General features: G+C 37.0%; 4 protein-coding genes across 5 annotated transcripts; 1 reads left to right on the top strand and 3 right to left on the bottom strand.

The window, feature by feature from the left end:
• Nucleotides 1-8,887: 8,887 nt before the first annotated feature.
• Nucleotides 8,888-9,385, bottom strand: LOC104589512 (uncharacterized). The gene has a single exon (XM_010247861.2). It carries the CDS (start codon nt 9,383-9,385, stop codon nt 8,888-8,890), a length of 498 nt encoding a protein of 165 aa, XP_010246163.2.
• Nucleotides 9,386-13,950: 4,565 nt separating this feature from the next.
• Nucleotides 13,951-18,394, bottom strand: LOC148803090 (transcription factor MYB1-like). Of its 2 annotated transcripts, XM_088896548.1 has the most exons (4): nt 18,252-18,394; nt 17,015-17,104; nt 16,428-16,557; nt 13,951-14,693 (listed from the first exon to the last, which is right to left on the bottom strand). In XM_088896548.1, the coding sequence occupies exons 2-4, from the start codon at nt 17,067-17,069 to the stop codon at nt 14,159-14,161; spliced, it is 720 nt and encodes a 239-aa protein (XP_088752674.1). In that variant the 5' UTR covers nt 17,070-17,104; nt 18,252-18,394; the 3' UTR covers nt 13,951-14,158. The 2 variants fall into 2 exon arrangements, with proteins under 2 accessions (XP_088752674.1, XP_088752673.1); XM_088896547.1 differs by lacking the exon at nt 18,252-18,394 and having other exon boundaries at nt 17,015-17,203.
• A 13,647-nt stretch (nt 18,395-32,041) lies between these two features.
• LOC104589513 (pentatricopeptide repeat-containing protein At1g05750, chloroplastic-like) lies at nt 32,042-32,962 on the top strand. Its single transcript, XM_010247862.2, has one exon. The coding sequence runs from the start codon at nt 32,096-32,098 to the stop codon at nt 32,918-32,920; it is 825 nt and encodes a 274-aa protein (XP_010246164.2). The 5' UTR covers nt 32,042-32,095; the 3' UTR covers nt 32,921-32,962.
• Nucleotides 32,963-35,279: 2,317 nt separating this feature from the next.
• Nucleotides 35,280-64,179, bottom strand: LOC104589514 (kinetochore protein NDC80 homolog). Its single transcript, XM_088896761.1, has 4 exons — nt 63,172-64,179; nt 62,055-62,301; nt 35,700-35,846; nt 35,280-35,601 (listed from the first exon to the last, which is right to left on the bottom strand). Exons 1-4 carry the CDS (start codon nt 63,660-63,662, stop codon nt 35,380-35,382), a joined length of 1,107 nt encoding a protein of 368 aa, XP_088752887.1. The 5' UTR covers nt 63,663-64,179; the 3' UTR covers nt 35,280-35,379.
• Nucleotides 64,180-72,089: the final 7,910 nt, after the last annotated feature.

The following is a 72,089-nucleotide window of genomic DNA, read 5'->3' as shown; positions in this document are numbered from 1 at the left end:
TGATTGACTAATTTGAGAAAGCAATTGATTAATTTGAAAGCAATAGACTACTTTTCATAGTAAATGTGTGAATAGTGAGTAGTTGGCTCCCAAAAAAGTATAGTTGACTACCCTTGGTAATAGACAGCAAAATCATTATATAGTTGATTACCCATGAACCTAGAGTCAATTACCCTTAACTGTAGTGATTTTGGAGTATTGTAATTAACTAATAATTATATTAGTTAACCAATACATGAAAGAAAAACTTCTTACATGACTCCTACTCAACCATTTGAGCTCCAACAACTATATCCTCCTTGGGAAATTATTCAAACAAGTTTGACAATATTTCAAATTGTATCAATAGAGGACTAATGATCTATAATGTTTAAATAATGGCAAAAAATCACTACATTCTTATGCCTATAAAAATCCATGAGAAGAAGAAAGAATGGGATTCAATGTATATTAATAGGGTTTTTTGCAAAGAAGATGAGTAGGAACCATGTGCTATCAAGATAGTTCATCTATTGCTTTCCTTATGAGTTGAAAGAGAGAAAATTTAGTGCTTCAAGGTTAAAGAAAGCCCCATTTTAGCCCCGACTCTTCATGGTATTGTTTTGCTTCTTGGGATAGATTTTAAGCATGTATTGTTATATCTTCCTATTTAGAGGCTTTTCTTGTTGTAAACTTGCCCTAGATCTAAACAACGTAACATCCTTGAGTTGGTGGGTGTTCAATTAACTTGTTAAACACCATTCAAGTTCTTATTGGCACCTCTATTATTAAATCCAACTAGAAGGTATTGCAGGTACTCAAAAGTCCTATTGATTGAGGTTGGGTTGACACCCATGTGGCACATGTGAAGTGCCAATTAGTAGAAATCCTCATGTTTCTCTCTATTAACATCCTCAGGTACTCAGCTAGCGTCCAAGAAGTCTAGTCAATTAGTAGAAATCCTCTATTAACATCTGTGTGCATTCTTTCTCTCTCTCTCTCTTTCTCTCTCTTCTTTTTTTGTGCTTTTTAAATCTCATGTTTCTATGATTATTTCTCCTTCCAGTTTATTAACTATACTATATTTGTATAGAGAACATGTTTGTAGTAATTACTTTGCAACCTTGTTCACTTTCTTTTGATAGTTGCAACAAACTATCACTTACACTTACTTATTATAGTCACTTGAGTCCATTGCTCATTTACTACACACCTTAGTAGCTAAGACATGAAAATGTTAGACTAAGATATGTAGTCCACTAACCCCAAAATGTATGGTCATCAACTACCTATGACAATAGAGGCATGGATTGCCAATCTAAGGGATGTAGTTGACTACCTCAAGATGTATGGTTGACTATCTGACAGCCAAGGTATACAAATGCACACACTAAGTCTTCTTTCTACTACACTTAGTTTTAACCATCCATGAAGGCTTAGAGATTTCCAAGTGTTGGGTAAAGTTTAAGTTATACCCAATTCATCTCACTCTTGGGTCCAGCAAACAAGGCAACAATTGGTATTAGAGTAGGTTCTCCAAGGAGAATAGATTAACAACTTGTAGATAAAAGATCTCTAGTAGCCCAAGGTTCATCCATTAATCTAGATGATAGATTCACATGGAAGGTGAGTCAATCAAGAAAAAAGAGGCATCAAGGTTTCAAAAAAACAACGGGGAAGAGAAGCTTAGATCGACTTGTAGTAGCAAAGGAAAGTCTTCATCAGTCAAGAAGTGTGATAAAGCCTTTAGCAAGCCATTTAGAAAGAAAGTATAGTTGGCTGAGGTTTAGCTAAAACTTTTCTTTATATGTTGACTAGTTGTGTAGATTTTAATTACCATTGCTACTGTTTGTGTGATGTGTTGTTATTACATTATCATTACTATGTTTGACGTCATTTGTATAAAATGGTTAGTGTGTTAGCTTCAAACATAGGAAATGTTTCTATTGTTTGAAATCATTGAGTGAAGCAAGAGCCAAGATCCTCGTAGAAGACCCACTTGATTCTTGGTCTTTGAATTGTCAAAATAGGCTAGTTTACAAAATTCCTAGAGATTTCCCTTGCAAGAATGTGAACTGTTCTCCTCATTATCTAAGACCATGAATTTATAAATGTTGTTTGCTTCACATGAAATGATGATCTTTGCATAAACATTTAATTAAATCATTATGAACTTATGGCTAAGTTCTTGCAAATTGATCATGCTTTATAATTGGGACAAATGAAACAAAAATTGAAATTGTCAATGCTCATTCTATGAGTAACAAAATCAGTTCCATATGATCAGAAGTGAAACATCAACCAAGGCTAATCATTGACATGTGAGAATACTAGGAGTTATAGAGCCAATGTGGACTCTAATAGGATGATAGAAGTTTTGATGACCTCTATCCTTATGGGAGTTGTTTCTAAGTGAAATAGGGAGTTTAACATGGAAATCCATTTCTTCCTAAGTTATTGACACTAGGAGTTCTAGAGCCAAAATATATTTAAATTTCTAGACCAAGTCAAAATGCTAGAACATGAAAGATTTATTCCTACTTGAAATGGTTGCAAGTAGGAAGTTCAACATTAGAGGTTTAATCCTTCCTAAGCTATCCATACTAAGGCCATGATTCATATTGAAACCTACAAAATGAGGTAAATTATGAATCATGTAAAGTGCATGAATGAATGATCAATATGTATTGATTTTTATCACAAATCTTCATGCAAATTTGATCACCTTTTGGGACATGTTGACTGAAATGAAAATTATTGACCTCAAATTATGAGGACCAGTTCTAGTCCCTTTTCACAAATGGTTAAGCCTCAATATTGTTCTCCAAAACATAAGGCAAGAGTGGCTATTTATTCCTATATGTATATCTAGAAGGCTTGGAAGCTAAGTATCCTTGACTAGACCATGGAAGGCATATGTGTATTGAATGAAAACCTAGTCATACGAATCTTAGCCTAGATTAAGAAAAATTCTTGCCTCCATGAATATTGTTGTGTCTCATAAATGAACTCATAATCTTAGTATTGTGAAATGAATAGGATACCTAATAAGTAGGAAGGAAAACCTAAGCCAAGTCATTAATGAATTCTTAGTTGTTTATGTCTGAATCCATACCATACCTTAGGCTTGTGCACCAAAGTAAGAAAGCTCCCAAGTTGAAAAAACCTAGGTAGAGATTTGAGAAGAAAGATTCAACATCATGCACATAACTATGAAGTATATAAGGCATGACATTACTCATAGAGTAAAAGAAATTTGGTGTTTTTATAAGCTTGCTTGCATTTTGGAAAAGTAAGTGTGTTCAAACTTGATGGTTATTTATAATAACCACTTTGGTGACCATACCACATTACCTTATAACATCTTGGAATCCTTTACCTTACGTTGTACATTAGTTGTACCAACCTCATGCTTAGGGAACTTCAAGGAAAACATAGGCCTATGAACTAGAATGATGAACCTAATGAGTAAGAAAATCTAAATAGAAGTTTATAAAAAGGATTTAAGTTTAATAGCTTTGACAAGGAATAATGCTAAAATGGAAGAAATTCAATATTCTTCATAAACATGATAACACCTTGGAAATTAAGAGTGGTCAAATTTCAAATGGGTATTTATTATTGTGATATTTGTGATTAAGTGTAAAACTATTCAAACTTAACTGATGCCATTGAGGTATACATGCTAATAATATTGCCTTATTTCATTAAAGAATCCTTTACCTTATGGTATCCAATAGTGATTTGTGCTTAGAATTACTCCAAGGACAACAAAGGACCATATCCCTTCTCAACCAAATGTTTAAAAGTGTACTTAAAGAGAGAAATCATGTGATGAGTTTTCCCATCATAGCTATTCTATGAAAATGTATAATCTTAAAAGTTGTTATGCTGTGCATGTTATAAATACAATGTTGATTACATGATTTGAGAATTATTACTTGTGAAACAATCACATAATGAATTTAAAATGAAAAATCGTCAAACACTATAGAGTCGCTATATGTGAATTAATGGTGTATTGACTAAACAAATCAAATCTTGTTTGAGAAAATATTTGCTGCCATTTGATAGATTAACCTATCCTAGTACATTAAATAGATTCATTAAATCATTCCTAAGATTTAATTCATAGTGTTGAGGACTTGTTCAAAAAGGACTGACCAATAAAGCATTAGAACCTAAAACACTCAGGCTAGGGTAAGCAAGTCTTCTCTTAATTTAAGAGAAGCAAGCCAGTCTCCTATAAGCTTGAACGTAGTTAGCCATTACAAACTTAAGAGCTACTTTAGGAGCTTCATGTGGAGAACTCCTAGGTTATGAGAAAAGCACTAAACAATGCTTAATCCAATGAGAATCCTAGCTGAAGAACCAAGTGAAAATGACTTGGAAATGAGGATAAAAATGTATATTCTCTTGTAACTAAAGGCATCCTTTAAAATAAGGACCCTTCGAAGGTACTCTCTCTGATAATTCTTCTTTACCATTAGGAGTAGCAAGAAGTAGAAGGAGAAATAGGTTGATTTCCTACCCTTGAACACTGCTAGCTCAAGGTATAAATATTAGGAATCACCATTGGAAATCCTTGTAAAGTATTCCTCAAAAAAGGGAGCACTAAAAAGTGCTCATCCAGAGGTCCAGGTCAAATGGCTTGGAATATGTGAATAATAATCAATAATATTCTTGTGGCCAAAGGCATCCTTTCAAGGAACTTTCAAAAATATTCTCTCCATGGCTAATTATCCAATTCATATATGAAAATGGGAGAGAAGTAATTAAGCTTCCTAAGTGTAGGAAGAAGGGAAAAGATAAATGTGAACAATGAAATGCTTAAGAGACTTAAGAGAGTTTGAAAAAACATGCTCAAGTTTATTAGTTATATGGCCATCTCTTCACATGATACAAGGGGAGTTCAAATACTATACTTGAGCTTCTTAATGATCAATTATTTTACTTGAATTTACTCGAACATATACTATATTATAAAAGTCTGGATGCTGAGCGAAAGTTTTAGACTAAAATTACTCTCTATTTCTTTGTTTGAGAAAGGGAATACAAATTATATTACTATTGCTTTAATTTCAGTTTTAATCTATACAATATATACATGTTTGGAAGTAGAGCGAAAGATTTTTTGGACAAAAATTACCCTCTATTTCTTTATTTGAGAAAGGGTATAAAAGTCAGTTTATTACAGTTTACTATAGCTTCAATGTCAGCTCTAATAGTAAGGGTTGAAAATATAACTTCAAGTATTACTTTCCACATCATTTAATCCACTCTCATTAAATCTTATAATTAAAGTGTTAACTATCATTTTCTCTTATTATTTAAGTTATTTATCACAAACAATAGCTACAAATTAGATCTATGTCAAAATTTTTAACAATATAAACCCATATATTTTAAAACAGAAAAAAAAAACAAAACCATTCTTTATCAAAGTTGTGTCTAAGCAATTCAACCATCTGAATCAAATTGATCAACCTATGAAGTCATAGTTAGGTAATAAAATTTTTAAAATATAAATAAATATAGAAAATTATAAAAATGCAGAAAAAATAGAAACATTTATGATAATTTTCTTAATTAAATTAAATAATTTAGAATTAACCAAAAATGAAATTATTTTACTATTTATCAAATACCAATAGTTCAATTTTTGGGTCAAATGTCTTAAGCTTTATTATCATATATAAATAATAAAACTTAATAAATTATAAAAATACATAAATTTTACAAAAAAAATATTTAGGCACAATTATAATATCATATATTTATCATATTAAATAAAAAGTATGTATGACATATTAGAATTAATTTTACACACAGAAATATAAAAAAAATTATACAAAAATTGAACATACATATAGTTATATATTTACACTACTATTAAAAATATGAATAAGATTCTTGAATCTTATTATGACTAAAATACTCATTTTTTAATTTAGTCCCTATTTAAATATGAGGATTAAATTGTAAATTGAACTACTACATTTAAATATGAGGATTAAATTGTAAATTCCCCTCATTTAAATCTTACATTTTTTTGATAAATGAACAAAAAATAAAGATGCACAAAAAGTATAAAGAATACAAAAAGAAAAATCTAGACAAGTAGATAAACCTCTTAATGATAATTGAAACTTCACAACTTGATCTGATTATCACATATTTGGATGAAGTGCTTTTGTAATCAAATTTGGATTTTACACTCTAAATCCAATTAATAATAAAAAACAAAAAATAGAAAAAGTATATAAAGTTTAGAGAAAACTTTGGATACATTATTAATATCATTATCATCATTTAGAATTTCCACATGCAAAGCATGTGTACACTTATTATATTTTTAAAACAAACTAAAAAGCAAAACCACTATTTATCCAAGTGGTGGTTAAGCAATTAGACAATTTGAATAAAAATGATCAACCTATGAAGTCATAGTTTGGTAATAAAAAATTTAACATAGAAATAAATTTAGAAAATTATAAAAATGTAGAAAAAATTAGACACATCTTTGATATTTTTATTAATCAAATTAAAAAATAAGTGTAATAAATAAGAATTATTTTTATTCATAGTGAAAATGAAATACATAATATAGAATTGACCAAAAATGAAATTATTTTTTTGTTTGGAAAAGATCAATAGTTCAACTTTTGGGTCAAATGTGTTAACCATTGATGTCGTAAATAAATAATAAAAACTAATAAAACATAAAAGACATAAGTTTTGCAAAAAAATTCAGGCACGTGTATAATATCATATAGTTATCAAATTAAACAAAAGAGTAAGTGTAACATATCATAGTTAGGTAATAAAATTTTTAAAATACAAATAAATATAGAAAATTACAAAAATATAGAAAAATTAAACATATTTATGATATTTTTATTAATCAAACAAAAAAAATAAGTGTAATAAACAAGAATTACTTTTATGTATGGATAATGAAAATGAAATACATAATTTAGAACTAACCAAAAATGAAATTATTTTACTATTTGACAAAGATCAATAATTCAACTTTTGGGTCAAATGTGTTACCATTAATGTCATAAATAAATAATAAAAATTAATAAAATGTAAAAACAATAAAAATGAAAAATACATAAATTTTGCAAAAAATCATCCAAGTACATGTATAGTATCATATATTTATCATATTAAATAAAAGAGTAAGTGCAACAAACCATAATTACTTTTACACATAGAAATACAAATATATATATATATATAGAAAATTTGAATAAGATTATGAAACTTTCTTTTGACTAAAATACTCATTTTTGAATTTAGTCCCTATTTAATTGCAAGGTTTAAATTATAAATTGAACTACTGCTTTATACCTCATTTAGTTCATTCTATTTAAATCTTTTTTTTCATAAATGAAAAAAAAAAGATTCACTAAAAAAGATAAAACATTACAAAACGAAGAGTCTAGCCAAGCTGGTAGGCTTGTGAATGATACTTGAAACTTCACAACTTGATTCGATTATCACATATTTGGATGAGGTGTTTATGTAATCAAATTTGGTTTTTGCAATCTACACCTCATTAATCATATAAATAAAAAAATAAAAAACACATAAAGTTTATAGAAAATTTTGCATACATTATTACTATCATTATCGTCATCCAGAATTACCACGTGCAAAGCACGTGCACACTTACAAAAATGGGGATTAAAATGCCCATATTTGTATATGAAGTCCATCTCTAATTATAAGGGTAGAAAATATAATTTCAATTATTACTTTTCACCTCATTTAATCCCCTCCCTTTAAGTCTTATAGTTAAAAGTATTAATTCCCATTTTCTCGTATTAAATCCTATATTTAAGTTACTTTAAATAATAAATGTTATTAGTTAGATATATGTTAATATTTTTAACAATACAAGCCCATATATTTTAAAACGGATTCAAACACAAAACCATTTTTTGTCCAAGTGGTGACTAAGCAATTCAACCAACTGAATTAAATTGATCAACCTATGAAATCATAGTTTGGTAATAAATTTTTTAAAATAAAAATAAATATAGAAAATTACAAAAATGTAGAAAAATTAGACACATTTATGATATTTTTATTAATAAAATTAAAAAATAAGTGTAATAGACAAGAATTATTTTTATTAATAATAAAAATTAAATACATAATTTAGAAATAACAAAAAATGAAATTATTTTACTGTTCGAAAAAGATCAATAGTTCAACTTTTGGGTCAAATGTGTTAACATTTAATGTATAAAAATTAATAAAATATAAAAATATAAAAATGAAAAAAATACGTAAATTTTGCAAAAAAAAAAACATTCAAACACATGTATAATATTATATAATTATCATATTAAACAAAAAGTAAGTGTGGCATATCAGAATTAATTTCACACAAATATCAAAAAAATTATAGAAAAAAATGAACACATCTATAATTCTATATTTATGCTACTGTTAAAATTATGAATAAGATTGTAGAACTTTCTTTTGACTAAAATACTTATTTTTGAATTTAGTCCATATTTAATTGTGAGGTTTAAATTGTAAATTGAACTACTACTTTTAACATCATTCCCCTCTATTTATAGAAATTTTTAGATACATTATTATGATATTTATCATCATCTAGAATTGCCAAGTACACGCTTATTAGTGTCATGTTCGATTAAATGTTTAAATGATATATATATATATATATATATATATATATATATATAGATTGAAACAAACGAGTGGATGATCCATGTAACAAGACATGGATTGTTGAACAAGATTAATAGCTAGTTTTTCTTTATTTTGTTTCCCATCAAATCCACACATTTAGATTGAATCAAACAAGATGAACTAAAGGAAACTAGTGATGATCACTTCCCCAATAGACCCCGAAAGAAATCATGCATTACATGATAAGTTCCTTTTCTAGTTCCAAAATGTCCCAAATGTTAACGTTGAAAGACAATCCATGACCATAACAATCAGTACTCCTGCCTTCTCCCTTAGAAGTCTCGCCACCCTCTTTCACTGATTCTGTTTCTTCAAGCCAAAAGCTTTTAATAAACTCTTCTCCAGACGTATTGAAGGAGCAAGACTTCCCTTTCTCTGCCGCCTTTTCATTCTCCACGGCCAAGGCATTCTCCCACCACAGCATGGAATCGTCCTGAGGTGGAGGACGAGGAGGAGATGCTTGACTCTGCATATCTCCTGACCCAGAAGTGTTGTCCACAGTGGTAGAAGAAGAGAGCCCTGTCAACCACTGAGAATCTTTGAATCCCCATGGTTTAGGCCTGTATATCTTCTTCTTCTCAATTACAGTCGTATGGGCTCTCACCTCTGCCCCTCCAGAAATATTCTCCTTGCTCAGTTTACTGTTCCAGTAATTCTTGATATCATTGGCCATCCTCCCGGGCAATCTACCTGCGATTAACGACCATCTAAAAGCTAGAAAAGATTAATTATTTAGTCAAAGTATAGCTACTTAGATTTGATATATATTATAGATGGAGAATGTCTTCGTCTTCATGCCGGAAAACAATCGTCCTCTGGTGCAATAATTTTAAATTCTTCTCTCTCTCCAATGAAGTACAGGTTTGTTTTGCACTAACTAGAAGAAACACACCAAGTATTTACTCTAATGAAGTACATTGTGACACATGGCATCTCGGAACAACTAGGTGACACCCAGAACCACCTAGGCGACAACTTGCCTTAGCCAAAATGATGGTGTCCCAACTGGCGACCTGGCACTGTCGCCGACCTGGCGACCTGCCTTTATCCAGACATGGTTACCTGCCTTTATCCAGACATGGTTACTTGCCTTTATGCCGACCTAGCGACCTCGACCACAACTCAGGTCAGCCAGAAGCACCTCATCCAGGGCCAACCTATAGCACCTCGTCACTGGCCGAAGTGACCTCGACGCAAGTAGCGACCTCCCTCGAGGGCGCGCTAGCCTAACTATGCTCCAAGTGGCGACCTGCGAGACGTGCTCGTCGACAAATTCAGCATGCATATCCCAACAGTCCCACCATCCTTGGAAATTGGCCCACGTACCAAACGTTCCGGAGGATGGTCAACGTGCATGGCGGTTGCCTCCGAGGAGCTTGAACCAGTTAAGTACGACCTCTCGGAAATCTCGGATGCAGTATGTAAGGCCCACATCAAACAAGGCCTATATAAAGGCACCAACCCCAATGACGCAAGGAGGGGCAAATAAATACATTCTAGCTCTCATACTTTATGAATTTTTAGCTCGCGATTTACTACGAGAGTACTAACTTAATCATCGGAGCGGCCTCGCTGGGTTAGGCACCCCGGGTCCTCTGACATTGATTCCTTGCAGGTTCCTCTAAGGAGCTACCTAGCTTAGCACTCAACCCAGCTTGACACCTAATCCACCCCTAGCTCGGCCTTGTCAGCTTGTTACCTAATCCACTCCCAGCTCGGCCTAGTCAGCTCGGCATCCAGATCCTCATCCAGCAAAAATTTTCTACTTCTGCCTCTGAGTCATCGGCCACTTGGAAGTAGTCCGAACGACAGAGTACTGCCAAAACATTGATTCATCAATTGGCGTCATCTGTGGGAAAAGCTACAAGAAGCTAAGTTCTCACCTTCTGAAAGACCAAAAAAATGATTCATCAATTGGCGCCGTTTGTGGGATACGCTACAAAAGACTAAGTTCTCACCTTCTGAAAGGCTAAGTCCTCTTCTTCTAGAAAGCTAAGTTCTCACCTTATAGAAATTAAAGGTCTCACTTTCTAATTTCCATTTTTTATGAACTCAAAGGCACCTTTGAGTAGCATCAACACCCAGAACGAATATTGATTACTGGGGGGCAAAAACTCTATGATGAACCTGGAGAAATCCCTTATGACAATCAGACAAGTTCAAGCCGAACTCAACATCCCCAGTGCCCAAAATAAATACCCTGCTACTGGGAGCAGCTCGACGTATTCTGGTCGATTCAGAATAGGTAGCACCAGAATGACCTTGACAAATAGCAGTTCGGCGACAGGCACCTCGGATCATGGTTCCCGCAGGAAGTTGATGGCCAACAGACTAAGCAGCTCTGCCAACTTTATTTCAGCTCGGATAAACCTCATCAGTCATTTTCGCGAGGTACCCTTATCAGACTAAGTAAGTGTGTTTGGACTTGATGGTTATTTATATTAAGATACTTGAGCCCAAGTATGACTCCATTATAATTCAAACTAAAACATTCTGGTGACCATACCACATTACCTTATAACATCTTGGAATCCTTTACCTTACTTTGTACATTAGTTGTACCAACCCCATGCTTAGGGAACTTCATGGAAAACATAGTCCTATGATCTAGAATGATAAACCTAATGAGTAAGAAAATCTAAATAGAAGTTTACAAAAAGAATTTAAGTTTAATAGCTTTGACAAGGCATAATGCTAAAATGGAAGAAATTCAATATTCTTCCTGAACATAATAACACCTTGGAAATTAAGAGTGGTCAAATTTCAAATGGATATTTATTATTGTGATGTTTGTGATTAAGTGTAAAACTATTCGAACTTAACTGATGCCATTGAGGTATACATGCTAATAATATTGCCTTATTTCATTAAAGAATCCTTTACCTTATGGTATCCAATAGTGATACCAATGTTGTGCTTAGAATTACTCCAAGGACAACAAAGGACCATATCCCTTCTCAACCAAATGTTTAAAAGTGTACTTAAAGAGAGAAATCATGTGATGAGTTTTCCCATCATAGCTATTCTATGAAAATGTATAATCTTAAAAGTTGTTATGCTGTGCATGTTATAAATACAATGTTGATTACATGATTTGAGAATTATTACTTGTGAAACAATCACATAATGAATTTAAAATGAAAAATCGTCAAACACTATAGAGTCGCTATATGTGAATTAATGGTGTATTGACTAAACAAATCAAATCTTGGTTGAGAAAATATTTGCTCCCATTTGATAGATTAACCTATCCTAGTACATTAAATAGATTCATTTAATCATTCCTAAGATTTAATTCATAGTGTTGAGGACATGTTTAAAAAGGACTGACCAATAAAGCATTAGAACCTAAAACACTCAGGCTAGGGTAAGCAAGTCTTCTCTTAATTTAAGAGAAGCAAGCCAGTCTCCTATAAGCTTGAACGTAGTTTGCCATTACAAACTTAAGAGCTACTTTAGGAGCTTCATGTGGAGAACTCCTAGGTTATGAGAAAAGCACTAAACAATGCTTAATTCATTGAAAATCCTAGCTGAAGAACCAAGTGAAAATGATTTGGAAATGAGGATAAAATTGTACATTCTCTTGTAACTAAAGGCATCCTTTAGAATAAGGACCCTTTGAAGGTACTCTCTCTGATAATTCTTCTTTACCATAAGGAATAGCAAGAAGTAGAAAAAATATATAAATAATTCAACCATCTGAATCAAATTGATCAATCTATGAAGTCATAGTTAGGTAATAAAATTTTTAAAATATAAATAAATATAGAAAATTATAAAAATATAGAAAAAATAGATACATTTATGATAATTTTTGTTAATTAAATTAAATAATTTAGAATTGACCAAAAATGAAATTATTTTACTCTTTATCAAAGACCAATAGTTCAACTTTTGGGTCAAATGTCCTAACCTATATTATCATGTATAAATAATAAAACTTAATAAATTATAAAAATACATAAATTTTGCAAAAAAAACATTTAGGCACAATTATAATATCATATATTTATCATATTAAATAAAAAGTAAGTATGACATATTAGAATTAATTTTACACAGAAATATAAAAAAAATATTGAAAAATTGAACATACATATAGTTATATATTTACACTACTATTGAAAATATGAATAAGATTCTTGAACCTTATTATGACTAAAATACACATTTTTTTATTTAGTCCCTATTTAATTATGAGGATTAAATTGTAAATTGAATTGCTATTTTTCACATCATTCAATTCCCATCTTTTAAATCTTACAGTTTTTTTTATAAATGAACAAAAAATAAAGATACACAAAAAGTATAAACAATACAAAAAGAAAAATCTAGTCAAGCAGATAAACCTCTTAATGATAATTGAAACTTCACAACTTGATCTGATTATCACATATTTGGATGAAGTGTTTTTGTAATCAGATTTGGATTTTACACTCTAAATCCAATTAATAATAAAAAACAAAAAATAGAAAAAGTATATAAAGTTTATGAATAAGATTGTAGAACTTTCTTTTGACTAAAATACTTATTTTTGAATTTAGTCCCTATTTAATTGTGCGGTTTAAATTGTAAGTTGAACTACTACTTTTAACCTCATTCCCCTCTATTTATAGAAATTTTTGGATACATTATTACGATCATTATCATCATCTAGAATTGCCACGTACACGCTTATTAGTGTCATGATCAATTAAATATTTAAATGATATATATATATATATATATATATATATAATGTTATTAATATTACTAAAGGATAGTTAAGCTGAAAATTTTGATCGTTGGCCCATTTGCTTTATAGCCTTTAGAATAATCCATGTTAATTAAATCTAACCCACCTAAATGAATTAATTCCACTACATTCCTTTTTTGTTTAGTATACAATACATAATTTACACAAAAACAAGCAATAAACGAAATAAAAGAAATTGAATTAGGAATTTGATGCAAACGAATGCTTACAAGGCTATCCTAGTGGTAATTTTTAGGGCATTATATGCAATGGGTTTGAATCTTAATGAGTAGATGATACCTCAGGTGGGTTGGCCTCACCTGATGTATCCAAAGCCCCTAACTACTTTAGGTGATATTGGAGAATACAGGAGGGGAGATGTGGGCCCTCATTTTAGGCAGGTTTACCCTTCACAATCATGTGAGGGGCCAGCTGCTATACACAAGATCGAGGTTGAGACTTGAGATGCAATGCAACATGAGTTAGTATTGTGAAAACCCAAGTGACCAATTGAAGTGATTTAGATAACGATGGGGTTAACATGGATTGTGGAACAAAACATGTGGATGATCCATGTAACAAGAGTAATAGCTAGTTTTTCTTTATTTTGTTTCCCATCAAATCCACACATTTAGATTGAAACAAAACGAGATGAACTAAAGGGAATTAGTGATGATCACTTCCCCAATAGACCCAGAAAGAAATCATACATTACATGATAAGTTCCTTTTCTAGTTCCAAAATGTCCCAAATGTTAACGTCGAAAGACAATCCATGACCATAACAATCAGTACTCTTGCCTTCTCCCTTAGAAGTCTCGCCACCCTCTTTCACTGATTCCGTTTCTTCAAGCCAAAAGCTTTTAATAAACTCTTCTCCAGACGTATCGAAGGAGCAAGACTTCCCTTTATCTGCCGCCTTTTCATTCTCCACGGCCAAGGCATTCTCCCACCACAGCATGGAATCGTCCTGAGGTGGAGGACGAGGAGGAGATGCTTGACTCTGCATATCTCCTGACCCAGAAGTGTTACCCACAGTGATAGAAGAAGAGAGCCCTGTCAACCACCGAGAATCTTTGAATCTCCATGGTTTAGGCCTGTATATCTTCTTCTTCTTCCCAATTACAGTCGTATGGGCTCTCACCTCTGCCCCTCCAGAAATATTCTCCTTGCTCAGTTTACTGTTCCAGTAATTCTTGATATCATTGGCCGTCCTCCCGGGCAGTCTACCTGCGATTAACGACCATCTACAAGCAAGAAAAGATTAATTATTTAGTCAAAGTAGAGCTACTTAGATTTGATATATATTATAGATGGAGAATGTCTTCGTCTTCATGCCGGAAATGACATGCCGGAAAACAATCGTCCTCTTGTGCAATAATTTTAAATTCTTTTCTCCCTCTAAAGAAGTACAGGTTTGCTTTGCACTAACTAGAAGAAACACACCAACTATTTACTCCAATAGTTTAATCAGTTCCAGCCGTGTCCTTATCTGCTACTCAAAACACTACCCACAAGCCTCCCTCTCCTACAAGATAATATAGCCATAAATAGGAAGCATCTTTATTGAAGTTCGGATATTGTCTCAACAGATTGCAGTTGTACATTTGGCGAGATGTTCCCGTTGTAAAACTGCAATGGCTGGTCGGACCAGTTGTTGGGACCCTGTGCTGGAACCAGAATCCAGATTCTCTTAATTCTTGTTCATGGGAAATGTTTCCAATGCACTACTGATGTCTTGTGATATTAGACACGACAATTTGACCCTGCCCTCCCCGGTCACCGTGGTTTTCTTTACCATTGATTTGGGTAATTGGATTGAGTTTCGGGGACCAAGGTGACCAAGGTGAGGATGGTATTTGTCCACCCTGCCCTAAACCAGCATATATACTCACACTTTTATTTTTTTTAATATTTTTGAAGAATTATGATATATTTTGTATTAAAATATAATATAATATAATTTATGTTAATATATATATATATATATTATTACAGAATATATTATATTACTAATATAAATTATATTATATTATATTTACTACAAAATATATTATAATTCTTCAAAAATATAAAAAAAAAAAATTGTAAGTAAGCAAGTAGGATTGATCGATCAGGGCAGGGCGGGAAAAATTTGGGGATCCCCATTTCTTAGGGGGATGGAAATGGGGTTGGGATTTCTAGCCCCGATGAGGTTCGAGGTGAGGATAGGGTGGGGCATGCAAAACTGGCCCCGCTCCGCCTTGTTGTCATTTCTATGTCGTAGGCATGTAAGTCAAATTCACATTGGCTCCCCACAAAGTGTGTCCCATAGCACAACCGAACCGTGCATTGGGAACATCTCCCAATGAGAAGTAGAGTTGGATCCAATTAGCATTTTACACTACTTCAGGCTTGGATTCGTATCTCCTACAGATGAACTCTTCCCACATCCCTACCCACATAATACTGTAGATTTGAATGAGTCCGGATCTCCTATCCACAAGAACTCTGATCCTCTGCATAATATTATGCAGGGGAGATGTTCCCAATTCACAGGGGACAGTGTATTGTGGGTAGGCGTAGAAAGAGTTCTTGTGAGCAAAAAATCTGGTCTCAATTTGAATCGGGTGGATTTAAATGTCCTACCCACAAACTTTTCCCACATCACACAACAATACAGACTCGCATTGGCAGTGGATTTGGATCTCCTATCCACAAACTCTTCTCACATCCCTCCCTATCCCACACTAACACTACATATTCATATTGGGAGGGAGTATCTCAATCCACCCACAGCAAAATGTTCACAGGGGACAGTGTACCTGTAGCCGCACATCAGGAACAAGTTGGGAGCGTTTTGTTGGTATAAAATCTGAGCTCATTTACCACATCGGATATTTCCCTAAATAGATGCAATCTTATGAGGGTTGATTTTTATTTCCTTTTAATATAATTTTCATGGTAATTGAAATGCTGGAAGAAATGCTGCACCCTCTTGCCTGTTGCCTAAGAGTTTGTGGAGCCTAATTATGAGATCAGCTTCATCCAACGTGAATTTCCCTCTCTTGATATCCGGCTTAAGATAGTTCAACCATCTCAATCTACAGCTCTTTCGACATCTCCGTAGACCTGAACCCAAGAATTATAACCAAAAACCAAAACAATAAATTTCAAAAAGAAGAAGAGAATGAAATAGGCACCAAAAAGAAGAAAATTAAGGGGTTGCTTGTTAAGTTTTTTTGGGAAGATTTTCTGGTAATTCTGACATTCAAAAGACGCATTGAACTTTTGTATGAAGATTTGAGCAGACCAAAAAATTCTATTTCGAACTTCCCAATCAGCCTAAAATGGGTTTTTCGTGTCTTTTCAATGCACCGACTTTTGACGGTTAAATCTATTATGAGCCAAATGGAAAAAGACCACAACACAATCTGTCCAATTTATAAACAGGCAAAAAACCGCATAGAAAAACACATCAAATGGGGCCTAAGCTTTCTTTAAATAAACATTGCACCATGCAACATCGTAGCAACTGGTGACTCTCTCTCTCTCCAAAGAAGAAAAGAAAAGAAAATAAGAATAGTACCTGCTCTACAAGGAACCAGATGCCATTTTCCCTCTCCATATTTCTCTATGCACATCCTTAGAAGAGCATCTTCTTCTCGGGTCCATGAACCTTTTATTAAACCCAAAGAACGACCCTCCATATTATTCAGAGCGGAGTTTCACAGAGATGGGATTGCAAATCCACCAAAGCATCTTATATATTTCATTTCTAAAACAAATATTATAGAATGAAGGCATTGATTAAAAAATTGAAAAAAATAATCCCTTGTTTTCAATTGTTATCAGCTACCGGTCCATCTATTATTCTGTCTTCCTCTTCCTCAGCAAGTTCAACGTGATGTAAGGTTCTCTTTTAGCATGGCATGCAAGTGTGCAATTTTTTTTATTCAAAAACTACGTGCCCTCTACTGATGAGGGACCATTATTAAATGAATGTGAACAATTATTTGAAAAGGGGTGTAAATGAATGTGAACCATTTAAGGGTGTAAATGGATCAAATTCGAATCAAAGCATATAATATTTGAATTCGAATCCAATTAGAAAATCTGATATCTGAATTTGATTCAATATCCAACGGATATTAAAAATTAATGTTTGAACTTGAATTCGATTAAATATTCGAATATTCGATTCGATTCGAATTCAACCAATTAATTATTTTGATGTTTGGTTGGTTGATTTCTCAGAAATCGATAAATCAGTCAAAAAAACAGTTCTTAAAATTAGACTGGAAAGAGAAATCAGCAAATTCAATGATTATTATTTTCAGGCCAATTCCGATTATTTTTAAATCAACAAATTTAGATGAGTTTATTTTCCATAAACTCAAAAAATCATTGCTGATAATAACTACCAAAGAATCAGCATGGGTCCCAAACATTACATAATCTCTTGTCGATTGTCGAGTCAGTTTGGCCTTTTGGATGTTTTGAACAGTCGTGTGGAGATTGGTTTGGTCTTACGGTTGTTTAGTTGATATCTTCGTTTTTGAATCTTCTGTAAGTATAGCCTTCATTGTATCTAATTATGAAATTGATGTCCTTTTCTGTACTTTTGTTTTTTCTTTCCTTTTTAATAAATTCTACCTTATATCTCACTCAAATAAGCAAAAGGCAAAAAAAAAAAGGTCATACAAGGGGTCCGGCCGGTAGCTTTCCAAACATACTTTTATAGTAGGAAAATCTTACCAAATCCCTCAGGAAAAAAAAAAGATTCGACTATAATACCAGAAAGACATGATATTGGAAAAGCATACCTCCAATCAACCGATATTATAAAAGAGGTGACCAATCGATCAGGTGGTGTTCATCACAATTCACAGGAATGCTTTGATAGGTCAAATCTCTTTCAAAACCATGTGGTTCTGGTATCATAGATTTTCCCAAAAAAAAATAAAGAAAAAAGCTAGACAAAGAAGCATGACTAACCTATATCTACCTTATAAGAAGACTATCAAAAAGTGTATCGAGGATGATAACCTTTTCTTGGCCACGTTGATGGCTAATGCTGCATTTGACATTCCTTATTTTAAGGACTTATCTCATTTTTGTAGTTAAAAAACTCAGTGTTCATAGGGGTATTTTAACCACAAATAGGAGATAAATCCATAGAATAAGGAATACCAAATGCATTTCCAATTAACCTGTTGTTAGTTCGCAAATTTGGGATCGAATACACTGCCACAAAGGTCGAACTCTAGGGTCGAAACCCAGATTTGGTTGCTGGAATGCAGCCTTGCCACTCACTGTTCCTGTTTTTTCTTCCTCAATCCTCAGCTTTGCCACAGATATCGAACTCTAGGATCGTAAATATGTTTTTTCTTCCTCGGTCATCATTCCTATTCAATGCCACTACACTGTTGCTGGTTTGAACCTGCCGCTGCAACAACGATGATGATCGACAGTGAGGAAAAGTGGCCGGCGGACCTGTTGTTAGTTCGCAAATCTAGGATCGAATACACTGCCACAGAGGTCGAACTCTAGGATTGAAACCCAGATTTGGTTGCTGGTATGCAGCCTTGCCTGCCACTCACCGTTCCTATTTTTTCTTCCTCAGTCCTCAACCTTGCCATAGAGATTGAACTCTAGGATCGCAAATATGTTTTTTCTTCCTCAGTCACTATTCCTGTTCAATGCCGCCACTCACCACTATTGCTGGTTTGAACCTGCCGTTGCAACGACGATGATGAATAGGGAAAGGGAAAGAGTGAAGAATAAGGAGAAGAAGAAAAAAAAAAAGGAAGAAAGAGAGATGGTGTGGGAGAAAAAAAGAGAGATGAGAGATTGGAGGTGGAGACCAGAATGGATTCACCGCCGCCGTTGAGATGATGAATAGTGGTTTCGAGGGGGGTTCTATTTATCATCTCTAAACAGAAAGTTTGACTTGTTTAAAGCCTCATTGTCAATAACCAAGAATGATAAAAGTGTTTAAAGCTAGAAAGTATTTAAATAGTGTGCTAATTTTATATTATTGTTTAATGATTCCTTATGCGTATATATAAAAACAAATTAATAGCGATGCATGCCATCAAACTAATTAGGGCCTTTGTCAAACAAAACTCAACAATGATACAATGATATCATCAGCGGTTCATTATGGAGGTAGAGCTAATATAATCCTGTTTATGATAATTTGTGTTAATCATGCTTTATTTTTTATTAATTAAATGAAAAGATAAGATTATAATTTTACTAATTTTAATATTTTAAATTAATTACCAATTAATATACATTATATAGATATAGATTAGCGCTGTTGGCTAACATATTTTTACACAAAGACCCTTTATACCCTTTTAACACTACTATATATTGAAAATTGAAGTGAACCATCCAAATGGGCCTTCCCATTCCTAAACTTTCCAACACGGTGTATCACAGCATTACCTACCTTTTAGTGACGCTTCAAAAAATTAATTTTCGGAAATATTTTAAACATTAAAAATTTGAAATAATTTAAACTTGGGCGAAACTTTTTTCTTTTCACTAAAGGTTTATTTTATTAATACTTTTATATTTCATATTAATTTTACAGTTATATTATTTATTTTATAGATGTTATAAATCCTGTGTAAATTAGAAATTTTGAAAGAAATAACAAATTTGAAACATGATTAATATGATACTCTAGGAAAAGTTAAGGTTCAAAGATATGAATAATTTGATACAAGCTTGTTGGGTTTAGAATGGACAGATGTTATACATGTGTGCAAATAATGCATGATAAAAGGGTACAAAACTAACTAACAAAAAAAATTTTGACTTTTTTTCACTGTACTTGTAATGCCTTAAATTCGAATTGGGATTAGTTGAACGTATAGGCTGTATGTTCCATGCCCATAATAAATTTATGGGCTCCACTGTAAAAGTGTGGGTCTCATGTTTGGAGGAGGTGGATGGACAGATGAATAGGATTGGTGAGTGTTTGGGACCAATGTTAATTTTTTAGAAATCTGTGACACATCAGAGTCATATCAATGATTTAGCATCATGAAGTGCTTATATGCATAGGCCTCTATCTTATATTCTATAGAAGAGAAATGCAAATGCCCCTGGAATACATCAAATTAGCATTGCAGCCAGGGTCCATATCTTGGAAACAACCTCTCCGTATGTGCAGGAGTAAAGTTGAATATATGATATATCCTGCATTAGTAGGAGCCTCGTGCACTGAACTGTCTCTTATTCAAACTATCTCATCATTGGATAGATTCATTGTATTTAATTATGAAATTGATGTCATTTTCTGTGCTTTTGTTTTTTCTTTCCTTCTTACTAAATTCTACCTTACATCTCACTCAGTTAAACAAAAAACAAAAAGAAAGCCATACAAGGGGTCCGGCCAGTAGCTTTCCAATCTTACTTTTATAGTTGGAAAATCTTACCTAATCCCTCAGGAAAAAAAAAAGGATTCGACTATAATACCAGAAAGACATGATATTGGAAAAACTGACCTCCAATCAACCGATATTATAAAAGAGGTGACCAATCGATCAGGTGGTGTTCATCACAATTCACAGGAATGCTTTGATTGGTCAAATCTCTTTCAAAACCATGTTGTTCTGGTATCATAGATTTTCCCAAAAAAAAATAAAGAAAAAAGCTAGACAAAGGAGCATGACTAACCTATATCTACCTTATAAGAAGACTATCAAAAAGTGTATCGAGGATGATAACCTTTTCTTGGCGGCGATGATGGCTAATGCTGCATTTGGCATTCCTTATTTTAAGGACTTCTCTCCTTTCTGCAGTTAAAAAACTCAGTGTTCATAGGGGTATTTTAACCACAAATTGGAGATAAATTCTTAGAATAACGAATACCAAATGCATTTCCAATTAACCTTTTTCCTCACGTTTGGTCCAGGTTTTGGATCATCATCTTATTAGTTTATAGCCAGAGTTAATTTCTGGGAGAAGGTACATGAATAAGTATAATTGATAAAGAGAAAAGAAAGAAACATGCAAATTACTTAGAATTATTATGGGTAAAAGACTTGAACCTCCCTTCATCTTTGACCTAAATACTAAAACCTCCCCTATCTTTTTAAAATGGATATAAGCCTCCCCTCTTGGGTAATTCATGGGACAAAGACCTCCCCTCCTTTAGCATTCCATTAAGAATCTGTTTACATGTGACCTTATAATTGGGTGAAAATTTTTAAAAACCCAGTTTTGCCCTTTTTTGCATGGAAAGCCATATAGTGTAAAATAATTTTCCTCCTTTTGCTAGGAAATTCAACCAAATCTGGTTTATTATTACAAGAGAAAAGAAGTGAATACCTAGAAATTCATTCAAGGTTGCAACCTAGGAATGATTCAGAACATGCTGTGACCAAGAAATTCCAACTTGTTCAATCAAGTTCCATGTTCAGCATTGGTAATAGAGAACAGGGAGAGATGGAAAGAGAGAAAGGAGGACGAGAAAGAGATAAAAAGAAGTTTAAATCTAAAACAACTTTTTATCTTAATAATAGAATTTATCAAAAGAATTTTTCTTTTGAGTCCTTTTCTAATTTCTTTGTTCTTCAAAACCTGTGTAAACACTTCTTTCCTTGTAATGGGCATTATTGGATTGTGTCTTAATAGTATTTAGAGCAGCCACATTTTGGTTATGAGGAGAAGTCAGATAAATGCCCAGCACGATTTTTGGCAAAGATAGATTTGTTTTGAAATTTTGAAGAATTAGCAATGTCAAAAGGGACTTTTGGATAATTCAGTTAAATATAACTCTAACAGGGGATTAGTCCATTTTAAAAATAGATTGAGGGAAAGATTTAGTATTTATGAGAAATATGAAAGGAGGATTAAGTCTTTTAGCCAATTATTATTTGCACAAAGGAAAGCTTTGATGGGACCTGATTACTTGGGCTGTGTTTGGAAACCATTCAAAAAAGTTTGAATGTAAATATGTAGAGTGTAAAACCGTTCTTATAAATTGTAAAATTGGGTTAGTTTTACACTGACTTTTAGCTGTAATGGATGCAAACATGAATTCCAATAAAGATTATGTCTTTTTTTATCAAAAGCCCACTTGAATACAAATTTACTTCTTTTTTATTGATGTGCTTTTTGTACATTATTATCAATGAAAATATGCATTGATCAATCATTTGTCAAAGCATAAATGTAATGTTGTAAAAGGGAAACAGAATGCAAATGTACCCTGAATTGGGATTTACACTCTATTCTCATCATTTCCAAACGCAGCCTTAAGGAAATCAATTGAATGAGCATATCCCTTTAATTTCTTGTGTCTGGTGATGAAATTGAGCCCGGATTAGTAACACTAATAGGACGAGTCGGACACAAACATTTAAAACATGTAAGTTCCGAATGTACGTCTCTACTCTCTAGATGAATCTCTTTTCTTCCTTTCTAATTAATTCTATTCAGAACTTGTCATCAGAGAAATGAACAAAGGAGCAATGTAATCTCACTTGATTGCCATTGTGTACGTACGTCTTGTTTGCAGAAGATTTCCTGACACGTTTCTACACACAGTGGGAAGAGTTACCATTAACGGGAGGAAGGGCTAGCTCTAGCTTAGAATCGCCAAATGTGAGAACCTCCTTAACTATTCGTGTGTAATTTGTACTTGGGTAAACAAATAATTTATCTATATGTGTATATAGATGTGAAATACAGGAGAAACAGATATAAAGAGAAAGATTGAAAGACAAAGAAAATCATCATATGTAGTTGTAAAGGAAGATCGATCATCTACGATTAGTTCTAAGATATGCATGAAAAATTAGAAGACGGAACTCCTGGGTTAAATACTCACTCAGTCATACTTGTAAATGGTGAATGGAATAAATAAGTGGATTACAATGAAATTTTCATCCGATAATATCTCATTCTCACAGCTTTTCTTAGCTAGTCATGTACCAGCAATCAATATGATCGAGGGAGCTCAGTTTGTAGTTTAAGCTAACGACAACTCGGCATTTAACACCATAACGGCCTCGGACATGCATGCGTTACTACAATAGTTGTTTGTATCCCACTGAGAATATGCTTAAATTAGTTGGTTTGAATTTGATGTAGCACCGCTCGCTTGAATTAGTGTCCTTTTCAGTGTGTCGGATTGCAGGGACAGAGTCTTGATTCATCTGAGCTTATCTTCGTTGTGAACTGCAAACTCCCTCTATCCGCCTTAGGGATTCTTTGTCTTGGCAATGGGTTGCTCAGAATGAACTTTTCCTGCCTAACATCCAAACTTACTGACCGATCCATCAATTATCAAGGTTCAAGATTTCATGGAAGTCCGAATCTACACAGCACAAACCAGAAAATCAATGACTCTTTCATGACAAGGAGTTAATACAACAGCATAGAAGTCTTGCAGAATATAAAATTGAGAGAGGACCATGAAATTTGCAACCTAGAATATTTGTTATATGAGAGAAGAGAGGGTTGAAACTTGGATTGTTAGTTGAATGGAGAAGAAAATGTGAGAAGAGAATTAACAGAAAGGATTAATGGGTGGGCCTTCAGTTCACACAATGTCACTACTTACTAGCAAAATTCAAACTCACGTCACCCATGTGGTAGCCTGACTTTGAAAGTTGCAGAGAGTGATTGCTGGCGTTTGATGGACAAACAGAAACCAGCAAAGACAATGCCAAAGACCCTTGACAGGTAGTTCTCGCGGGTCCATGGAAGGACATAACAAGAAAGAAGCTATTTTTCAATAACCCTAGAATTTATTATTAGTGTCCTCCACTGATTAAAAACATTACTTGGTGAGAGGAACGAGTGGTGAACCCTAATGACTGGTTTTGAATCCATGGAGCTGGTAAACTGAATGAACAGAGCTTCATTAATTAGTACTATAAGTAAGACAAGAAGGACGTCGCAGAAAACCTACCCAGGTGCTGATCTGCATTCTACATGAATACGTCAATCATGAAGTGGATGGGGCATCTCCATGACGCTGACAGCCTAACGTAGCTTTGCACACAGAACCAGAATGACTGGTTTTGAATCACTAGAACCAATATTGATCGTTGGGTAACTACTCATTTGGCCAGAAAACTGAAAGAAGGGAGCTTCATGATTCAAATAATAAGACCAGAAGGACGTCGCCGCAAACCCACCAAAGTGTTCATCCAGCAACGCATCAGGAAATGACAAAGGAGTCTGTCAACTGAAAGTGGTGTCATGTGGGGAGAAGAGTGATCATATTGATAGCCCAAGATGTCTAACTTTAGTTAAAAGTTGTGAAGATTTCAAGTAAACGCCCAAAGAATTCACATTGTAGAAGGAAATCCATATATATAGAGCTTAATAAAACATCGACAAGACGATATTTTTATCAATTTGATGATCAATTACTAACTTTCTTCTCTAATATGTGTAATTAATACACAATTAAGGAATTATAGAATTATTGGTGTAGCTTATATTTGTAAATAAAATCAAGGAAAACGACCAGCATTAATACTAGAAGACTCCTTCGACCTGTAGTTACTGTTGGATTTTAATCTCATAAGAGATTAAATCCAAGGGGTTTGATTGGTCAATTATATGAAAAATTGCACCTACACACTTGATTGAAAAGTTAGCTTTTCTCTTACAAAACCCAGTTTTGAACTTGTCCCACATTGGAAAATTATAAGCTTTGTTTTCAGTATTTTAATGGGAGCTGATTTACACTCCTTAGAGATAGTAGAGGAGAGTATGGGGTTGTGTGTGGCGCAATGAGGCGCTTTAGAGGTGCACTTTGCTCGCACTTTGTGTGGCTCGCGAAGGGCAGCTTTGGTTTTGGTCGGGTGTGATCAAGAGGCACAATTCAAAGTTAACAGTCATTAACTGTTAACTACTTTTTAAACAGTCACAATGTTTGAAATTGTGACTGTTCAAGGTGCCTTCTCTGAACCAACACCTACTTTTTCTTCATACCTCTTCATAAACTATTTAAGGAGCATGAATCAGACTCAAAAAACACACACAATTTCGAAATTCACACACTCTCTCTCTCTCAGTCCGGTCTGCTACAGTCTCACAGAATGTTTCTTTGGAGACTATTCAATTTTGTTGGTTGCAGATTCTCGCCCAAGGCTCTATTGTATCTTGGGAACGAAATTGCTTGTAACCCAATAGCAAACTCAGTGAAACTAAGTGGGGGCAAATAACGTTCTAAAGACAGTGTCTTTAGATGCGCCTCAGAGCTTCTCCTTCAAAGTTAAAGTGACCCCATATTCTCCAACAATTTTAGAACGTTATTGTGCAATGGAGAAGGAAGCAAGCATGACTTCGATCAAGATGATGAACCAAGATCTTGTTCGACTAGACCAGTTCGATGGAGCAAATTTCAGCCGATGGCAAGACAAGATGATCTTCTTTCTGACCACATTGAAACTATATTATCTGTTGGACCCGAATCTGCAATCACTTCCTGAACCCACTGACAAAGACTCAGAAAAACTAAAGAAGAAAAGGGCAAAACGAGAAGAGGACTCACTTCTATGCCGATGACACATACTGAATGTCTTATCAGACCGGCTCTACAACTTCTACAAGGAACTTACATCTCCAAAATAAATCTGGAAGGCCCTAGAATTCAAATACAAGGTGCAAGAAGTAGGTACGAATAAATATCTTATTGTAGAATACTTTGACTTCACCATGAATGACCATAAACCCATACTGGAGCAAGTTCATGAACTACAGGTGATAGTCAAAAAAATTCGATCCCTTGACATCATCCTTCCTGAATCTTTCCAAGTGGGATCAATCATTGCCAAACTTCCACCATCTTGGAAGGATTACAAGAAGAAGCTTTTGCACAAGTCTGAAGAAATTACCTTGGAGCAAATTCAGCAACACCTTCGTATTGAAGAAGAGTCTCGGATTAGAGACAGTAGGGATAAGACCCTGGCTGGTATGCTGAACTATAAGGTCAATTTTGTGGAAAACGGATCGAAGAAGACTAACCCTGCCTTATAAGTAAAGAAGAAGGATGGGAACTTCAAGAAGAGCAACAATAAGAAAGGATCCTGCTATGTTTGGTGGAAAGAAGGGGCATTATGCCTGAGTCTGCCGACATCGGAAAGGTAGAACCAAGTCTGCAAACATGGTAGAAGACAATCTAGTGGCCATGATTACTGAAGTCAACATTGCAGAATCGTCTTCTGGATGGTGGTTTGATCCAGGCGCCACAGTCCATGTTTGCAAGGACAAGTCTTTGTTCAAGACATGAAGAAGTGACTGATGGACAGGAGGTACAGATGGGAAACCAAACATGTGCCAAAGTTGCTGAAAGAGGCAACGTAGAGTTGAACTTCACCTCCGGAAAGACACTGACTCTCACGAATGTTCTCCATGTTCCTGACATTAGAAAAAACTTGGTCTCAGTAAATCTTGTTTGTAAGAGGGGATTCAAAGTTATCTTTGAATCCGACAAACTAATCCTATACAAGAATGGGATGTTTGATGGAAAGGGATATGGTTGTAATGGTATGTTCAATTTAGTTCTCGCAGCTCTCCAGCCCTCTAACATTTAGATATCTTAAAATATCAGGTTCGCTAACTCAAGCATCGGAGTGCCCACCCCGGGTAAAGCAACTCGGGTACTCAGACACTGTGTCCTTGCAGGTCGCATTAGAGCCACCACTCTAGCTCGTCACCATTCAGCTAGGCGTCAAAGCCACCTCTCCATCTCGTCACCATTCAGTTAGGCGTCAGAGCCACCTCTCTAGCTCGTCACCATTCAGCTAGGCGTCCAAGCCACCTTCCAGGTAGGAAACATTCAGCCAGGCATCCAAGCCACATTCCAGGTAGGGATTATTCAGCCAGGCATCCGAGTCACCTGCCAGTAGGGAGCTACCAAAATGCACTTAATCAATTGGCGCTGTCTGTGGAAAATGCTACAAAAGTCTATTTTCTCACCCGATCCTCTAAGCCTTAAGTAATAACATCTTCAAGCAACAACAACAGCGCTTGATCGAAAGAACCCCCTAAGGGGGGCAGAAGCAAAATGATTAGCCCAGACGAGTTCTCGCAGTCTTGCCCTGACAGAATCTCCCTAACTGTGAGGCCACCCCCATATGTCAAGCTCCACGTGCTCTCTGCGAGAGCTGACGGCCAATAGAATGTGAGGCCACCCCACAGGTTGAGCCATCCGTGGTTCCCGTAGGAGTTGATAGACAACAAACTATGAGGTCGCGCCGCAGATCGAGCCTTCCATGCTTTACGTGGGAATTGATGGCCAACAGGTTGTGGAGTCACCCTCGCAGGTCAGTCCTGCCAAGGTGACGAGGTGTCTGTAGGCTGAGCTGCTGAGAGCAAAACTAGACTATCAAAATTCTGACGACCTGGCAACCTAGAGACTTGCCTTCGTACTGACGACCTACTTCCACCGACCTAGCGGCAAACGTAATCAGCCATGACGAGCCTTGTCAGCCCTGTTCGTGAGGTCGCCCCTACAGGTCGAGCCCTTTGTGGCTCTTGTAGGAGTCGGTGGCCAATGGACTACAATCGCCCTTGCGGGTTGAGCCTTTCAAGGTTCCCGTGTGAGCTGGCAACATGCAGTTTGTAATGCTGCCCCCGCAGGTTGAGCTCCTTGTGGCTTATCGTAGGAGTAGACGACCAGCACCTTAAAGGACTGATACAGTGCAGCTGTGGCACCGACCCGCTATTTACATTCCAACATCGACGCACATACCACAAGGGGAAGCCAAACTGCCTTCAGCATCAAGGACCCCTAAGCCGACCTCAAAATATGTTGGTAACAGACGTAAGGACCTACAACGAGGCACAAATCTACTCCCTTCGCTGAGCTAATCTCAGCTTGGGAGTGGGGGGCAATTGATGAGGGCAGATTTGGCCCTCCACTAACATCATGACACATGGCATCTTGGAACAACTAGGTGACACCCAGAACCACCTAGGCGACAACTTGCCATAGCCAAAATGATGGAGTCCCAGCTAGCGACCTGGCATTGTCGCCGACCTAGCGACCTGCCTCTAGTGTCGACCTGGCGACCTGCCTCTAGTGCCGACCTGGCAACCTGCCTCTTGCGTCGACCTGGCGACCTGTCTCTGGTGCTGACCTGGCAACCTGCCTCTAGCGCTGACCTGGCGAATTGCCTATAGCGCCGACCTGGCAACCTGCCTCTGGCGCTTACCTGGCGACCTGCCTCTAGCGCCGACCTGGCGACCTGCCCCTGGCGCCAACCTTCTCGTGCCGAGCTGGCGACCTGCCTCTGGTGCCGACTCGGCGGCCTGCCTCTGGCGCCGACTTGGCGACCTGCCTCTGGCGCTGACCTGGCAACCTGCCTCTGGCGCCGACGCCAACCTGGCAACTTGCCCCTGTTGCCAACCTGGCGACCTGCCCCTGTTGCCGACCTGGCGACCTGCTTCCACCGTCGACTTGGCGACCTGCCTCTAGCGCTAACCTGGAGATCTACGAGATGTGCTCACCGTCGATTTCTGCATGCATCCCATCACTCCCGGGTCTCTCGAAAGTCAGCTCTCACACCGAATGTTTTGGGAGAAACCGAGTAAGGCGCAAAGATTGGCCTACGTGCACGACTACCTCCAAGGACTTCGGAGCACTTAGGCACGTCCTCTAGAAGATCTCGGACGTGTTGCGTGTTGCTCACACCAAACAATGCCTTACCTCCAACCCATGGGGGAGAGTCACAATTTAGTTCTCGCAGCTCTCTAGCTCTCTCACATTTAGTTATCTTAAAATCTCTGATTCGCTAACTTAAGCATCGGAGTGCCCACCTCGGGTAAAGCAACCCAGGCACTCTGACATTGTGTCCTTGCTGGTCCCATCAGAGCCACCTCTCCAGCTCGTCACCATTCAGCTAGGTGTCAAAGCCACCTCTCCAGCTCATCACCATTCAGTTAGGCGTCAGAGCCACCTATCCAGCTCCTCACCATTCAGCTAGGCGTCCAAGCCACCTTCCAGGTAGGAACCATTCAGCCAGGCATCCAAGCCACATTCCAGGTAGGGATTATTCAGCCAGGCATCCGAGTCACCTACCAGCAGGGAGCTTCCAAAATGTGCTTCATCATTGTTATTTTCAAAAATTAAACGCAACACCTTTTGGATATTATAAATACCATTATCTGAAATTGGATATTCCATCTTCATTAGATTGGTGCAGTAGTTAATTGTCCTCTCTCTCTCCCTCCTTCCTTTGTCCTCTTTTTTTGTTAACTAAACCAGTCCATTGGTCATTTTTTCTCTTCTCATCCCACTTGTTTCTTCTCCATTTTCTTCTTCTTCTTCTTCTTCTTCTTCTAAGATGGATGAAATAGGAGTTTAAAAGTTTTAAATGATCTCATACATGCTTTTTCATTGAAGGAGGGTATGTTTAAGTCTTGTAGGGTTAACTTACATGGTATATTTAAGTTTTTTTTTTTGAAAAATATAGGACATGTTTATTAAATCAATTTATGAAAACTCAAGGTATGTTTAAGTCTTTTACCCTAAACTAGTAAGTGTGCATGTGTTTTGCACATAGCAATTCTAGATGATGATAATGATAGTAATAATATCCAAATTTTCTGTAAACTTTATGTATTGTATGTATTATATATATTCTATAATATATATATATTGTTTTTATTACTAATTCAATGCATATTGCAAATTCCAAATATGATTACATAAATACCTCATCCAAATGTGTGATAATCAGATCAAGTTGTGAAGTTTCAAGTATCATTGACAGAGCTACCTACTTGGCTAAACTACTCTTTTTGTAATCTTTTATATTTTTGGTGAATCTTCTTTTTTTATTTGTTTATCAAAAATAATGTAAGATTTAAATAGAGGGAATTGAATGAAGTGAAAAGTAGTAGTTTAATTTATAATTTAAACCTTACAATTAAATAAGGACTAAATTCAAAAATGAGTATTTTAGTCAAAAGATAGTTTTACAATCTTATTCATATTTTTAATAAAAGAGTAAACATAGAATTATAGATGTATTCAATTTTTTCTATATTTTTTTTGTAAAAATAATTATGATATGTCATATTTACTTTTTGTTTAATATGATAAATATATGATATTACACATGTGCTTGAATGCTTTTTTTTGCAAAATTTATATATTTTTTTTCATTTATATATTTATATTTTATTAATTTTTATTATTTATTTTTGATATTAAACTTAACACATTTAACCCAAAAGTTGAACTATTTATTATTAATTTTTAATTTTCATTTTTAGCCAATTCTAAATTATGTATTTCATTTTCATTGTCAATAAAAATTATTATTGTTTATTGAACTTATTTTTTTTTAATTTGACTAATAAAAATATCATAAATGTGTCTAATTTTTTCTATATTTTTGAAAATTTCTATATTTATTTCTATTTTAAAAATTTTATTACCTAACTATGACTTCATAGGTTAATCAATTTGATTTGGATGGTTGAATTGCTTAGTCACCACTTGGATAAAAAATGGTTTTATTTTTTAGTTAGCTCTAAAATATATGAGTTTATATTAATAAAAATATTGGCATATATCTAATTAATAGCATTTATTAGTGAAAAATAACTTAAATATAAGATTTAATAAGAGAAAATGAAATTTAATACCTTAAGTTTATGTTTGGTTTAAACGAAACCTGTCTTTCCCTTCCTTTCCCTACTTTTTTCCTTCAAACCAAACATAGCCTAAGTATAAGATTTAATGAGAGGGAATTAAACGAGGTGGAAATTAATAATTGAAGTTATATTTTCATCCCTTACAATTAGAGATAGATTAAATACATAATATGAGAATTTTAATAGTCGTTAAAACTGACATTAAAATTATATTAAAAGGACTTTTATACCCTTTTTCAAACAAAGAAATAGAGGATAATTTTAATTCAGAAAGAATTTCACAATACATTCACACTTTTATATAGTATAGATATAGATAATACAACACATAGACCCATGTCAAATTCAACACTTTTTCTTTTGTTAGATATGTTTGTCTTGTTTTTTTTGTTAGATATGTTGGATTCAACTCCAATGGCACCATGGTGAATTCACATTTGCTTCCTACAACTGCCCCACAGCATATCCCAACTATGTATTGAAAACATTTACCAATGACAACTTAGGTGGTGTTTGGCACTGCGTTCATCCCATTTCGGTCCCGTCCACGAGATGAAGACCCGTTCGGTTGGGTGTGGATGGGACCAGTCCGTGCTATATCATGGACCAGCCCTGTCCACACCCCAATATAGCGTCAACGGGAAAAACTCGTGGATATGTCCCCTCCACGGTTAATTTTTGATCTCATGCTACACTGACTCCCTTCTTCGAGCTACGGTAGTCGTAATGATCGGTGCTTGCAACTAGGAAGTGAGTGAGAGGGGGCGTTCTTCCAAGTGTGACTCCTGTCTGATACCTTAATAAATGGTTCAGGTGATGACCGACGATTTCAGTTTTGCTCAACCAAAGGAGGAAAACATGGGGGGTCTGTAAATAGTTGGAGGAGGCTGAGAATGGTGAAGGGAGTCAATGTAGATGATAGAGGATAAAATGGAAGGAAGACTGGGCGGGTGTTGTGGCTGCGAAGTCTCCTCTATGGTCGGAGAGCAGAGTTGGACAACGGTTTGAGAGCGATGTGAATATGGAGAAGGAGAGGAAGAAGAAGAAGAGAAGAATAGGAGGAAAAAGAAGGAATAAAGAAAAAGAAGAGAGAGAGAGAGAGAGAGAGCGAGAAATGCAGTTCTCAGGAATAGAGCCTGATTATGTGACCATCACCTCTGTCCTCTCAGCATGTGCAAACTTGGGGGCACTTGGGCTTGGCTTATGGATACACCGTTTTGTATTGCAACGGGAGTTTGGTGAGAACATCCGGTTAAGCAACTCGTTGATAGACATGTATGCAAGGTGTGGATCTATTGAATTCGCAAAACAGGAGTTTGAGAAAATGTCTAAACGAAGCTTGGTTTCATGGAACTCGATGATTGTGGGCTCCGCTGTTAATGGATATGCAGAGGATGCTCTAGAATACTTCTCTCTGATGCAGGAGGGGTTTGAACCAGATGGAGTGAGTTTTACGGGAGCTCTTACTGCCTGTAGCCATGCCGGCCTAGTTGATGAGGGCCTCCAATTCTATGATATGATGAAGAGGATTTACAAAATTACCCCTAGAATTGAGCACTATGGATGCATAGTGGATCTCCTTAGCAGGGCTGGTCAGTTGGAAGATGCGTTGCATATAATAGAAAGCATGCCCATGAAGCCAAATGAAATTATATTGGGTTCATTGCTGGCTGCATGTAGGAATCGAGGGAATCTCAGTTTAGCTGAAAAACTGATGAGTTATCTAACTGATTTGGATCCTAGCTGTGATTCCAATTATGTGCTTCTTTCAAACATGTACGCTGCTGTTGGTAGGTGGGATGGTGTAGGAAAAGTTAGGAATACAATGAAGGCACTCGGAGATTGACCCAGGGAGACAACATAATATAACTCTGACCTAGGGTTTCTCAATGAAGCCCTCTTTCTCTCTCTCTCCTCTCTTTGTCTCTCTTCTCTACCTCCTCATTCCCATCGCCATCTCCAGATCTTCGGAGATTGACCGACTGCCAAGAGTCTATAGTGAAAACAAGTTCAATTTGGAAGGAATACAAATGCAAATATGTAGAATGCAAAACCTTATATTTTGTATGTACAAATACATATATGTACAATATAAATATACACAATAATTCAAAATATAAAGTTTTGCACTATACATATTGTATTTGTACTCCTTTCAAATGGAGTGTTAGTGACAATTATGATTAACCATGGGGATATATAGTTATAGTCACAATTTTCGAATTGTTGTTAAATCAATTGCTGATATATCATACTTGTATATCTCAAGAGGTTGTTTGAAAAGAGAATGTAGGTTTAGGTTTGGCTAAACCTCTATTATGTCTTTGTATGATATGCTTTTTTAATTGTAAACACACAACCTGCGCCCCCCCATCTTGGGTTGGTCAAATGAAAGGGCATCTAGTATTCCATGGCTATTTGCCTGTCCATCATTTCCTCTTTTAAGTGAAGTAACTCTGTCCCATCATGTCGCAGTCCCTTGATCATGTGGCTTTGTTGTTATTTCTTTCACCAATGCCTAGTGCCTCGTCCCTTGGCTTAAACGATCCACACATCTCACTTTGGCTGCGACGATCCATTGTGAGGTAAGAAGTCTCCTAGGTTGGGTGTTGGTCCTTCCCCTAAAGGAATGATGCACATGGCCTCATACCAAGGTTTTGAAAATTGGATTGGACAGGGAATTGTTCTAGCGACTTGTTCATGGGTCGAATGGTTCAATCATTCGGTTTGAATGGATGGTCCGTTTTGATAACAAACAAAGAAAAGGTCAAAAATCATTATTTAAGTTGACGGTTTGATGGTTTGACCGCTCAGATCAGCAAACCAACAGTTTTTGGCCAAAAAACAGTTATAGGGTGAAACAAAACCAGTCAAGTGACCAGTTCCCGATTTTTTCTGTCAGACTAGGTGATTTCCATCACAAAGATACAAAATACTTGGGTGACCAATTTCTAAGGGCCTCTACCTTATCCCTCCCTCCACCCTAACTCATGTGCCATCTCATGCTATGGTGAGTGTCATCCTGAAATAACGTTTGTGCTATATACAAAATTGCTACCATTGTCCTTAAATGAATTCGTCCTTTTGTAAGCATTGGGAGTTTGTCCTTAATGCCTTATGAACTAAGGTCCATTGATGGTCTTCAGGTGATCATTTAACGGTGTGTGAGAAGTTTCTCATGGTGAGGAGTTAACGAGGGCCTTACCCTTTTTTGGTTAGTTAGAGTGATTTCTGTGGATATATACATATCTACATGGTGGTGGGCAACAAATACCCTTTTATAGGCTGGACTGGACCGGACAGAACCGGTGACCCGCTGATCCAATGACTATTCCGGGTCCTGGTAAAGTGATGCTTTTTACAGGTTGGATGGGACAATCCTCTAGTATTTAGGCTGCATTTGGCATTTCTTATTTTAAGGATTTATCTTTTTTTTGCTGTTAAAAATTCAGTGTTTATAGGGGCATTTTAACCAGGAAAAGGAGACAAGTCGTTAAAATAAAGAATGCCAAACGTGGCCTTAGTCTGATCCAAGTCTTACAAATACAACATTGCCTTTCAGAATCTAAAGCTTTTCACATGCAAGTTCCCTCTCTAGAGTATTCTTAGATGATCCCAGATCCGGTGGTCTTTTATGTAATTACGGGCTGAACAATCTAACCAGTGGTTGTACCAATAAAACCATGATTCAGCGAGTTTTCAGCTTTTCATCCGTTGAGTGACAATGTTAGTTGAATGACCTACTATTGCTGCTATTCCCAATCCCAGATTGCCTAAATACGCTCCATTTGCCTTCATTTCTAACGAACCATACTGATTGGAATTGTTCTTTACGCCATGAAACTCCTTAGTTTTGTTTGAAGTGGGAAGTACCATGTCTGACCTATGGGCATCGATTCCAATAAGAGCACTGTTAGAAGAAATCAACAATCCTCCAACCTCCATGGACCAAATAGGCTTGGGGCATAATCCTAGAGCGTGCTAGCATGTAGATAGCATAATAGGACTAAATTTGGGTGAGATGCTGGTTGATAGACAATTCTGATATCTGATATATAGATTTGTGCAAATTCTTTACAACTCCATGGATTACTTCAGAAAAAGTAGGACAAGCAATTTTGACAGTTACAGCCGTTTATAAGAGATGAAGAGATGACTCTTCAATTTTGAGACTTCACATTCACATACCACCATGCTTTTTGATAAAAAAAAAAACAGCTTACCACCATGCATTGAGAATGCATCTATAAGTACTGATTAATTAAAAATACTGTCTTCACACACACAAAAAAAAAAAAAAATAGATTAGTTGAAAATACTACCAAACTGTAATTTCAAGGAGGCCTTGTGAGCATCTGCAACAGCTCCAGTAGTTTCTAAGAGTTCATTCTTCATCTGGGATATTGTTGACTCCATGTATTCTTTGTGCTTTGAGACTGTATCAATCAGCATAAGCAGTTCCCGAGCACACATCTGGGTTTCCTCATCACATTGTTTGATAACGTCATGCAACTTTAGTTTGGAGGTCTGAACAAAAATGTTGGATCAATTAGAGCCTGTTATAGTTCTTTCAACAATTCCCATTAGTTGGTGCTGTGAATGATAAGTCCAAGGAAAGTATGTACCTTCAAAAATTCTTCAGATTCTTTTTCCACCAAATCCAAGTTATGTTCCTCCCTCTGAACATCTTCTAGCATTCTTTTAGCTTCCACCGCACATCTGGATGTGTAGTCTTCTATTTCCTTCTTCAACAAATTTAACTGAGCTTCGCCCTGAAAATTTAGCATGCATCTGTATCATTAAACAATGACTTTCATGATACAAGTTGACCTGCTAGTAAGCTTTTTGAGTTTTTCCACCATCACTGTGAGTATCATTTCTGAAAAATATAAAGAATATTAATTGAATTTTGAAAAAGATAAACTGTGGAAATGTGAACATTGCCACATATAATTTGCATTTATTTGCACATTAGTGAATATCACATATACTTATGTGCTACACTTCATACACTCCCAGATTTGAAGAATAAACTAGCAGGGAACCCGTGCAAATGCATGGGGATGAACATAAAAGAATTAAGATGAAGCATTTATTCTTTAATTTTATTATTGAATAAAATTAAAGAATAAAAAAAAACTACAAGATAAAGGAACATTTTCAAGCAACCATGAGTGCATTGTTAAGCAAAATTCTAAGAGCGCTTTGGAGAAATAAAAAAATAATAAAAGAATAAATAGTGCAAGACAAATCATTTAAAATACTAATAGTTGGGGAACGGTTAAAGAGATTCTCAAAATACACCATAAGGCCATCCAGCTTGCAAAATTTTAAATACATGAAATTATCAAACTCTTATGGATCATCAAAGAGAAATTCTCAAAAACACCATGGACAGACACTTGTACACATACTGAACTGCAAAGAACAGTATTGTGCACACCACTAAGCCCCTGTTTGAGAACACTTATAAGTACTTCTCTTAAGAGCTGGGACCACACATTAAGTGGTTATTAAGTGATTTTGTGTTTGGTAAAAGTGGGGAAGAAGTACTTTAAAAAAATGACTTCAAGTTGGCTTTTTTTTCAATAATTTTTGAAGAAGTACTTCTCTAAAAAATGGGACGAACCAGTCCCTAGTAATTTTTTGTAATACCTAAAATACCCCCGCACGAGGGTTATACTTCTCCATTCATTCGAACATCTCTACTACTAGGTAGCGGCGCACTAGTTGCAGGTCCACCGGCGACCATTGGCGGAGAGGAAAAGTGGCTGGCAGACCGGTCGTTAGTTCGCAAATTTGGGATCGAATACACTGCCACAAAGGTCGAACTCTAGGGTCGAAACCCAGATTTGGTTGCTGGAATGCAGCCTTGCCACTCACTGTTCCTGTTTTTTCTTCCTCAATCCTCAGCTTTGCCACAGATATCGAACTCTAGGATCGTAAATATGTTTTTTCTTCCTCGGTCATCATTCCTATTCAATGCCACTACACTGTTGCTGGTTTGAACCTGCCGCTGCAACAACGATGATGATCGACAGTGAGGAAAAGTGGCCGGCGGACCTGTTGTTAGTTCGCAAATCTAGGATCGAATACACTGCCACAGAGGTCGAACTCTAGGATTGAAACCCAGATTTGGTTGCTGGTATGCAGCCTTGCCTGCCACTCACCGTTCCTATTTTTTCTTCCTCAGTCCTCAACCTTGCCATAGAGATTGAACTCTAGGATCGCAAATATGTTTTTTCTTCCTCAGTCACTATTCCTGTTCAATGCCGCCACTCACCACTATTGCTGGTTTGAACCTGCCGTTGCAACGACGATGATGAATAGGGAAAGGGAAAGAGTGAAGAATAAGGAGAAGAAGAAAAAAAAAAAGGAAGAAAGAGAGATGGTGTGGGAGAAAAAAAGAGAGATGAGAGATTGGAGGTGGAGACCAGAATGGATTCACCGCCGCCGTTGAGATGATGAATAGTGGTTTCGAGGGGGGTTCTATTTATCATCTCTAAACAGAAAGTTTGACTTGTTTAAAGCCTCATTGTCAATAACCAAGAATGATAAAAGTGTTTAAAGCTAGAAAGTATTTAAATAGTGTGCTAATTTTATATTATTGTTTAATGATTCCTTATGCGTATATATAAAAACAAATTAATAGCGATGCATGCCATCAAACTAATTAGGGCCTTTGTCAAACAAAACTCAACAATGATACAATGATATCATCAGCGGTTCATTATGGAGGTAGAGCTAATATAATCCTGTTTATGATAATTTGTGTTAATCATGCTTTATTTTTTATTAATTAAATGAAAAGATAAGATTATAATTTTACTAATTTTAATATTTTAAATTAATTACCAATTAATATACATTATATAGATATAGATTAGCGCTGTTGGCTAACATATTTTTACACAAAGACCCTTTATACCCTTTTAACACTACTATATATTGAAAATTGAAGTGAACCATCCAAATGGGCCTTCCCATTCCTAAACTTTCCAACACGGTGTATCACAGCATTACCTACCTTTTAGTGACGCTTCAAAAAATTAATTTTCGGAAATATTTTAAACATTAAAAATTTGAAATAATTTAAACATTAAAAATCTTGGGCGAAACTTTTTTCTTTTCACTAAAGGTTTATTTTATTAATACTTTTATATTTCATATTAATTTTACAGTTATATTATTTATTTTATAGATGTTATAAATCCTGTGTAAATTAGAAATTTTGAAAGAAATAACAAATTTGAAACATGATTAATATGATACTCTAGGAAAAGTTAAGGTTCAAAGATATGAATAATTTGATACAAGCTTGTTGGGTTTAGAATGGACAGATGTTATACATGTGTGCAAATAATGCATGATAAAAGGGTACAAAACTAACTAACAAAAAAAATTTTGACTTTTTTTCACTGTACTTGTAATGCCTTAAATTCGAATTGGGATTAGTTGAACGTATAGGCTGTATGTTCCATGCCCATAATAAATTTATGGGCTCCACTGTAAAAGTGTGGGTCTCATGTTTGGAGGAGGTGGATGGACAGATGAATAGGATTGGTGAGTGTTTGGGACCAATGTTAATTTTTTAGAAATCTGTGACACATCAGAGTCATATCAATGATTTAGCATCATGAAGTGCTTATATGCATAGGCCTCTATCTTATATTCTATAGAAGAGAAATGCAAATGCCCCTGGAATACATCAAATTAGCATTGCAGCCAGGGTCCATATCTTGGAAACAACCTCTCCGTATGTGCAGGAGTAAAGTTGAATATATGATATATCCTGCATTAGTAGGAGCCTCGTGCACTGAACTGTCTCTTATTCAAACTATCTCATCATTGGATAGATTCATTGTATTTAATTATGAAATTGATGTCATTTTCTGTGCTTTTGTTTTTTCTTTCCTTCTTACTAAATTCTACCTTACATCTCACTCAGTTAAACAAAAAACAAAAAGAAAGCCATACAAGGGGTCCGGCCAGTAGCTTTCCAATCTTACTTTTATAGTTGGAAAATCTTACCTAATCCCTCAGGAAAAAAAAAAGGATTCGACTATAATACCAGAAAGACATGATATTGGAAAAACTGACCTCCAATCAACCGATATTATAAAAGAGGTGACCAATCGATCAGGTGGTGTTCATCACAATTCACAGGAATGCTTTGATTGGTCAAATCTCTTTCAAAACCATGTTGTTCTGGTATCATAGATTTTCCCAAAAAAAAATAAAGAAAAAAGCTAGACAAAGGAGCATGACTAACCTATATCTACCTTATAAGAAGACTATCAAAAAGTGTATCGAGGATGATAACCTTTTCTTGGCGGCGATGATGGCTAATGCTGCATTTGGCATTCCTTATTTTAAGGACTTCTCTCCTTTCTGCAGTTAAAAAACTCAGTGTTCATAGGGGTATTTTAACCACAAATTGGAGATAAATTCTTAGAATAACGAATACCAAATGCATTTCCAATTAACCTTTTTCCTCACGTTTGGTCCAGGTTTTGGATCATCATCTTATTAGTTTATAGCCAGAGTTAATTTCTGGGAGAAGGTACATGAATAAGTATAATTGATAAAGAGAAAAGAAAGAAACATGCAAATTACTTAGAATTATTATGGGTAAAAGACTTGAACCTCCCTTCATCTTTGACCTAAATACTAAAACCTCCCCTATCTTTTTAAAATGGATATAAGCCTCCCCTCTTGGGTAATTCATGGGACAAAGACCTCCCCTCCTTTAGCATTCCATTAAGAATCTGTTTACATGTGACCTTATAATTGGGTGAAAATTTTTAAAAACCCAGTTTTGCCCTTTTTTGCATGGAAAGCCATATAGTGTAAAATAATTTTCCTCCTTTTGCTAGGAAATTCAACCAAATCTGGTTTATTATTACAAGAGAAAAGAAGTGAATACCTAGAAATTCATTCAAGGTTGCAACCTAGGAATGATTCAGAACATGCTGTGACCAAGAAATTCCAACTTGTTCAATCAAGTTCCATGTTCAGCATTGGTAATAGAGAACAGGGAGAGATGGAAAGAGAGAAAGGAGGACGAGAAAGAGATAAAAAGAAGTTTAAATCTAAAACAACTTTTTATCTTAATAATAGAATTTATCAAAAGAATTTTTCTTTTGAGTCCTTTTCTAATTTCTTTGTTCTTCAAAACCTGTGTAAACACTTCTTTCCTTGTAATGGGCATTATTGGATTGTGTCTTAATAGTATTTAGAGCAGCCACATTTTGGTTATGAGGAGAAGTCAGATAAATGCCCAGCACGATTTTTGGCAAAGATAGATTTGTTTTGAAATTTTGAAGAATTAGCAATGTCAAAAGGGACTTTTGGATAATTCAGTTAAATATAACTCTAACAGGGGATTAGTCCATTTTAAAAATAGATTGAGGGAAAGATTTAGTATTTATGAGAAATATGAAAGGAGGATTAAGTCTTTTAGCCAATTATTATTTGCACAAAGGAAAGCTTTGATGGGACCTGATTACTTGGGCTGTGTTTGGAAACCATTCAAAAAAGTTTGAATGTAAATATGTAGAGTGTAAAACCGTTCTTATAAATTGTAAAATTGGGTTAGTTTTACACTGACTTTTAGCTGTAATGGATGCAAACATGAATTCCAATAAAGATTATGTCTTTTTTTATCAAAAGCCCACTTGAATACAAATTTACTTCTTTTTTATTGATGTGCTTTTTGTACATTATTATCAATGAAAATATGCATTGATCAATCATTTGTCAAAGCATAAATGTAATGTTGTAAAAGGGAAACAGAATGCAAATGTACCCTGAATTGGGATTTACACTCTATTCTCATCATTTCCAAACGCAGCCTTAAGGAAATCAATTGAATGAGCATATCCCTTTAATTTCTTGTGTCTGGTGATGAAATTGAGCCCGGATTAGTAACACTAATAGGACGAGTCGGACACAAACATTTAAAACATGTAAGTTCCGAATGTACGTCTCTACTCTCTAGATGAATCTCTTTTCTTCCTTTCTAATTAATTCTATTCAGAACTTGTCATCAGAGAAATGAACAAAGGAGCAATGTAATCTCACTTGATTGCCATTGTGTACGTACGTCTTGTTTGCAGAAGATTTCCTGACACGTTTCTACACACAGTGGGAAGAGTTACCATTAACGGGAGGAAGGGCTAGCTCTAGCTTAGAATCGCCAAATGTGAGAACCTCCTTAACTATTCGTGTGTAATTTGTACTTGGGTAAACAAATAATTTATCTATATGTGTATATAGATGTGAAATACAGGAGAAACAGATATAAAGAGAAAGATTGAAAGACAAAGAAAATCATCATATGTAGTTGTAAAGGAAGATCGATCATCTACGATTAGTTCTAAGATATGCATGAAAAATTAGAAGACGGAACTCCTGGGTTAAATACTCACTCAGTCATACTTGTAAATGGTGAATGGAATAAATAAGTGGATTACAATGAAATTTTCATCCGATAATATCTCATTCTCACAGCTTTTCTTAGCTAGTCATGTACCAGCAATCAATATGATCGAGGGAGCTCAGTTTGTAGTTTAAGCTAACGACAACTCGGCATTTAACACCATAACGGCCTCGGACATGCATGCGTTACTACAATAGTTGTTTGTATCCCACTGAGAATATGCTTAAATTAGTTGGTTTGAATTTGATGTAGCACCGCTCGCTTGAATTAGTGTCCTTTTCAGTGTGTCGGATTGCAGGGACAGAGTCTTGATTCATCTGAGCTTATCTTCGTTGTGAACTGCAAACTCCCTCTATCCGCCTTAGGGATTCTTTGTCTTGGCAATGGGTTGCTCAGAATGAACTTTTCCTGCCTAACATCCAAACTTACTGACCGATCCATCAATTATCAAGGTTCAAGATTTCATGGAAGTCCGAATCTACACAGCACAAACCAGAAAATCAAGGACTCTTTCATGACAAGGAGTTAATACAACAGCATAGAAGTCTTGCAGAATATAAAATTGAGAGAGGACCATGAAATTTGCAACCTAGAATATTTGTTATATGAGAGAAGAGAGGGTTGAAACTTGGATTGTTAGTTGAATGGAGAAGAAAATGTGAGAAGAGAATTAACAGAAAGGATTAATGGGTGGGCCTTCAGTTCACACAATGTCACTACTTACTAGCAAAATTCAAACTCACGTCACCCATGTGGTAGCCTGACTTTGAAAGTTGCAGAGAGTGATTGCTGGCGTTTGATGGACAAACAGAAACCAGCAAAGACAATGCCAAAGACCCTTGACAGGTAGTTCTCGCGGGCCCATGGAAGGACATAACAAGAAAGAAGCTATTTTTCAATAACCCTAGAATTTATTATTAGTGTCCTCCACTGATTAAAAACATTACTTGGTGAGAGGAACGAGTGGTGAACCCTAATGACGGGTTTTGAATCCATGGAGCTGGTAAACTGAATGAACAGAGCTTCATTAATTAGTACTATAAGTAAGACAAGAAGGACGTCGCAGAAAACCTACCCAGGTGCTGATCTGCATTCTACATGAATACGTCAATCATGAAGTGGATGGGGCATCTCCATGACGCTGACAGCCTAACGTAGCTTTGCACACAGAACCAGAATGACTGGTTTTGAATCACTAGAACCAATATTGATCGTTGGGTAACTACTCATTTGGCCAGAAAACTGAAAGAAGGGAGCTTCGTGATTCAAATAATAAGACCAGAAGGACGTCGCCGCAAACCCACCAAAGTGTTCATCCAGCAACGCATCAGGAAATGACACAGGAGTCCGTCAACTGAAAGTGGTGTCATGTGGGGAGAAGAGTGATCATATTGATAGCCCAGGATGTCTAACTTTAGTTAAAAGTTGTGAAGATTTCAAGTAAACGCCCTAAGAATTCACATTATAGAAGGAAATCCATATATATAGAGCTTAATAAAACATCGACAAGACGATATTTTTATCAATTTGATGATCAATTACTAACTTTCTTCTCTAATATGTGTAATTAATAAACAATTAAGGAATTATAGAATTATTGGTGTAGCTTATATTTGTAAATAAAATCAAGGAAAACGACCAGCATTAATACTAGAAGACTCCTTCGACCTGTAGTTACTGTTGGATTTTAATCTCATAAGAGATTAAATCCAATGGGTTTGATTGGTCAATTATATGAAAAATTGCACCTACACACTTGATTGAAAAATTAGCTTTTCTCTTACAAAACCCAGTTTTGAACTTGTCCCACATTAGAAAATTATAAGCTTTGTTTTCAGTATTTTAATGGGAACTGATTTACACTCCTTAGAGATAGTAGAGGAGAGTATGGGGTTGTGTGCGGCGCAATGAGGCGCTTTAGAGGTGCACTTTGCTCGCACTTTGTATGGCTCGCGAAGGGCAGCTTTGGTTTGGTGGGGTGTGTTCAAGAGGCACAATTCAAAGTTAACAGTCATTAACTGTTAACTACTTTTTAAACAGTCACAATGTTTGAAATTGTGACTATTCAAGGTGCCTTCTCTGAACGAACACCTACTTTTTCTTCATACCTCTTCATAAACTATGTAAGGAGCATGAATCAGACTCAAAAAACACACACAATTTCGAAATTCACACTTTCTCTCTCTCTCAGTCCGGTCTGCTACAGTCTCACAGAATGTTTCTTTGGAGACTATTCAATTTTGTTGGTTGCAGATTCTCGCCCAAGGCTCTATTGTATCTTGGGAACGAATTTTCTTGTAACCCAATAGCAAACTCAGTGAAACTAAGTGGGGGCAAATAACGTTCTAAAGACAGTGTCTTTAGATGCGCCTCAGAGCTTCTCCTTCAAAGTTAAAGTGACCCCATATTCTCCAACAATTTTAGAACGTTATTGTGCAATGGAGAAGGAAGCAAGCATGACTTCGATCAAGATGATGAACCAAGATCTTGTTCGACTAGACCAGTTCGATGGAGCAAATTTCAGCCGATGGCAAGACAAGATGATCTTCTTTCTGACCACACTGAAACTATATTATCTGTTGGACCCGAATCTGCAATCACTTCCTGAACCCACTGACAAAGACTCAGAAAAACTAAAGAAGGAAAGGGCAAAACGAGAAGAGGACTCACTTCTATGCCGATGACACATACTGAATGTCTTATCAGACCGGCTCTACAACTTCTACAAGGAACTTACATCTCCAAAAGAAATCTGGAAGGCCCTAGAATTCAAATACAAGGTGCAAGAAGCAGGTACGAATAAATATCTTATTGTAGAATACTTTGACTTCACCATGAATGACCATAAACCCATACTGGAGCAAGTTCATGAACTACAGGTGATAGTCAACAAAATTCGATCCCTTGACATCATCCTTCCTGAATCTTTCCAAGTGGGATCAATCATTGCCAAACTTCCACCATCTTGGAAGGATTACAAGTAGAAGCTTTTGCACAAGTCTGAAGAACTTACCTTGGAGCAAATTCAGCAACACCTTCGTATTGAAGAAGAGTCTCGGATTAGAGACAGTAGGGATAAGACCCTGGCTGGTATGCTGAACTATAAGGTCAATTTTGTGGAAAACGGATCGAAGAAGACTAACCCTGCCTTATAAGTAAAGAAGAAGGATGGGAACTTCAAGAAGAGCAACAATAAGAAAGGATCCTGCTATGTTTGGTGGAAAGAAGGGGCATTATGCCTGAGTCTGCCGACATCGGAAAGGTAGAACCAAGTCTGCAAACATGGTAGAAGACAATCTAGTGGCCATGATTACTGAAGTCAACATGGCAGAATCGTCTTCTGGATGGTGGTTTGATCCAGGCGCCACAGTCCATGTTTGCAAGGACAAGTCTTTGTTCTAGACATGAAGAAGTGACTGATGGACAGGAGGTACAGATGGGAAACCAAACATGTGCCAAAGTTGCTGGAAGAGGCAGCGTAGAGTTGAACTTCATGCAACTTTAGTTTGGAGGTCTGAACAAAAATGTTGGATCAATTAGAGCCTGTTATAGTTCTTTCTACAATTCCCATTAGTTGGTGCTGTGAATGATAAGTCCAAGTATGTACCTTAAAAAATTCTTCAGCTTCTTTTTCCACCAAATCCAAGTTATGTTCCTCCCTCTGAACATCTTCTAGCATTCTTTTAGCTTCCACCGCACATCTGGATGTGTAGTCTTCTATTTCCTTCTTCAACAAGTTTAACTGAGCTTCGCCCTGAAAATTTAGCATGCATCTGTATTATTAAACAATGACTTTCATGATACAAGTTGACCTGCTAGTAAGCTTTTTGAGTTTTTCCACCATCACTGTGAGTATCAATTCTGAAAAGTACAAAGAATATTAATGGAATTTTGAAAAAGATAAACTGTGGAAATGTGGACATTGCCACATATAATTTGCATTTATTTGCACATTAGTGAATATCACATATACTTATGTGCTACACTTCATACACTCCCAGATTTGAAGAATAAACTAGCAGGGAACCCGTGCAAATGCATGGGGATGAACATAAAAGAATTAAGATGAAGCATTTATTCTTTAATTTTATTATTGAATAAAATTAAAGAATAAAAAAAACTACAAGATAAAGGAAATTTTCAAGCTACCATGAGTGCATTGTTAAGCAAAATTCTAATAGTGCTTTGGAGAAATAAGAAAATAATAAAAGAATAAAAAGTGCAAGACAAATCATTTCAAATACTAATAGTTGGGGGATTGTTAAAGAGATTCTCAAAATACACCATAAGGCCATCCAGCTTGCAAAAGTTTAAATACATGAAACTATCAAACTCTTATGGATCATCAAAGAGAAATTCTCAAAAACACTATGGACACACACTTGTACACATACTGAACTGCAAAGAACAGTATTGTGCACACCGTTAAGCCCTTGTTTGAGAACACTTACAACTACTTCTTTTAACAAGTACTTCTTTTAAGAGCTGGGACCACACATTAAGTGGTTATTAAGTGATTTTGTGTATTTGGTAAAAAAGTGGGATTCTTTAAAAAAATGACTTCAAGTTGGCTTTTTTTCAGCAATTCTTGAAGTACTTCTATAAAAAATGGGACGAACCAGTCCCTAATAATTTTTTGTAATACCTAAAATACCCCCACACGAGGGTTATACTTCTCCATTCATTCGAACATCTCTACTACCAGGTAGCGGCGCACTAGTTGCAGGTCCACCAACGACCATCGGCAGAGAGTAAAGTGGCTGGCAGACCTGTCATTAGTTCACAAATCTGGGATCGAATACACTGCCACAAAGGTCGAACTCTAGGGTCGAAACCCAGATTTGGTTGCTTGTATGCAGCCTCCTGTTTTTTCTTCCTCAATCCTCAACCTTACCACAGAGATCGTACTCTAGGATCGTAAATATGTTTTTTCTTCCTCAGTCATCGTTCCTGTTCAATGCCGCTACTCACCACTGTTGCTGGTTTGAACCTGCCGCTGCAACAACGATGATGATCGTCGGTGAGAAAAAGTGGCCGGCGGACCTGTCGTTAGTTCACAAATTTGGGATCGAATACACTGCCACAGAGGTCGAACTCTAGGATCGAAACCCAGATTTGGTTGCTGGTATGCAGCCTTGCCACTCACCGTTCCTATTTTTTCTTCCTCAGTCCTCAGCCTTGCCATAGAGATCGAACTCTAGGATCACAAATATGTTTTTTCTTCCTCAGTCACTGTTCCTGTTCAATGCCGCCACTCACCACTATTACTGGTTTGAACCCGTCGTTGCAACGACGATGATGAACAGGGAAAGGGAAAGAGTGAAGACTAAGGAGAAGAAGAAAAAAAAAAGAAGAAAGAGAGATGGTGTGGTAGAAAAAAGAGAGATGAGAGATTGGAGGTGGAGATCGGAATGGATTCACCGCCGCCGTTGAGATGATGAACAGTGGATTTCGAGGGGGTTCTAAAGAAGAAAAGAAAGAAGTATGAGATGGAGAGGGAAGCCAGAGTATTTATTATTTATTATTATTATGATTATTTATTATTATTATTTATTATTTATTAGGATTATTTATAATTATGGCAATTCATGTGTGGATCCACATGGACTCTCAGTTAAAATATATAGCATAACATGTGAAAAGCATTATATATATGTATAAGTGAAGTGAGGGCTAAAATTGTCATTTGTGTCAATATAAACACTTATGGGGGAAGTAGCTTACCAAACATCCCCACCCCAATAAGTGCTTAAAAACATAATAAATGATTTGGAAAGTGGGTTACCAAACAGCCTTAAGTGGTTGTTAAAATAAGTACTTCTAAGAAGTACTTGTGCAACTTAATCATCAAACAGGGCCTAAGTACACCAACTTACCCAAAAGCCCACATATCAAAATATACTTGTATACCAGTTCAAAACAACAATAAATGAAGTTTAATAGCTTTGGCTTTCAATAAAGGAAAAGACACCAACTTACCCGAAAACCAAACCCAAAAACCCCACCTTGCAAATTGAAAGAACAACTAAAATCAAAGAAAAAAGCCAAGCTCTCATCACTGTTCCCAGTACATGAAATCCTTGAGCAAGAACACATCATAAAAAATAAAGAAACTACATTCTATTTTTAAACAAAACTAATATAAATAAAGAACAGAATGGCTAAAGCTTAAATGACTACATTATAATCTCAATTAAAACATCTTTTTTTATCAGCCACATAAAACATAACTTTAATTAAAATAGAGGTAAAACTCACAACATTTTGAGTAGCCTCGCCTATCCCATGAGCTTAAGACAACGATAGAACCATTTTCTTAAGTTACAATTGAGTCCAAAATCAATTCTCCCTATTGACCCCTTGCTTAGAAAAATGGACAACTAAGCTGTTTGCTGATCTAGGAAGCCACTGCAAAACCACCAGCATTTCTTTTGAATTTTTTAATCTCAATCCTGAAATACCATGGAACCTTATCACTTTCGAATCTCCTTCAGTTCTGCACCCATGAAGTCCCCTTCCCCTAAAGGCCTGAAATACAAGAAAACCAAGTTTCCTTCAATACTTCTTATCACCCCTCCCGTTCAAGTAGCACCAGGATTGCCAAAACAACTCCCATAAAAATTCAATTTAAAGAAATCATCCACTGGTGGCTTCCAGCTTCTCATTAGTTTCTTCTTTGCTGAAGATGATGCTGCAATCACTCCCCAATGTCTGATAAATATCATCAAAAGTTAAGTCAAAAAACAACTTTGTTGACTTCACTCAATGTGTCACCTTTACCATTATGCTTTCAATCAAAGACACTTTACTTCTTTTTTTCTCCTCAAAAATCCTCCAGTTTCTTTATTCCCAGATTGTCCAAACCACTGCAGCTCTTGTGCACTTCCAAAGTAATCTTCCCCTTTTCCTCAGCCAGCTGAAAGTAGAGGGATCAAACAATCTATCCAAACTAGTTAGAGTGTTCCACCTGCAACCAAACAAAGAAAAAAACCATCCCCAATACAACGAACGAGAGGACGGGAAATGAGAAGGTGATGAGCAGATTCACCATTTGAATCACACAGAACACACCAATTTGGAAATAAGCACCAACCAGGTCTCCTCCTTTGTAATAAGTCGTAAGTATTGGTTGCACAAAGGAAGAGAAGGGGAAGCCAACACTCTAAAAATGGAAGCACCAATGAAAACCCTAGAAGGATGACCAGTCCATAAACAGCTATCCACTTTATTGTTATACTTGGATTTACTGCTGTTAGCAGAACAGATTTAGAAAAGAAAAAATAATCCAAGAAAAGAAGAAGAGAAGAAAAAAGAAGAGAAGAGAGGAAAATAAAAGAAAAGGGGGCTGTGTGTTATGTTACTGCCGCCCTAAACAATATCATTTATATGTGCTTATAATAACATGATAATAACATGAAACAAAAAGACTAAAATGCCCTATCGCCTATAACAGTACATAACAGATAGAAAAGAAAAAATAAATGTAACTGAACAACTCAAACAGTGGGACCCATGGTTTTCAAAACCGGGAACCAGTCAGGTGATTGGTTCCATTTTTCCCCAAAACCGGATTTTTGCAAAAAAACGTTGATTTGGTCAACAAACCACTAACCTGGGCGGTTGAAACATTCGAACCGTTCAATGGTTTTGACCATTTTTAATTTTTTTAATTTTTTTAATTTTTTGTCAAAACGGGCCAACCGTTCGATTCAAATAGTCAGACCGTTCAACCTAGGAACCGGACCCTTGACCGGTTCGGTCTCCGGGTTGGTTTTAAAAACCTTGGTGGGACCACAAGGGAAGTATCAAGTCTAGTCCACTATATCACTACACTCCCCCTCAAGTTGGGAATAGATGTTGATCATTCCCAACTTGCACAAATCTGATTCCAATTTGACTTTGGTGACTGCTTTGGTGAAGGGATCAACAAGCTCCATATCAGCGGCAACATATGGCAAGCATACATCATGTGAGGCAACTTTTTCTCAGATAAAGTGATAGTTAACCTCAATATGTTTAGTTTTGTCATGCTGGATTGGGTTGTGGGCAATATTAATAGTAGCCAAATTATCATAATACGACCTCAATGGCTTTTCATACTCAATCCCAAGTTCCTCAAAGAGAGATCCCAACCATAACACTTCAGCCACACCATGAGCCATAGACCTATCAGCACTAGAGCGAGCAACAACATTTTGTTTCTTGCTTCGTCATGACACTAAGTTACTGCCAACAAAAGCACAATACCCCAAAGTTGATCTCCAATCATCAACACATCCAACCCAATCAGCATCAGTATACACCTCTATCTTCATATGAGCATTATTCTTAAAGAGTATGCCACAATCTGGACATCTCTTCAAATAAGCAAGGATTCTTTCCACAACAAGCAGATGAGCAGTTCTAGGAGAATGCATGTATTGGCTGACAACACTAACAACATAAGAGATGTTAGGACTTAGGACATGTAAGACATAGGTAAAGGAGCTTTCCTACCAGCCATTGATACATGGTTTTGTCTTCAAGAGGCTCAAACAAGTCCTCTTTAATTATGTTCCAGCAATCTTGATAAAAACCCATGGTGAAACCATCCCGCCCTGGTGCCTTGGATCTATCCATTGAGAAAATTGCTTGCCTAACCTCCTCAAAATTTCTTTCCAACCAATCTTTGTCCTCTTCAAAAAGTCTTGGCAGCACTCACTTCTCCCAACTCCTCTCTAATGCGTAATGGCCTCCTCAAGATAGATTTGAAATGAGTCACAAAACAATTGGCTATCTCTTCTTGGGACTCAAAAACCGAACCATCTACTTCAAGTTTAGACACTAGATTTTTCCTCCTTCCATTAGCTAATTCATGAAAAAAATTGGTGTTGCCATCACCTTCCTTGATCCATTTACATTTGGATTTTTGCCTCCATGAAATTTATTCTTGCAAGAGGACCTCTTCTAAATCTCTCTTTAACTTCCATCTCAACTCTCTTTCCTGTAGATTCATTATTCTATAGGACTCCTACAAATCCAATCCCTTTATCTAGGGGTTTAAACGGATCGAATTCGAATTGGATCAGGCAATATCCGAATTCGAATTCGATTAGAAAATCTAATATCCGAATTCAATTTGATATCCGACGGCTATAGAAAATTAATACCCGAATTCAAATCCGATTAAATATTCGAATATCCGATTTGATTTGAATTTAATTAATTAATTATTTTAGATAATTAATAAATATATCAAATAAATATTTTATTGATATAAAGTATATAAATATATAAATTATTTATATAATTAATTATTATATATATTATATAAAATATTTTATATATAATATATAAGAATTAAATAATCGGTCGAATTCGGATATTTATCGAATCGAATCAGGTCATATCCGAATTCAAATCCGATTAACTATTCAGTAAGAATAGGATATCCGAATTCGACCGATTAGATATTCGAATTATCCGAATTCGATTCGATTATGTCGAATATCGAATTCGAAATCGGATTTCCGAATACCGTTGACACCCCTACCTCTATCTGAACCATCAAAGAAGGTTTCACTTCTTCTATTCTCCCAAAATGATCCCTATTCCATTCTTATTTCTACCCTCTACCATTCCTCAATGTTCTTCAAAAAATTCGGGTGTGTCAACCACATGTTTCCAAATATAAACAATCAAGGTCCACATGTTTGCAAGTTGCGCTAATTTAGTCTCTTTTAACATTACAGTATCTAGCCTTTCCCTTCTAAGAAGATCCTTTATTAGTCTTCTCTTCCTTGCACTGCCTAAACCCCTCACATTCCAACTAATGATTTTCATAGGAACATGGAATTTGGAACCTACCTCATGTTACAAGCCCCTACTTAGGAATCTTCCTTCTCTCCCCTCTTCCACTAAATTCTTAGTCTCCCTCTATGTCAAGAATTAACCTCTCCACCTCTATTCTTTTCTTCTTCCTTCGGCTTTTCATTAAACCAGAATTTGTTGAATTCACTCTTGAAATTTTTGAGATCTGCACATTTTCTGGGCTTTCTTCTAAAGATTCTTCGCCATGTTTATACTCCTCAAGGAGAACACAAATTTGTCCCCAAATTCTCTCTAATTCCTCCTCTTGCAATTTTCCAAAAGCCAAATTTCCTACATTTTCGCAGCCTTCAACCACCTTCTCTACTACCCCTTCCAGTAGATTGTGAATCTCTAGGTTTCCCTCCAATAGTTCCTCTTTTTGCTTACACTCCTCAAGATAAACACATTTGATCCCAAATATTCTCCAACTCCTCTTGATTCTTTCTTTTCCTCAAATCCTTCTCCTGTCTTTTACCCTCACTATCCTCCCCCAAAAACTTCCTTTCCAGGGCCACTCCTTCTGATTAAGGTGCTAGAGTACTTGTGCCAAACACAAAACCCACATCACCAAAAAGACAAACACACCTGAGCTTGTTAGAGGAACAGATAACAAAGTTGGAGAACTAAAGGGGGAGCGGGTTAGAGGCCAATCCTCCCTTGTTAACCAACTATGGGGTAATTGTAAAAGGCTCGCCCAAAACCAAGTTAGCCTTAGCATTCGAATCCACCTTTGAGTGTTGTCTCCTCTCTGATGATTCTATGATCAATGACCAAGACAATTTCTATCCCTCTAGGCCTCTATCTATTTGTATCTACTCTATTGGATTGGGAATACTTGTTGGATGGTGTACCCTGACTCTCTTATATGAAACCTACCAAATTTCCAGTTTCCTTAGGTGAAGTTGGGTTCTGACTTCTAAGAGGGCTTCTGGACAACTTCTAGCAAATCGTCTTCCAGGAAGTGTTGTTCGGTGTTAAGGCTTTCAACGTCGAGAAGACTCTTAGATTTTAATTGTTCCACACTACCAAGGCTTGAAGAGTCATCAATTTCAAACTCTGAGTAGCTTTCCTCTTCCGTTGAGTCACCTTCCTAAAGATCTTTTATTCCATTGCACCTTGTTGCTTCCAAAAACTTCAAACTAATCGATTGATCAACTGAAGGGATCTTCCTAAACTTAGGATTGCATTGTTCCGAGGAGCCAACTTGATTGCACTTGCTTGACACCTAAATCCAGGTTGAATTTGTGGTCATTGATTTGTTACCTCTAGGGAGTGGTTGGCTAGACATGATCAAGGAAGACAATGATAGACCAAACTTAGTATTTATCATTGCCCCATCCAATGATTTAAAAGGCACACCTAGGCGGACAGGCAAGACACATTTTGGGGTATGTGCCTCGCCCAGGTCCTAGGCACACACTTGGTGTGCCTAGGCATGTGCCTGATGCACCTTGCGCCTCAGCCCAGGCGTGCACCTTTTTAAATTTTTGCACTTTTTTGCTGTTTTTTGAGTCTAACGGCTGGCCTCAGCCTAGGCATGTGCTTTTTTGCTAATGTTGTTCATTCATTCATTGCAATAAAATTTCTTCTTAAAAGGCAATTCCCAGGTGTGTGCCTTTTTAAATTTTTGCGCTTTTTTGCTGCTTTTTGAGTCTAACGGCTAGGCGCGCACTTTTTTGCTAATGTTGTTCATTCATTAATTGCAATAAAATATCTTCTTAAAAGGCAATGAAAGCTATAAAATTATTATTTTTATGTGAGAAATAAGAATTTCAGACCCTAACATAGACTTGCTCGGGCTTGCCTCGAGAGGCGTGGTACAAAGGCGACTCATAGAATCAAGAATGCAATATGTTTTACATCACATTACTATTTGAAGCAATGCAATTAAGGAGAAAAAGAGATTGTGGGTTTTACATGCTTGAAAATGCTTTATATGTTTGCTTTTATTTTTAAATTTTCATTTGAATACACTTTACATGTTATGTTTATGTATTTTAATTTTAGATAATAGGTTTTTTAAAACATTTATTTTAAAATTTAAGTTTATATTGTTTATTAACATTATGTTTAATATTTTTTGCATTTTTTTAAATGTTTTAGCATTTTTTTGAATTTTGACTTTTTTTTCTATTTTTTAGATTTTTTTGTAATTTTTCACTTTTCTTAAAAAAGCGTGCGCCTCGCCTTGCGCCTCAAGCACAAATTTTTTTTTTATGAATACTAATAAGTTTATTGATTCAGAAGCAAATTAGAGTGAGTTCATACATCATCCCAACGAGAGGCGTGAGCCCCTCCTTGAAACTTACAAGTAAACTAGGAAAGAAAAACAAGAATCACAACTGAGCCCAAAATAATTCTTCCCTATTTACCCCTTGCTTAGCTAACACATCTGACAAGGTATTTGCTGATCTCCCCACCCACTGTACAGTGACCAACATATTCCTTGTCAACCAACTAAATTTCTTCATTTCATTCTTGTATCGCCATATAGCCTCTTCAGAATTTTTCAACCAACCCACCACCACTTTGGAATCCCCCTCGATTATTAGGTGTTGTACCCCCAGCTGGTTTGCAAATTGGACCCCTTGTACAGCAGCTAAAAGTTCTGCCCTGATGGAATTCCCGATTCCCAAGGGACATGAGTAGAGCAACAAAGTCTCTCCCTTTTCATTTCTCAAAGCACCCCCCACTCCGAATAATCCCGGATTACCCATGCTGCTTCCATCAAAGTTCAACAAAATCTCTCCCTTCTCATTTGCGCCTCAAGCGCAAATTGGCCCTTGTGCTTTTTTTGCGCCTTGTGCTTTTAAAACACTAGCCCCATCTCTCTTGGTCACATGCCCTTTTAAAGTGACACATGCCTCATTAATAACAATGGCCCGTCTTCTTTAATAAAGAAAGCCCATTAGTGTTGTTGGGCCCAATGGGTTCAATTGGGCTTGATCCAACATCACCAACCTCCTTATCTTCCACAATGTTTAAGTGGTCATGTGTTCGCCCCTAGTTCAATTGATTGGCCCGATTCACAACTAAACCTTTCATCTCCCCTCCACTTTGAAGCTTTTGTTTACCACCTTTGACCACTTGTACAAAGGACATGTTGTCCTCCAAATTGGTGCTTTGCACCCCACGTTTTTGACCTTCCATATGCTCTACCCCTTTTGGATTCTCCACGAACTGTTTGCCCATTTTGGTGAAAGTGTTTGCTGTGTTTAAACTCCCAATCCCTTTGAACCACATAAGGCTTCTTCTTCAACTCTTTCATCTTCTACAGAAGATGCCAGCCATACTGAGTGGCAATATCCCTCCACCTTGAGTTTCCACTCTTCTTGGTTTTTCTTCTGGCCTGACTCCATTGAGAAGAAGTGCTACAGAACGAAGGTCCCCCAGTAAGTGTTGGCAAGAGTCGCACCGCAAAGATGGGTGATTGATTCAACTATCTCCTGCTTCCATATGTGGAAAGGAAGTCCTAACACACGTACCAGAACTTCATCTTCAACAAAGAAATCTTTTGACTTAGAAACTGGGCTCCATCTTGAATCGTAACTAGCCCATACAAATACTGAAAATTAACCGCTGAAACATCTAATTCATCTTCAACCAGATCAAGAACTGCCTTGCAGCTCTCAAAGGGGGTTATAATGAAACATTCTTTTAATTTCACGTTACAAATCAGCAGGTATGCAATCCTTTTCCAATCACAAACCTGACTTTTAACTTAGATAATATATTTGCTTTCCCAATCTTTCCTTTTATTATATGCTATCACCATTCTCTGACTGTTACACTTCACCAAAGTCATTAGATCTTGCTTCAAGTACTCCCCTCTAACTGCATTTTTTATAGCCTGTTCTTTTCTCGGGGCCTCCTTTTCTGCTATTGTCAGGCGTGTTCCAAACTCCTTTGGTAATCCATTTACCTCCTTCCACCCTTGCCCCTGTCTTCCTTCAGGAAAACAAACCAGCTGCTTCCTGCCCTTCCCAAAAAATTCCAGAAGAGCAATGTAGGAACCTTTGTTATTCCTCTTGCTTTCTAACACGTATCTTTTACCATCTCCAGTCCCATACTCCTTCCAACTTGGCTGTTTCCCTTTGAAACTTGCTCCAGTGAAGAAGTCCTCAACCGAGTTAATCACATCAATGCCTTTCAAGAACACAGTTATTGCACTTGCGCCTACTTCTTCTATCTCCTTTCCTGAAAGTGTTGTAAAGCTACATCTCATCCTAGGTGGAAGAATGCTATGAAACAAGATATGAATGATCTAATTAAAAATTAAAAGTGGGAGTTGTTTGAACTTTCTAAGGATAAGGAACATTTTGGTTACAAATAGGCTTTTATGGTAAAATACAAGGCAAATGGGTTTATTGAAAGGTATAAAGAAAGATTGGTAGATAAGGGTATACAAGTCTTGCATAGAATCTCCTAAATGGAAAACATGTTTGTGTTGAACACACATCAGAGTTCAACACTCCATGGATTCTTGAGGACACATTTACATAACATTTCCTTTTTATCCCTAAGCTTACTTGACATAAATGAATGTCTTATGTACAAGAATGTATTTCCTGTATCAAATATTGTAGTAACATGGGTAACATTTTAGACCCATTTTTGTAAGTATATAATGTTAGAATTCAAAAAAAGGGTATTGTGGTAATGTGTCGGCCCTTCAACTTGTACTTAAACTAGATATAGATTCTATTTCTTATTGTTCTTATGCTCCTGTTTTCAGTTAAAGAAATTTTAACTTCCAAGCGTCAACAATCCAAAAGAATGAAGCAAAACTCAGAACTTGAATTTTTTTTTCGGAAAACGTAAGGTAATTTTATTAGAAAAGCTTAGCGATACAAACAAAATCCTGCAAAAGACAAGGCAGGATTGGGGACATCCCCCATTACAAACACCAAATTGACTGAGAACTCAACAGCTGAAATACACTTAGATGTTTAAATTCTGGATTGACAGAAATCCAGGACATCAGTTTACTGACTGCCGCCTGCCATATCTCCTCTGGGCTTTTTCACTTTTTGATTAAATATTCTGTTTTTTTCTCAGATCAAATGGCCCAGAGCACTACTGTTGGGATGATACTCCAGACTAGTTTCCCTTTTTTCTTCAAATTACTGATCTTCCAGCTAGCAAGCACCTCCTTTACAGATTTAAGCATGACCCAACATATCCCCACAGCCTGTAAGAAGTGGTCCCACACTTGGGCAACAATCGGGCAGTGAATACAAAGGTGATCAGTAGTCTCTGGTTGTGATCCACAAAGAGCAAAAGAGTCATCAGGAATCTGCAAGCCTCTTTTTTCTAGGTTGGATCTGGACAAGCATTTATTTAAAGCCATTGTCCAGAAAAGGAAGTTCACTTTTGAGGGACTAACTGAGTTCCAAATCTGCTTAGATGGAAAATCCCCCATTGCAACCCTACTACTGAGTCTACAGGCCATTGATTTTACTGAAAAGCTACCCTCTTTAGACCAGTTCCAAGTCCACTGGTCATCCTGACTACAGTCAATATTCTGAGCTTGTAAAATTCCCAACAATCTCAAAACTTCTTCCACTTCCCATTCAAAAGGATTTCTTCTAAACTGTGGAGCCCATGTCACCTCATTACCTGAGAAATTGTAAGAATCAGCAATCGAAGCATTCTGGTTGGAGGCACATTGATAAAGAGTAGGGAAATCTTCAGCCAAAGGGTGGTCCAAGCACCAAGGGTCCTTCCAGAATCTGATTGTCTTACTAAGCACCCCTTTCCTCGACCTCCAGTTTCCCCATTCTACCCCAAACTTGGCAGCTATCAGGCTTCTACACCAAGCACCCCTTTCTGTGGCAAACCGCCTGATCCACTTACTAAGAAGAGCTGAATTTGTCACCTTAGTCTTCCTTAAACCCAGACCCCCTTCTTCCATAGGAAGGCATACTTGATCCCATTTGACAAGATGAATCTTCTTTTCTTCCTCCCAACCCCTCCACGAAAAGTTCCTTTGTAAAGTCTCCAATCTCTTTGCCACTTTTGTTGGGATAGGAAAAAGAGAAAGAAAATAAGTGGGGAGATTTGAGAGGATACTTTTTAAAAGGGTTACTCTTCCTCCAAAAAACAGATATTTTGCCTTCCAAGTGGAAAGCTTTTTTTTCCCAATCTTTCAATTACCAGGTCCCAAATGGCTGAAGAAGAGCATTTAGCTCCCAAGGGTAGTCCCAAGTATTTTATAGGAATCTGTTCCACCCGACAAGCTATAACATTGGCACATTCCTCCAAGTTAGGAACCTGACCCACTGGGATAATTTGACTTTTTTGAGGTTGACTTTCAGATCTGTCACTACTTCAAACCAGCTGAGAATCCCTAGTAGGTTCTCCAACTGCTCCTGGGAAGGATCTATGAAGCATAAAGTGTCATCAGCAAATTGGAGGATATTGACTTTTTCCTCCCCTGGGGAAATTGCAAACCCTTCCCACATACCAGATTTAGCTGCCTCCTGTAAAGAGCAGAGGAGAGAGGGGATCTCCTTGCCTAAGCCCTCTGGAGCTCTCAAAAAAGCCTACAGATTGTCCATTTAACAGGATGGAAAATTTTGGGGAAGAAAAACAAGCTTTCATCCAGTTCCTCCATTTTTTACCAAAATTCATTTTTTCCAAAGCACTATCTATGCATCTCCAATTCACATGGTCGTAAGCTTTTTCTATATCCAGTTTGCACATTAAACCAGGCATCCCCTCTCTCTTCCTAGAGTCAATCAATTTATTTTGCAATTAGAACCAAGTCAATAAGTTGTCTACCCGGCACAAAGGCACTTTGAGTGCTTGAGATCACACTATTTAACACCTCCATCCTTTCAGCTAAAACTTTAGCCAGAATCTTGTAGAAGCTGTTCAGAAGACTTATTGGCCTATAGTCTTTTAAGTGCACAGCCCCTCAATTTTGGGTATAAGAGTGGTAAAAGTGTTGGTCAAGCTTCTTCGCAGTGAAGCACTTGAGTGGAAAGCCTAAAAAGTATTTAGGATGTCTTGCTTCACAAAACCCCAACACTTGACATAGAACATGTTGGAAAAACCATCCAGCCCAGGAGATTTCTCATTCTCCAAATTGCTGATTGCTGACTTAATCTCCTCCTCAGTGAAAAGCCTTTCAAGGGAGCTTCTTTGATCTTCACTCAACCTCTTAAAGGGGAGATTTAAGGGGAGAGGTCTACACTTCCAATTCTCCTTATAAAGATTTTTACAAAAAGAAGATGCAATTACTTTGATTTCTGCAACAGATTCTCCAACCTTATCATCCCAAATTAGTTTGCTAGCTGAAGAATTTCTGATTCTAGCATTTGCCATCTTATGGAAATAGTGAGTGTTCCTGTCCCCTGCTTTAAGCCAGATTGTCTTAGCTCGTTGTATCCACTTTAATTCCTCAACTGCCAAATTATCAAAAACAGATTTTGCCTGAACTCTTTTCAATCTTAACTCCTCTGAAACTGGGCCCACTTCCTCTGCTCTGTCAATTTCCTGAATGAGGCTAAGGCAAGCTCTTTTTTCTGTTTCTGAATTCAGATGATTTTCCATTTTCCAGATTTTCACTCTTACTTAATTGTACCTAACTTTTTTGCTAAAACAAAGGAGCTAGAACCTTCCACCTGCACTTCACATCAGGCTGATCTTAAAAGAGGGAGAAAATCAGCCTCTTCAAACCAAGCATTCTTGAATTTAAAGGGTGCTTTAATTCTGTCCCTACTACCACAAATCATTTGGATTGGTGCACGGTCTGAAACTGGCCTAGGACGAACCACTTGTTTGAAATCAGGGAAAAGCTCATCCCAATTTACTGAAACCAGAAATCTATCTAGCCTGACTAGGGTTGGGTTTTCCTGGTTATTTGTCCAAGTGAAATTTCCTCCAAGTAGCGGCAAATCAATCAACTCGAAATTGTTCACAAAATCAGCAAATTAGCTCATCCCTCTTGTCCTTCTACCTCTAACATTTTTTCTTCAATTGACAAGGTGATATTGAAGTCCCCTCCAATTACCCAAGGGCAAGTTAAAGAGCCTCTCACCTCTGCTAATTCTTTGAAAAACAGATTTCTAAGGCTTGTTTCTGTAGGCCCGTACACATCTGTCACTTTGACATAAGCTTCCATTAGCTAGTTCCAGCAAGAGAGAGATAGAAAAAGAACCCAACCTGTGTGAAATCACTTTACACACTGATAGGTTCCAAAGGATGGCCAAGCCTCCAGCACTGCCCCTTGCCGGCTTGGACTTCCACCTTACCTGACCCTCCCCCCAAATACTTCGAACTAATGTTGTATCCATCGACTCCAATTTAGTCTCTTGAAGCAAAAGAATTTGAGCTTTGGCTTTTTTTATGACCTCACACACCACCAACCTTCTTCTACCCGACCCAAGACCCCTAACATTCCAGGAGAACAGTCTTAGATCCATTAACAACTAAATAGAAAGAGAAAAAAGAAACAGAAAATCCACCTCCTTTCTACCTCTTACTTCCTCTTGCCCCCCCTAGCTCCCTGCCCTATCATTCAATCCCCAATTTAATCTCATCATTTCCCTATTTTTTTGAAGCAGTTCCCCCCTTTTTTGCTGTTAATTTTCCTCTCCATGAGAATCCTATGCTCAATCCCCTCCAAAAATTTAGTTGTTTCATCTTCCAGACCCTCCAAAGAAACTCCCAGAAACTTCAATAAACCAAGCAGTTTTGAAGAGACCCAAGAAGAGGAGGAGGGGAGATTAGAGGACTTATCTTCCTATGACGCCGGAGTTACAGCTTTTCCTTTGTTGACGTTGTTTTCTTTGTGGCTGTTTCCCAACTTCGACATCGACTTCTCTCTCTCTCTTGAGCAAAGGACTGGTTCTCCTTTTGATTTGCTGACTCAATCATGGCTATCAGCTGCACTTCCACAGGTTCCTCTTCCACCTGAACTAAAGAGAGCTGGTTTGAAGTCACCATTGGACTCTCTAGAGCTTGCTGCGATGATTGGGTGGGAGTAGAAACAAATCCGCTTTCCTTTTCTGTGTTCTCCAACCTGAAGGAGAGAGGACTAGACCTTCGAGCAACTGGAGGAGAGAAATCTCCAGACCTTCTTTGGGGTTGGATGAGCCATTGGGGCTCTAGACAAACCTGATCTCTCTTGTCCTGTTCTCGCCGATCAAGTCTGGGCTCAAAGGCCTTTGCAGATTGGGTTATTTCTTTTTCACGTATCGGATAGGTAACTAGCCAGTTATGTTGTGGGTCACGGGTCTGGATCTGCTCCTCTGGGTTCGAGTAGGCCTGTAACCCCCCCCCCACCCCACTCCATTTCCACTTTGTATCTCTTTCCTTAATTAGACATTTCAATTGATCCACCGCCAAAAAGCCCCTCTCTTGAGAAATGTTTAAAATTTGAATCTCCCACTCTTTTGGTATTTTCAAACCTCCAACTCGGCCACCCATCAGCGTACAGATCTGACAGATCATATTCCCCCTCCGGCAACCAAGACTTCTGCAACCTACCTCGTATTGACATAGGGCAGCTGATCATCGCTTCTCTCGCATTTTCTCTTGAAGATTGACTCTCCTCCACATCCAAAAGTACAACAGTTTTGGAGTCCTCTGTTTCCCTCCCCGATTTCGATAAGTTCCATCTTCTAGCAGTTGGGAGGATCTCCGACCAGACTCTAATTGTGAAGATAACCTCTCCCGCTGCAACTTCTACTTTCTCCGGTATATTTTCACCACCTCACACCTTCATCCTGACCCACTCACAGGTGGCTAGCTCCGATGGAGAATTGTCTGTTTCTAGAAACCCCCCACACCTATCTCTGATGGCTCTAATCACGCTTGGGCACCAGAAGATTAGGGGGAGGCCATAAATCCTTACCCAGATTGGACTGTTATGGACAGAATCTGAATCTGATTCCGGATAGAAACAGCCAGCGCTTGCCCCCCACCAATTGAGTAGTAGCTGATTTCTTCCCAACTGCCACGGGCCATTTCTAAGGATCCATTCGGCTTCAGCTTTCAACGGGAAAATGAACAGAAAAAGTTTGTCCGCCATTTTCTTTACCTTTACACCTCCCACCTCTCTCCACTTTCTCTTCGCCCAGTCCTCTACTTCTCTAATCTCTATTCTCCACTGGAATCTCCCCATAAGGCAGCCTCTTAGGAACTCTCTTCTATCTTCCACCCCTTGTTGATCTGTGATAACCACCAGATTATCGTTCCAAGTTTTCAGTTCTGTTGCACCATATTTTGGCCAAGCTCCAACAGCCACTGCTTTGCTGTAGGAAAAGTTTTCCTGGTTCTCACATCAGGCCCTCCTCGGCTATACCAATTCTCTGCCTCCCACCTCCTTCTTCCCCAAGGAGTTTTTTGGGGTACCCTCTGCGAAACATTTGAGCTCTCCCACTTTCTTCCTTCTTCAGAGTTCACAGTCCCTATCTCCCCTCAGCGGTGACCATCTCCCCTCACAACTAATCGTGTTGATCTTACAATGGTGTATCAATATTTGAATAAAACACTAAGAAAAATGTTTTGGTCCTATCCAAACATAACAAGAAACATGTTTTGGTATAAACACAAAAAAACCTATTGCCAACCAAAACAAATTTGAGCATCTATTAAGCAAAATTCTAGGAAAAATGGAAATTTTTCATGACATCAACCAATAAACACCATGCCCTGTTGTATGGGAATCCCAAAAACATACCTCATCAATCCTAGATTGAAGGGCTGCAAGGCGATTTCTTTTGCTCTCAATCTTAGAAGCATTTTCCACAGACTGTTGTTGAAGAGAAATCAATTCCTCCAACTTTGCCTTGGAGCTTTTCTTTATGTTATCCATAAATTCATCAAGGGCAGGTTTAAGTGTTGCTTTGTAGTCAATTCCCAACACCTCAGCAGGGGTTGATCCTTTGGTATTCAGCACATATTGATAATTAACTCCAAGCTTTATCCTAGAAAAGACAAAAAGGAAACCATGTTGTAGTTATTGAAGGGAGTGTTCTTCAATGTGAATTGTTTTCTTGTTGTGAGTTTCAAAAACAAATCAAAACCATCTGATATGAAAACAATTTGGTTCTCAAAACCAAAAAAATACAGAAAACATGTTCTTCGTTACATATGTCCTTTTCGTTTCAAAAATTAGAACCAAAATATGCTTTTATTCATGTGGCTACACCACAGAGGGTAGCCCGTCCCCCTACCCATAACCCCCCAACCCTGGTGTCAGTAGGATTTATTCCCAAAGTCTCAACCACAACCAGAGAGACTTTACCAACTGAGCCAATTGGCATCACCAACCAAAACATGTCCTTAAACTTCTGATTTAAAGATTATGTTTTCATCTGGTTATTTAATATCATGTTACATAAATTATGTAATATCTTTACTACAAAATCTGTTTATGTTTTAAAAACCATCATTTGATTGTTTTACAAATGTGAATTGTTTTTATTTGAAAAAAAAAACTAGTTTTTTTATTTTCAAAACAAAAACACAATTCAAGAACTTGTGTTTGTTTTTATGCTGGTGCAACAATTTCAAAAATAAATGTAAACAAAAGCATTCCTGTTATATTCTACAGAAGGAATAAACCAGTCCTAAAAACTATGATAGAATAAAATTTCAAATAAGACTTAAAAAACCCACAAGGCAAGATGCGTCGATTATAAAATTAAAACTAAAATGATTTCTGACCTATTTAGATCATGAAGCAATACACCATTCTAAAGCAGATAATTGACTTAGCTCCAGCACACTAGTTACAGATTAATTGGCAAAAACAATTCAAAATGCAAAGCATCAAGCAAATCTCAGCAACTCACCTCCTAAGAGCCTGATTGCATTCAATTGAGAGGCTCTCAAGCTCCTTAAGCTTATGTCCTATAGTGACATCAAGGTCCCACGACTTCTCTTCCCAAGCATTCCTCGCAAGCTCTGTCTCCACAATATCTCTTTCCACAGCCTGGAGCTCTCTCTTCATCCTCTCCGCATCCCTCGCATTCACAGTCTGCGCATCAATCCTCTTCTTCAGCTCCTCATTCTCCTCAGAAATCCTCTGCTGCTCCTGAACCTTGGCGTCCAACTCCTTCTCCTTCTCCTTCAGCGTCTTCTCCACCATCACAATTGCGTTAGTAAGCTCCTCAATAATAGTGTGAAACTTCTGAACATCCTTCTCCAGCATAGATTTATCTTTCTCGAGCACCTCCCTCTCGGACGGCCCCGATCTCAATGCTTCAAGCTGAGCTTCAAGATCAGCAACTTCCTTCTCCAACGACTGAACTTTCTCAGCCACGGCATCACTCTCTTGTTCCATTTGCCTATTGAATTCATTGTCGAGAGCTTCAACAGCCTCATCGTCGCCGCGGATGTAGAGCGAATAACTGTTTACGATGTGAGTAAGAACCCTATTATCTCGGAAGAGTGAATGTGTCGTGGTTGTCGGAGAAGACGCGATGTGATCGTTGTAGAGCGCAAACTCGACGAGCCAGTGAATGACGGTGAGAAGGGAATGCCAGGAGTGAGGAGTTCCGGGGGCTTTGAGGGCAGATTTGTTGAGCTTGAAGGGGCAATTAAGGTATTTGAGGAGAAGGGGAAGATCTTCCTCGAGTTTGAAAGAGGGCCAGTCGAGGCGAGTGAAGATAAAGCGAATGGTGTCAGTGATGTCTTTGGCAGAGGGGAGAGGGGGTTTGAGGACGGTGGAGAAGGATTGGGAGGCGAGGTAGGCGTTGATGACGCGGATGGCGGAGGCCTGATGGACGCGATCGTGATGGGGCCGGCGGGGGCGCGGCCGATCCCAATGGAGGAGTTGGAGGGGCGGCTGCTGTAGTAACTGGCGTCAGAATCTCGGTTTCGGATGGTGCTTAACTAGCGAGTGTCGACCGGAAATCAATCTTGCAGAGAGTCCTTTGGGCGTCGCCGCCCACCGGCTCCTCCTCTCATCTTTCTCAGTCTCTTGTTCCAATCATCCAATGTCCAATCTTTGGTTCTGTCCAATCTTGGTTCTGGTTCTGTCTGTTCCTCTCTTTTTTCCCGCCTCTTTTGTTCTTCACTTTTCACCAGTTGGGAACCGTGCGTTGTACGGGATGTTATGAGAAATTGAGGCTGAACCACTGAAGTTAACGTATGAAATCGCCTTTTAAGGATTATTTATTAAAATACCCCCTATAATTTTATGGATTTATTAAAACCTATTCTATAGTTTGCATTTTATTAAAACAACCCCTATAGTTTATAATGGATTTAATGTCGACCTTCCATTAGATGGCATTGAAAAATGGCAATTTTGACCCTATTGTCTATTTGAATAAATTTAATCAAAAGAAAAGAAAAATGAAAATACCATTTTTGCCCCTAATAAGACATGAGCAACCACTCTATTTAGTCAATTTTATCTTCTATATGAAGAAGTGCTAGAGGTACTTCTGGAATAAACAATCACAGGGCCATGCCCTTAAACATTTTCCTCTCAATTTAGGTGATCATGTTACTATTTTTAGATGACAAAACAAATACTTCTTAGTGGAAGATTATTTACAACTATAGGGGTGTTTTAGCAAAATGAAAACTATAAAACATGTTTAAATAAATCCATGAAACTATAGGGGATATTCTAGCAAGTAGGGGTGGCCATGAGTCGAGTAACAGTTGTTGCAACTGTTACAGATTGTAGCCCTTGATCAATGAAGTCCAAGTTCTTGGATATTGACATCTTTGACTTTGAACCCTAGGATGATTATTACAATGAAATTGAGTTCACTCAAAAAAAAAAAGCTAAACGGTCACTAACCAAGCTCAGCAAAACTTTTGCTACTCCTCCATGCTGCAATCCCACCCACCTTTTGTCTAGGAGGTGCATCACGACGGATAGTCTAGGCAGTGGAACGGAGTAGGGCCCTCGGGCTAGTGAGTGCAGGATCCTCCCTTCCTCTTATCTCAGATGATTGGTCCTTTTATTCTCTTATCGGATGGTTAGCAAAGCCATTTTAACAACAACATGATAATGGTTAAACATCACCCAAAAATCTTCGAAGGGAAGAAAAGGGTAATTTTGTCCAAAGATAAATTTTATTTTCTAAGCTCACAGATATGAACATTTTTTTCTAAAACGTCACTGATCTTTTCAATAAGTGAAACTTTTTACTTTTTTTGTAAAAAGCCTTGTAGAAAATAATATATATATATATATATATATATATAATAAAATTGAGCCTTATACTTTATTGGCAAGCTGAACTCAATATTTGGCTCAATTCAGTTTGAATCCACCCCCAACTCAATGCTATCTTTTCAAAAGGTTTTGGGACATTGTTCATGGAAGTGTGATTAATATGATCAAGGCATGTTTTTACCATGAGAAAATGATGAAAGAACCTAACCTTAATCTCAAAGTCTAGAATGAATTAGGGTCCATTTGGTTTGTGATCGGAATTGGAATGGGAATCCCTTGGAATCAGAATCGGAATGGTCTATTCCCCCTACTTGTTTGGTTCATGAAGAGGCCACAATCAGAATCAACCATGATTTCTAATTTTGCCCCTAATAAAAAATCTATAAAAATTCCAAGTCCAATACAATCCAATTAACATGTAAAGAGATAGATAGGGCTATCAACTAAACCAGGTTTGGTCCAATCCAATCCAACTTGTGTCTATTTATAAATGGATGGGATCCAATACAATCCAATCCAAATCTAGTACAAACCAAGCCCAAACCAATCCATTTAAATTTAAATGGATCAGATTGGATCTAATTAATCCAATCCAAACACTCTCGAATGACAAGTACAAAACCACTGAGTCGTGCAGAAGCATCAAAAACAAACGAGAACAAGCACGTGATCAAAGAAATGCAGGATGAATTGAACCAGAAATGGGCGGGGGAGCAGGGAGGCCCTTGCGGAACACAGACAAGAAGAATAACTATGCACTTTTTGTGATAATCCTTGAAGATGGACCAACAAGTTTCGACAACCACCCTCTTCTCCCCACGTCTATGGGGTTCGGGACAACGCTTGCCGGCCTATCGTAAGGCGTCGATGTGACTCTCCAAAACGGCTTCTTCTAGAATTTCCCACCTACTCCTCCTGCTGTCATTGCCATGAAAGCTCAATTCCAAACTTGACTCAAGACGCAAAAACGGAAGCAGCGCCCACCTATAATAGGGTTTTTACTTTTCTTTTCCCAGAAGAAAGAGAGAGAGAGAGATCCATGATCACTTACCTAGCTGGAGTAGTTCAGGTTAGATCTTCAGAGTTCAGCTGTCGAATTGTTGAAGGGTTTGAAGGAGGGAGTGATGAGAGATGAGAAAGGGGGTTGGAAACTTGGAATTAGGGGTTTGAGGGTTTTTTTTTGTCATTTTCATTTTCTTGTTTTAATCGACTAGAATAGAAATCTGATTCTGAGAGGGTGGGTAGGGAATGGCCATTCCCTCAAATGGGGGAATACCATTCAGCCTGGAGTGGGAATCCAATTCTGATTACACACAACCAAATGGTTGGAATTGGAATGGGCAATTCCGATTCCAATTTTGTGTCTCTATTCTTGAGAACCAAACATACCCTTAGAATATAGAGAACCTAAAAACCTATTAGCCTATGTAATGCTATCTATAAGATCAGAACTAGAGTGATGGTTTGCTTTAGAGGGGTGGCTCAGTTGGTATGTTAGTTGGTTCGTTCTAGCATAGAAGGGGGTTATTAGTGTTGTGTATCACCAAACAAAAAAATAGAGTGATGGTTAATAGATTGAGACTTCTCTTGGAAAAGATAATCTCACCATATCAGAGTTCCTTCATATACAAAAGATATATTATGGATAACATTATAATTGTACATGAAATCTTTAACTCCCTTAGGAAAACTAAGGGCACTAAAACAGGGATGTGTTGTAAGCTAGACATAGAGAAAGCCTATGATAGGTTGGAATGGAAATTTATTAAGGAATGCTTAAGAAAACTAATTTGTTAAAAGTGGATCAAGTGGACCATGGCATATATTTCCTCAGTGTCCTTTAGAATAAAGGCCAAAGTTTGTCTAGGTAGGGGTGCAAAATGGATCGAATCATCATGAACTGATCTGATCCTATTTTGTCGGATTGTTGGATTTGGATATCCCCCTATTAGATTTTTGGATTAGATCGAATCAAATAATGTGATCTAATTAAAAGCATATGGGAAAATTCCTGATTAGCACCTTCTACTTTGGGCCTAGTGCCACTTTGGTCCCCAAACTTTAAAATGTGACAATTCAATACCCGAACTTTCAGAACATGTCAATCCAATACCTATCGTTAACCAGTTGTTAACTAGCCGTTAAGTGGTTGAAATGTAACAATTCAATACCCGAACTTTGGGCCTAGTGCCACTTTGGTCTACCTCTTCAAGTGTCATCTAGTTTTCTTTATCAACCATCCAAACATTGACAAAAAATTAACAATCCCAAATCCTTGCTTCTTCTATTCAAGAAAGTTGGGGTCACGTCTCAGTGGGCATTTTGGACCCTAACTTTCTTGAATAAAAGAGACAAGGATTTAGGATTGTTAATTTTTTTTGTCAATGTTTGAATGGTTGATAAAGAAAATTAGATGACACTTGAAGGGCATTTGTGTCTTTTTCAAAGGCATGTAATGGCTGATTAACAGCTGATTAACGATATGTACTGGATTGATACATTTTGAAAGTTTGGATATTGAATTGTCGCATTTTAAAGTTCAGGAACCAAAGTAACACTAGGCCCAAAGTATAGGGTAATAATCAGGAATTTTCCCTATATATATAGTTTTTCTTTATATAAAATCTTATGTTTTTCTTTTTAATAATTTATTAAAAATTTTAGAAATTAAATTGGATTGGATCATACTCGAATATCTAACATCCTTCACAAATTTAGATTAAATCGATGTTCGTGAGATTCGATCGGATCTACAATTTATATTATTAAATCTGATGTAGATATACCCTGATTCAAATTTGATCTGATTTATTTGCATCCCTACTTCTAGGATCAAAATTCCATGTGTCCAAAGGAATTAAACATGGGGACTGCCTTTTTTTATATATCTTCATACTCTATGTTGAAACCCTCACTAGAAAGATTTGTGCCTACATAGGGTTGTGCGCCTTCATAAATGATCCAAAGATCCCTCTGTTGCAATTTGTTGAGAATTGCCTCCTTTTTTTGTAGAGCCTCCCTCAATGGATGTAATTATGAGCTTTTAGAAATCCTATAGGACTACAAGAAGGCATTGGGACAAAAGTTAAATAACAACAAAAAAAAGAATATTCTCAAAAAATAATCCAATAAGACACCAAAAATAATATAAAGGAAACTAAGGATCCCAGTTTCCAAAGATAAAGCTAAATATCTAGGAATGACTCCACTTTTGAGCAAAATTGTAGAAGAAAAGGAGCTCAAAGTAGGCAAGGTCACCCTTATCAAATCAATGACTAGTGCCATACCTTTCCATCAAATGGCCTATTTCCCTCTCTTTAAGTCCACAATTAGACAATTGCATAAACTTCAAAGAGAACTTTTCTAGATAAAATCCAAATCAAGGAAACCAATAGCATGGACAAATTGGAATCCATTTGCAAACCCATTATCTATCCAAACAAATTTCATTTGAAACGCAATCTGGTAATTACCTCTCTTGACTCATGTAATGTGCTCATTTGGTTTGAGGCTAAGGATGAATTCCTTAGGGTTTGGTTTTGTTAGTTGTCCAGAATTAAGAATTTTCAGTTCAGGCTTTTCAAATGGTCTCTTGCTTATGATTTGGGTTTTAAGCCTCATCATTAGTTCCATCTATCTAGGTTCCATTCCCTCACCTTCTAGTTAACATATACAGTAATGCTTTTATCTAGTCGATTGTGTTAAACTAGTAGGGATAGTACTTAAGTTGATAATGCTACATCCCAACTCACTTAAACTACTAAAGCTTGGTTGTGTGTGGAAGTTGAATCTTGAAGGATAATCCCTAGAGTGTCTCGTTTGGTATAGGGAGGGAAGGGTTCTAACTAGCAAAAGATTGTTTACGAAGATCTTCCATCCTATTGTACATTCTATAAGAAAGGTAGGACATAAAGAGGGTGACTACAGATTGAAGAATTAAGAAAGAGGAAAGGAATAATAAGAAGGTAGAAGAGGATGGTCTTTCTTCAAGTGCACCATTAGTCATTTCAACAAAGGTTTTCCTCGAGGTTAATCACGTTATCATGAAACCAAAAAAGGTTCTTCCAATCTTCCAAGCTATAGGTGAAAAGATTAATTCGGCATTATTTATTATGACATCAGGACCACGTGCCAACTAACTTCTCCAGCTGGCACCCAATTCTTGATCTTGATCTTGGTTCTTACCACTTGCTCGTCAAAAGGTTAAGGTGTCTATTGTATTTATAAATACATTCTTGTACCAATAAGAAATACGCAATATAGTTTTTCCTTATCGCTAGTTGCGTTGAACTTTGCATTTCCTCATTGCAACTTTTTCCTTATCGCATCTCCGTAGCTTTTGGCATGCTATTAGAGCACTCAGTTTGATCCTCCGCTACATCTTGGTCTCCCATATAACGCTGTCGACTCTGCTCCTCTTCAGATCACAAGAAGATGGCTATTAGAAGTAATGCAAGTAGAAATATGGACATCGGAGATGCAGACTACTCTAATACTACGTATCCATACTACCTTGGCACCTCAGACAATCTTGGCATGGTGCTGGTCACCACTCTGCTGAATAGTGACAATTATCCGACTGGGAAAAGAGCAATGACAAATGCTCTTGGACAAAAAATAAGATCGGTTTTGTTGATGGCACAATCTTGAATCCAGATCAAACAAAACTAGTAGAGCTTTTTGCCTAGAAGAAATGTAATTCAATGGTCATATCCTGGATTTACAATGCCTTGATTAGAGAATTACATGACAATGTTGCATATATGGGTGATGCTTAGGCAATTTGGTTAGATCTCAAAGAGAGATTCTCACAAGGAAATGCTCATTGTGTCTTTCATTTAAAACAAGAATTGGCGCTGCTCAAACAAGACAACCTCTCTGTTTCAATGTATTACACGAAGTTGAAGTAATCTAGGATGAACTCTCAACTTATATTCCAATGCTAGTTTGTACATGTTGCACTTGTGGTGTGATGAAAGATCTGGTAGTAGAACGCGAGAAGGATCGCTTCCACCAATTTCTCATGGATCTTAATGATCAATTCAGTACTGTTCACTCCAATATTCTTGGAATGGTGCCACTTCCATGTGTGAGCAAAGAATATGCCTTAATTACACAAGAGGAGAAACATCAATTGGGTGCTGGGCAACAGACTCCAATGATTGAAGCAGCAGCTTTTGATGTAACTGATCAGGCCAAAGGTGGTTCCAAGAACGCCAAAGATTGACCAAAGCTCCGTTGTGATCATTGCAAAAAGATAGGACACAACAAGGATCACTACTATAAACTCGTTGGTTATCCTCATAGCTGGGATGCGAAGGTAAGATCTGGCATAAAGAAAATCCATTATCAAGAAAAGAATATTGCCAACACTCCAAAGTCAAGCTCACATGCTTCAAATGCCTTTGATTCTTCCGCAATAACAAGCCTCATAATAGAACAATACCAACAACTTCTGAGTCTTCTCAAGTTTGATAATCTAGTGATTTCTTTGAATTTTTCCGGTAAGGCCTCTAGATTACATTGGCTATTAGAGTCAAGACCTTGGTTAGTAGATAGTGGTGCATCAAACCACATGGCACCCTTTACCATGAGTCCGAACACTTGCATATTTCCTCCACCCAACAAGACAATTCACTTACCAAATGGATTTCTAATGCCAATACAATCACAAGATGATTTTGCACTATCCTCGGATTTGTTCCTACGGGATGTTCTATTTGTGCCAGAATTAAGATGCAAGCTATTATCCATCAGCAAATTAACCTCACAAATTAATTGTGTTGTCTTTTTCTTTTTCAAATTTCTGTGTGATATAGGACATGAGCTCCAAGAAGGTGATTGGGCTCGGTTTGATGCATGATGGTCTGTATTATCTCCTGCCTGGTCCACCATCCATGGCTCTTCACGCTGTACATGATGCTGACCCCAAACTATGGCATTCAAGACTTGGACATGCTTCTTATCATAATCTTGCATTGATTCCTGATTTACATATCATTGTACCTAATAATACTTGTTGTGACATTTGTATGAAGGTAAAGCATGCTTGACATTGTTTTCCCATTAGTAAGACACATGTTGCTAAATGCTTTTATTTAATACATGTAGATATCTGGGGTGGATACCGTATTCCTTCACTTATAGGGGCTAGATACTTCCTTACTATTGTGGATGATAATTCATGAGCTACATGGGTATTTTTTGATGCAATGCAAATCTGATGCTTATTGTTACTTGCTTATGTTACATTCTTTGCTATGGTTCAAACTCAATTTAGTACATGAGTTAAATGTGTCTGATTCGATAATGGGTTGGAATTTCTGTCTAGGCCTATGCAGACATACTTTATTGAAAATGGCATAATCCATTAACGTTCATGTGTTGAAACTCTGCAACAAAATAGAGTGGTGGAACAGAAACACCGTCATATTCTTGAGGTGGCTAGAGCCCTACGGTTCTGAGCAGGTTTGCCGGTTCAGTTTTTGGGAGGAGTGTGTTCTTACAACAACATATCTGATCAACTATTTACCCACTCCTAACCTGTCCAGTAAAACCCCGTATGAAATGTTG

This window comes from Nelumbo nucifera, chromosome 1 (genome assembly GCF_055504915.1).
Source record: "Nelumbo nucifera cultivar China Antique chromosome 1, China Antique-T2T, whole genome shotgun sequence".
Lineage (NCBI taxonomy): Eukaryota > Viridiplantae > Streptophyta > Magnoliopsida > Proteales > Nelumbonaceae > Nelumbo > Nelumbo nucifera.
Note: the sequence above shows the minus strand (reverse complement) of the source record. Positions and strands in the feature narration are given on the sequence as shown.

What these genes read in the sequence shown, in the direction of transcription:
- LOC104589513 (XM_010247862.2), top strand. Translation starts at nt 32,096, where the DNA reads ATGGAGAAGGAGAGGAAGAAGAAGAAGAGAAGAATAGGAGGAAAAAGA.
- LOC104589512 (XM_010247861.2), bottom strand. Translation starts at nt 9,385, where the DNA reads ATGGCCAATGATATCAAGAATTACTGGAACAGTAAACTGAGCAAGGAG.
- LOC104589514 (XM_088896761.1), bottom strand. Translation starts at nt 63,662, where the DNA reads ATGGAACAAGAGAGTGATGCCGTGGCTGAGAAAGTTCAGTCGTTGGAG. An exon ending in TGCAATCAGGCTCTTAGGAG is followed by an intron (nt 62,302 to 63,171) that starts GTGAGTTGCTGA and finishes TGTCTTTTCTAG; the next exon opens with GATAAAGCTTGGAGTTAATT. An exon ending in AATCTGAAGAATTTTTGAAG is followed by an intron (nt 35,602 to 35,699) that starts GTACATACTTTC and finishes ATTTTTGTTCAG; the next exon opens with ACCTCCAAACTAAAGTTGCA.
- LOC148803090 (XM_088896547.1), bottom strand. Translation starts at nt 17,135, where the DNA reads ATGGAGGGTCGTTCTTTGGGTTTAATAAAAGGTTCATGGACCCGAGAA. An exon ending in TCTGGTTCCTTGTAGAGCAG is followed by an intron (nt 16,558 to 17,014) that starts GTACTATTCTTA and finishes TCTTGGGTTCAG; the next exon opens with GTCTACGGAGATGTCGAAAG. An exon ending in CACAAACTCTTAGGCAACAG is followed by an intron (nt 14,694 to 16,427) that starts GCAAGAGGGTGC and finishes TCTTGCTTGTAG; the next exon opens with ATGGTCGTTAATCGCAGGTA.